Source organism: Bombus flavifrons, unplaced genomic scaffold (genome assembly GCF_040668555.2).
Source record: "Bombus flavifrons isolate JBK064 unplaced genomic scaffold, iyBomFlav1_principal scaffold0062, whole genome shotgun sequence".
Lineage (NCBI taxonomy): Eukaryota > Metazoa > Arthropoda > Insecta > Hymenoptera > Apidae > Bombus > Bombus flavifrons.
Window position 1 is genome coordinate 97,925 of NW_027184807.1, and position 72,089 is coordinate 170,013.

At 39.1% G+C, this 72,089-nt stretch overlaps 2 pseudogenes; both read right to left on the reverse strand.

Annotated features, from left to right (window-relative positions):
* Positions 1–13,937: 13,937 nt before the first annotated feature.
* LOC138189469 (uncharacterized) lies at positions 13,938–22,917 on the reverse strand (annotated as a pseudogene).
* Positions 22,918–24,630: 1,713 nt separating this feature from the next.
* Positions 24,631–26,825, reverse strand: LOC138189470 (SURP and G-patch domain-containing protein 1-like; annotated as a pseudogene).
* Between the last annotated feature and the right edge of the window lie 45,264 nt (positions 26,826–72,089).

Genomic DNA, 72,089 nt, shown 5'->3' on the forward strand with positions numbered 1-72,089 from the left:
AATTTTTCCAGTATGGTAAGCGAGGGGATCAAGAGAGACGAGATCTTTATTTGTCGTTCCAAGATAGATAAGTATCTTTGTACAGAATGAGCTTACAATGTACATAACATAGGTATCTATCTTATGATTAATTAAAGCTAATACGCTCGCATCCCACGGTGTCCTGCGATGTCCCACGATGTCCCACGTTGCCCCCGCGGGGGGGTATTAGTCCAGTTTAGATCACCAAAACTATTTTGGGTGATCAAGACCAGACTATATTCAAGTAGTTTTTAGCTTGATATCGTTTTCGAATAATAATACTAATATTCGAAATAGTACTTGGTGTATTATTATTTGGAAAACGATACCAATGACCGGGACCCACCACGAGGAGGTAACTACGCTCGGGTCCCATTTACATATGAGCTTTTACGCATTGAAAGCAGAGATGTAAAATTATTTTATAATAAAGCGACATTGTAGCGGCGGCATTGTTTTGTCCGGAGTTTATTTGTTTTTAAATTACTTGTAATCTAACGGTTTTGGTACTCCGAGGCAAAACAACAACACTATTTGAAATGTCCTATGACTCATGTGCAGCTACAGATAAGATGTCGTTGCCTTCGGTTAAATTACACTTGCTTCCTTGATTCCATGAATATGGTGTTGTTTCGTTGGTTTTTAGCAGACATGGAAAATTACATCTTAAAATTACACTCTGCGTTACCACTGCTTTTTGTTAGGGAAGTGATACATTTACACTGTACATAAGAGTGTGTGTGTAAGGGTCAGAGGGCGTCCAGGTCTGAGTTGAGACAAAACACAGCAGTCGTTAAGAAGCATCTGGAAGAGTCGGTTGACAACAAGCGTGCGTGCGAGTAGGATTACGAGGTCTTCAGAGTATAAGATATGTGTATAGCTGTTGTGTGAAATAAAGTCAGTTATTTGTATTTCCAAATCCTCTGATTTCCTTAACATGGTAGCAGAGCGTGGTTTATAGTTTTGCAAGATATTTAGTGCGTGTCTTTTCAATCTTGCGAGTTAGTTCGAGTGAGTTTCAATAAGGGAAGAAACGTTCAAAGAAAGAAGAGAAAAGATATACTTCGAGCACGTGGGAACGCTTGAGTAAGATATAAGGAATCAATTAAAATGGAGAGATCGGAAATCATGATACCTATATTCGATGGTGAGGATTATGGAATGTGGAAGCAAAGAATTACGATGTTTCTCAAGTATAAGGAATGTGATATTGTTATAACAAGAATGAAGAACGAAAGAGACAATGAAAACTGGGACAAAAAGGATTTGAAAGCAATAAATATAATTTATAGTGCAATATCGAATAGACAATTGGAGTATGTTAGGGAAGAAAAAACGGCGTATGAAATAGTAAAAAAGTTCGATGAAATGTACTTGAAAGAGTCGACGGCACTACAGATCGTGTGCAGAAGGAGATTGGAAAAGATAAGACTGGATAACTACGGTGATTCAGCATCGTTTTTCAGAGATTTCGAAAAATTAACAAATGAATTAAAAAGTGTGGGCGCACAAGTGAGTGAGAGGGAAAAACTAAATTACATGCTGAATACGTTATCCGAAAAATACAGCTACATAGCGGACATAATAGATGCATTGAAAGAAGAGGATCAAACGGTAGCGTATGTGAAAAATAAAATAGAAATAGCAGAGAAGAGAAATAAATCCAATCGAGGAGAAAGGCAAACCAACGCCTTTTCTGCAAAAAAGGAAGGATGCTTCAGATGTGGAAGATTAGGACACTTTGCGAGAGAGTGTCAAAATGGCGTACAAGCGGGAAGCAGTAACAGCTATTGGCATGGGCCAACACGAGGTCGCAGCAGAGGACAAGGAAACAAAGGAAATACGAGCAGGGAACGTGGAAACTTCCATCGTCAATCAACAACCGGCACGAGCGAGCATGGCAACTCAGGGGCAGGCACATGGATAGCAACGGCGCACGCAGCACACAACAGCGAGACGAATGAGATAAGTGAGAAGGAAATAATGTGGCTATTAGATAGCGGTTGTACCGATCATATAATAAATAATGCAAAGTATTTTGAGAAATGTATTGACCTTAAAGAACCAGTAGATATATATTTAGGCGATAATAGACCGATAAAAGCGACAAAAGTTGGGAATGTTGTAAGTTACTTTGAAGCATTTGGAAAGCGAACTAAAATAAATATGAGAAAAGTTTTTTATGTGAAAGAAATGTCCGCAAATTTGATCAGTTTAGGTAAACTAACAGATAATAAGAATATGGTTATTACAAAAGGAAATATTGCGAAAATAATAGATGTAAACAATAGACTTACGGCTGTAGCGTTCAAAGAGAATGGGACATATAGAATAAAAGGTATATTGAAAGGGAAGGAACACTTAGTAAACAGTGCCAAATGTAGTGGTATGAGTAAAAGAGAAAGAGAAAGAGATAGGAAACGTGAAAGAGATAGGGACCGTGACAGGGAAAGAGAAAGAGAAAGAGATAGGGAACGTGAGAGGGATAGGGCAGATTATGTCACACATATAAAACAACATATTAAAGTAGGTGAAAAAATGGTACCAGATGGATTACCACCAGACAATAAAACCAAACTTGATTTGGATTCTGACGAAGATGAAGAAGAAGAACAATATTCAGATGGAGATGATGATTACGAGCCACCAACATATATTGTGAAAAAGCTTCCAAAACCACTTAAGCCATCAGAGCGCGAAGAGGAACAAGAAAGATCAGAAAAGGAAAACAGCAGTGTGATTCACACAAAGTATTGTAAAGTAGATATCCCTTGTACATTTGAGGAGGCGATTTGTTGTGAAAATAGTGAAGATGGTAAGAATGAAGAAAATTATAAGAAGAGGAAAAAGAATAGAAAATTGGAGAAGGATAATGACGAAGATAGAAGCAGGGAAGGTGAAGTATCTGCGAGGAACAAGGGCGAAAAATGTAACAAAAGTAGAACGAAGCGAGGAAAAGAAAGAGATAAACAAAAAAAAATAGGACATTGTAAATAAAAGAGAAAAGAGAGCGATGTTGCAAAGAATATGATATGTAGAATGAATGAATAGAGTTTGTAAATTATCGAGAGCGATTTATGGGTTAAAAGAAAGTCCGAGGGATTGGTATGAGTGTTTTGATAGGTATGTGACGAGATTAGGTTTTAAGAAGAACAATATAGAGCTGTGCCTATATACTTATGGAGAGGGAGAAAATGTTGTTTATTTGTTAATATACGTAGACGATTTGCTGATTTGTAGTAAAAACAAAGGGAAGATACAAAGTGTAAAAAAATTATTAACTGATAAATTTGAAATGAAAGATTTAGGTGAAGTAAAAGAATATCTTGGAATAAATATAGACTATGATTATTTAAAAAAGGAAATGAGATTAAGCCAAAAGAAATACATAGAATCATTAGCAAACAAATATAAATTACATAATAGCAAATTGTACTGTACACCTATGGAGACCAACTTAAAAATTGAAAAAGCTGATATAAATAGAGAGGACATTGGATACAAGAATTTAATTGGCGCATTGCTGTATATTAGTGTAAATACCAGACCCGATATAAGTTATAGTGTGAATTATCTGAGTAGATTTCAAGATTGTTGTAACGAGACACATTTTAAATATGCCCTGCGAATATTGAAATATTTGTACCGGACTAGAGATTTAGGGCTACATTATAAAAGGAATGAAAAGTGCGAAACGATAGACTGTTATGTGGACGCCGATTGGGCAGGAGATCATATAGATAGGAAATCGACTTCTGGGTATGTAATTAGATTGTATGGAAATGTAATTGGATGGAAGTCTAAAAAACAAAGGTTTGTGACAAAAGCCTCAACGTATGCAGAGTATGTAGCTCTATCGGAAGCGGTGAGCGAAGTAATGGCAATCAGAGAATTAATGAAAATCTTCGATGTAAATCTAGACGATAAGCCTGTAAAAATTTATGAGGATAACTCTGGAGTAATGAGTATAGCAAAATACGGAACTTTTACAAAAAATTCGAAACACATTGAAGTTCATTACCACTACGTTCACGAGTACGTAAAGGAAAGTAAAAGTAAGTACAGAAGAAAACACTGCGGATATTTTTACGAAGGCACTGTGTAGAGAGAAATTTGAAAGGTTTAGGTCATGGATGAATGTAAAATAAGAGAAATGTAAATAAAGCGATAAATGTTAAATATTTTGTTAATTCGACAAGTATGTAAATAAAATTAAGTGTACAGTATAAATGTAAGGAGGCGTGTTAGGGAAGTGATACATTTACACTGTACATGAGAGTGTGTGTGTAAGGGTCAGAGGGCGTCCAGGTCTGAGTTGAGACAAAACACAGCAGTCGTTAAGAAGCATCTGGAAGAGTCGGTTGACAACAAGCGTGCGTGCGAGTAGGATTACGAGGTCTTCAGAGTATAAGATATGTGTATAGCTGTTGTGTGTGAAATAAAGTCAGTTATTTGTATTTCCAAATCCTCTGATTTCCTTAACACTTTTATACAAAGTAGTGAAATGAGAAATTAAGTACTGTATTTAAAATTAAAAAATAATGCTATATAGAAATAAAATAGCACTCCAGGGACCTGAAAGATTTCGTTAATAAAATAAAACAATATAAATCATTAATTCACTCACTACAAATTGATGGTACTGATTTAAATCAATGAATGTAGAGTTGCTTCCTATTAATGGTACAACTGTTATAAATTAAGAGCACAATTACTTTGAATTAATGGGAGAATATGGTTATAAATTATTGGTATAGTTGTTAAGAATTAATGGAGGAATTGTTTTAGATTAATGGCTTAAATATTATAAATTAATGGCTTAGATGATATAAATTAATAGTTTAAATATTGTAAATTAGTGGCTTAGGTGTTGTAAATTAATAGCTTAAGTGTTATAATTTAATGGCTTAGATGATATAAATTAATAGTTTAAATGTTATAAATTAATGGCTAAATGTATAAAATAACAGTTTAAATGTTGTAAATTAATGGCTTGAATGTTATAAATTAACAGCTTAAATGTTATAAATTAATAGCTTGAATGTTATAAATTAATAGTATAAATGTTATAAATTAATAGTTTAGACATTATAAATTAATTCCTTAAATGTTATAAATTAATGGCTTCAATGTTAGAAATTAATAGCTTAAGTGTTGTAAATTAATGGTTTAGACGTTATAAATTACTAGTTACAATGTTATTATTTGGTATTTTTTCTTTATTTACCTTATATTTAAATTCTTCTTCGATGTTCACTCTCCGTAGTTTCAGGCACAAAAGAGCTCGCGCGCGACTTCCGTGTTCCTTATATAACTTAACAAGACGTCGATTTGTTAATCAAACGGTAACGATTTTTTGACATAGCAGGAGACGGTTTTTCCATTGTAACAAAATCAAATTGAACGATTTCTTAATTTTTATCGTAAATTGGCATCTTTTACGATTTAATACGATATCCATTTTTATCATTGTAATAGTTTCTACAAACTAAGACTACATTCACACCTCCTTGATACTAGTTTTCGACTATCGATTAGTTTGAACAAAAAGGGAAAAGAGCCTGTATTTTCGGCCTATCGCGGGGAGACGCGCTTGCGAGAGTGCGCGTCAACGGGAGTCGTAAATTCCCGTTACGATTGCATGAATCGACACCGCGGATAGATCGATCCCCTTATTTCGGCTAGGATAATAGGGGTGGTTGAATAAGTATAACACTGTGATTAACAGAGCTATAACTTTATATATTTTCAACACTTTTACACTGATATGCAGTAACGTAGACGATATGCTAAGATATGACGTAGTCAAGGAACGAGTAAGAGAGGCAACCGAAGTAGCCTCGTAATCGACAGGATGAATGTTGTAGAAAAACTGTAGGTCGTTCTCGTAGGATTACAGAAGAAAGCTCGGTGTGGGTGTTCCCTTTTTATGAAGGACGTGGATTCGTTGTTCACACTTTTCGTGAGTAGGGTGAGGGCACGATCTATGATGTCCATTGGTTTAAGTCAATGTTAAAGAATGACTAGAGGGGATGAAGCCTCCTACCAATGTTGCTAGTTGATGTCTTGTTTAACGGAAAACCTGGATTTCCCGGTGATTAAACATTCGTCTTTTACTAAGTCACTACCAGCTTTCTCCGGGTTTCCTAATAGCGTGTAGTAAATCCAAGGGCCTTTCTAAACTGGCTATAAACAAAAAGCATCTCTAGGATATGGAGCTTATTCCGTAAATTGACGACATATGTCAAAACAATAGCATTAAAAGCTGTCATTTTACGGGTTCCTTGGATTTGTTGAGGGTCGAAGGACGGTGCGTAGACCGTCGGCGGTCAAGCAGCGCCGGATAGCGTGCAGAAGTCTTGCGCGACGTTACAGAGCCTAAGGGCAGTCGATGACGTTACTGTGAAATAAATTAAGCTATTAAATAATCAGACAGATAAAATTCATATTAAGCGTTATATTATATTATCGGTATTTGTTCATTTACTCGTGCTAATTAAAAAATAAAATGTTCTTTTTTCTTGAATAACACCTACATCTCTGTTTGAAATATTTAAAATTCTTGCTGGATGCTTACTTAAAAGTCTGGTTCTTTATTAATTCCTTTCAAGTTGAACGAGTAAATTTGCTCGTTATAGTAACAACATAAAATGGCTTTTTTCTTCAATATCGCCTGCATCGATGTACGTGATACAGTTATTAATTATGTAGCGAATAATATGTACTAATTGGCTGTAATCGCGGTTAGGTACTTCTTCGTTAGATCTATCAAAGGATCTATTAGACTATATGCGAGAGACTTATTGATTCCTCGTAGAAATATCAAATTCTATGAAAATTAAATGATTTTATTCAATTAGTATTCGACAATGTCTGTCATTGTATTTTCGACCAGTCGCGGGGAGACGCGTTCGCCTGATATCACGTCAACGGGTGTCGTAAATACCCGCTACGATTATAATAATCGACACCACGAGTTGATCGATCCTCTGATTTCTGTTAAGACAATAGGGGTGATTGTTTTGATATAACACTGCATTAACAGGATGTAAAAGATATGTCGGAGATGAAAGGACATCGGAGCCTTCCTTTTGGAACTTCGGGAAAATCCCTTAACACCGTAATCTAGATTCTATCATAGGCGTAATTAAACAATTGTCGTCTTTCGATCCGATTGTATTTGTTTGAGATTTGTGATAATAAGCTTGGGCTCGAGGCGACAGCAAGTCGTCGAACGTAGCCGCGGTCACGGGATGAACGCTTTGTCTAACAAAGGTATGGAGTAATTCTATAGCTCTCCTTAAAAGAAATATTTGTGGCGGCACGCGACAGTAAACATTCCAATGGTTTCTCTCCCGTGGCTCGCCACACGCAGACCCTATTCTTCGAGTAAGATGATTGCCAGATGTCGATGCGTCTCCGCAGTACATGTTCGGCTAGCCTGAGGGCCTGTCATAAATCTTAAGATTTAGTTAACTAAAGTCCTTCAGACAGACAAAGAATCTTTGTCCCAGCTACGGGAAGATAGGAAAGACTTATTATATTTTCCAACGAACGGCGTCTCCCACTAGTAACTTTCCTTCGAGGGCGGCTAGCATCTTTTTCTAACCATCGATATGGAGATTGACCAATTAGCAGCAACGCCAATTTCCCTCACCTTCTGAACGAAGGCTATTCTCCATGAATCCAATGATTTCGTGTCCTTAGACACACCCCATCATAGTTTACCTTTGCAGCATCATCGCGACGGAAAGTCATTCTCTCGTGAGGTCGTATTAGCGAGTTACTTAGCGTCTGTACGTTCGGTGGATATTCCACGTTAACAACTAAAACAACCAAAGGCTGCGAGCAACTGGGTAGAAATCTTGCCAATAGTTCTATTAGGCATACGAACAGCTATTAAAGAGGACCTGAACGTGACGGCAGCCGAAATGGTTTATGGCACCGGCATACAATTGCCGGCAGAATTCTTTTTACCGACTAAGCAACAGGCCAACTCGGAATGCGCAACTCGCCTAAAAGACCGAATAGAAAAGATCAGGCCTCACCCGATTACGCAACACGACGAAAAGAGAACCTTCGTGTTCCGTGATCTCGAAACATCGCCTTACGTATTTTTGCGCCACGACGCCATCGGAGACCCCTTACAACCACCCTACTACGGACTGTATAAGGTTATAGAGCGAGGAAAAAAGACCTTTACGATTAAAATAAACAACAAAAACGTAATAGTGTCCATAAACCGATTGAATCCCGCATTTTTACTAGACGATAACATTGAACACCATAGCACCGAAAAGCGTAATGTAACAACATCGCCTGGTGTCCGAAACGAACAAAGCGAAGGGGACTCAAGAGTTCATCACACTACACGCGCAGGCAGGAAAGTTCGCTTTCCCGATCGTTTCCAGGCAGGCCTTAGATAAGCTAACATTTAGATCTACCTGCGACATAGATATAAGGAAAAACGTTATCACTGGTAAGGGGGTACTGTGGCGGCACGGGTCACGGAACTTTCCGACGGCTCCGGATACAAAGCGCTACGCTGTCAAAGCGCGACACCGACGTGCCCAACGTGGGATCGATATCTTCACGCTCTTTTCGCCGAATTCTCGGAAGAGCATACACGTGCCAGCCGCGGCGGCACATCTAATGAACACACGCTAGTGGGGGATATCGATGGGCAACGAAGGGAAGAGTCTGTTCGATCCGGAACAAAAGGACAAGCAGTCTGTCTCGAGCCGTTAAATAATAATGTCCTCAGTGCCATTGCGTAGCAAACGCGTCGATTGAACTCTCGGTGTCAATTGTTAGTAGTTAACAGTTAATAGTTATTTGTTGACTCTTCTGTTAAATTGTTTCTTAATAAACTGTTGTTCGTTAAACATCTGAATATTCCTTATGCACCTATCACGACATACCACCTCATACTTAACGCCATCGCTACAGACTGGCGCTGATGGCAAAACTACGTAACATTATTTACAGCGCATGAAGCAAACCATGTACACATCTCTGAACTTTTGAACAGTTTCTTCCACTTTCTCCTATGAATGTCTTTATGCGATATACAGGTTGCATTGAAATCAATCAACGTTATTAAAGTCGTAGATTTGGCGAAGTTAATTAAATATTTTCAATTCTTTTTTAAACTTATATGTCGGGTTTACATTGGAAATAGGGTTAGGGGCGTGAAACGAATCTTCGTTTGGATTACACATTGTCGATAAGCAATAGAGAAGAGATTGACTAGTGCAGATACGATTATCATAGAATTGGACAAGTAACCGTGGTAATTAGATACTCGAGAAACTAGTGACAATGATCCTAGGTTCAATAACGAATCCGCGGTCGACGGGATGATGGATGAACGTGCTCGCAAAATCTAAGTCAGACTCTTTGTTAAAACGTGGAATATCCACCGAGCGTACAGACGCTAAGTAAGTCGCTAATACGATCTCACGAGAGAATGACTTTTCGTCGCGATGATGCTGCAGAGGAAAACTATAATGGGGTGTGTCTAAGGACACGAGGTCATCGGATTCGTCGAGGATAGTCTTCGTTCAGAAAGTAAGGGAAATTGACGTTGCTGCTAATTGGTCAATCTCCAAATTGGTGATTAGAAAAAGATGCTAGCCGCCCTCCAGGGAAAGTTGCTCGTGGGAGACGTCGTTCGTTGAAAAATAGGTCTCCTCTATCTTCTCGTAGTTGGGACAAAGACTGTTTGTTTGAAGGACTTTAGTTAGCTAAATCTTAAGATTTATAACGGGCCCTCAGGCTAGCTGAAAGTGTACTGCGGAGAAGCATCGACATCTGGCAGTCATCTTTTAAGGAGAGCTATAGAATTACTTTATACCTTTGTTAGGCAAAGCGTTCATCCCGTGACCGTGGCTACGTTCGGCGACTGGCTATCGCCTCGAGCCCAAGCTCATTATCACAAATCTTGAACAAATACAATCGGATCGAAAGACGACAATTGTTTAATTACGCCTATGATAGAATCTAGATTACGGTGTTAAGGGATTTTCCCGGGGTTCCAAAGGGAAGGCTCCGATGTCCTTTCATCTCCGACACGGCCATCCTGACTATCACACGTCCTCGTGTGTAACTAAAATATTGCAATTTTTTCTTTTTTTTTTTTTTTAACATTAGACTCGACGTAACTGATATTATTTACCATTCAATTAAACGTTCCAAATAAGACGAGGGTCCATTTCGACAACGAGATTTTGTTCAGAGGTTTGACAAGCAAGGAAATGAAGGAGAACTAAAATTAGTGGCGTTATAATTTGTATTCAAAGTGCTAGTTGCATTCTGTGAGTTATCAGTCAGATCGTAACGACACGACAGATCATTTTTGATTTCGTACACGGGTGAATCTCAGTTTGTTGGATGTGTTACTACGTTGGGCGTATTACGAAGGCGCAGAGTGTCCCACTTTACGTATTACGAAGGCGCAGAGTACCACACTGGGTGCACGACCACAACGTGGTATTAATGATCCTCTGAGGTCCGTGAACTTGCATCGTTATTATCACCGTCGTTGTCATCATCGTAGACGTCTAACTCAGCAGGAACGCTGCTGTCTGGCATCTTCCTCAGTCTGTCATGTCTGCCCTTATATGATCTTTTGCCGTCTAAGGTTTCTAAGGTGTACCTATCTCCTTCCAAAATCTCTGCTATCCTGAACGGACCTCTGAATTTCGGATCTAGCTTCGTTTGGTTCTTTTCCTCGTTTTTACGTAATACAAAATCACCAAGGTTAAACCTAACTACTTGAGCCTTATTTTTGTCGAACCTATCCTTATCGTATTTGGCACTTGCTTCTATACATTTTATCGCCTGTCGTTTTACATGGGAGATATCTACTTCTCTTTCTTCGATGTTGTCGGGTACGGACAAGCCGTAGGGTCTCGCTGTTTTACCGATTAACAGTTCCAATGGGCTCGACTTAGTCACGCGGTTGGGGGTACAATTTAAAGCCAGTTGTGTTTCCCCGATCGCGTCTTGCCAGGACCTTCCGGTCATTTCTATTGTTGTGAAGGTATTTTTTAGCGTACCCATGATACGCTCTACCTGTCCATTGGCCCTGCTAGCACCGGTTGCTATTAAGTGGAGTTTAATATGTTTGTTTCTGCAAAAGTCTTGAAATTCTTTGCCCGTTAAACATCTTCCCTGGTCCGCTAATATAGCGGACATGAGTGCTTTAATGGTATTAAGGGAGTCTATCTTACGGTTGTGGTGCAAGTATACGAACTTGGTGAAGGCGTCGACCAACACAATGACATATTCCTTCGCGTCGTTTTTACCGCTTAGTTTGCCCGTGATATCCATGTGAACCGTGTGCCAAGGTATGCTGGTCTTAGGTATGGGTGTAGTTCGGCTTGTATTTTGCCTGAACTAGCCTTAGAAACTCGACAAGCATGACAGTTCTCAACGAATTTGCGAACGTATTTCGCCATTCCTTCGAACCAGTAATACTCGTACAGTTTCTCGAGCGTTTTATCCCATCCTAAGTGCATGATTGACTGGTGTACATGGCTGATCACGGACCATCTAAAGCTTCTTGGGACAATGGGCAAGCAGAGAGTTCTGCCTCTTCTTTGTATTTTACGGTACAGGGTGCCGGATCGTTGTTCGTAGGTGTTCGCGATGTCGTCCGCAAGCTCGTCGTTCCGCAACTTATCAACGATTTCGGTGATTTGGGGGTCGCGACGTTGCTCCGCTAAGAGCCAGTCGTCGGAGATTTCGGCCAGATTGATTTCCTTTTCGGCGATTTTGTCGATCGTACGGTGATCCGAGTCTACGTGGTTCCACGAAAAGAAATCGGCGTGAGCCATTTGTTTGCCTTGTTGCCTGGATTTTCTGTCTTGTTGTTGCGGACAAGCTGGTGCGATATGGCCCTCCGCCTTACACTTGAAGCAAACCAGCCCCAAGAACAATCCCCGAGTCGACTTCTGTGGGATGAAGCCGCCAGTTGGTAGTTTGAGTCATCTGGGTGAGTCGTTTCCGTTTCACTTCGATTCCGGAGTCGAGTGCTCATTAATTAAAGAATCCGTAGCCTCGAAATTTTCCGGTAAGAGAACGACTGATGTAATAGTAATGCAAGGAATCGGGAATACCTGCGTTAAAAGTACGTCCCAGATTTTGTCCGTCGTACGTATTAACGATTTTACATTGGAGATAGCTTTTCACGTCCTTGACGATAGTCATTTAAAGTACGATATTATGATTGGTCGCGAGATAGTAAGATTCGATGTAATCATTACGCCCAACGGCCTCGATATCCGCAAAACGAAGACAGTCAATGCTTGCCATAAAACCGTCGAAAATGAGATTGATTTTGATAAAGTAGACACCGAAGTATGTGGTAATGATAAGAGCCGATTGATTTCTATTCTTAGAAATTCTTTCTAGGCCAGTTAGAGATTCGATTAATTGATCCCAACATCAGCGTACAAAGAAGGCCCCACCGACTCAGCGAGGAAGAACGAAGAACAGTTATTATTATTATTATTATTGTTATTATTGTTATTGTTATTGTTATTGTTATTGTTATTGTTATTGTTATTGTTATTGTTATTGTTATTGTTATTGTTATTGTTATTGTTATTGTTATTGTTATTGTTATTGTTATTGTTATTGTTATTGTTATTGTTATTGTTATTGTTATTGTTATTGTTATTGTTATTGTTATTGTTATTGTTATTGTTATTGTTATTGTTATTGTTATTGTTATTGTTATTGTTATTGTTATTGTTATTGTTATTGTTATTGTTATTGTTATTGTTATTGTTATTGTTATTGTTATTGTTATTGTTATTGTTATTGTTATTGTTATTGTTATTGTTATTGTTATTGTTATTGTTATTGTTATTGTTATTGTTATTGTTATTGTTATTGTTATTGTTATTGTTATTGTTATTGTTATTGTTATTGTTATTGTTATTGTTATTGTTATTGTTATTGTTATTGTTATTGTTATTGTTATTGTTATTGTTATTGTTATTGTTATTGTTATTGTTATTGTTATTGTTATTGTTATTGTTATTGTTATTGTTATTGTTATTGTTATTGTTATTGTTATTGTTATTGTTATTGTTATTGTTATTGTTATTGTTATTGTTATTGTTATTGTTATTGTTATTGTTATTGTTATTGTTATTGTTATTGTTATTGTTATTGTTATTGTTATTGTTATTGTTATTGTTATTGTTATTGTTATTGTTATTGTTATTGTTATTGTTATTGTTATTGTTATTGTTATTGTTATTGTTATTGTTATTGTTATTGTTATTGTTATTGTTATTGTTATTGTTATTGTTATTGTTATTGTTATTGTTATTGTTATTGTTATTGTTATTGTTATTGTTATTGTTATTGTTATTGTTATTGTTATTGTTATTGTTATTGTTATTGTTATTGTTATAATCGTCTATATCATTGCTGTTGTTGGTCCTTTTGGTTTAATCATCATCGTGGCACGTTTCAAAGTATAATCCCAACCTCTCCAACGGAACCATACGATACCTTTTATTAAATAACAGAAAGGAAGAATTGTCTTTTGTCATTAAACGGATAATACGAAACATGAATGGCTGGTTGTACGTGACGACATTATTTTGTAAGCAATCATACCTTGTCGAGCGGTTAAATCCTGAGGATCGTTCAAATAAAGACCGTTTAATCCTCGTCCGCACGATTTCCACCACCATCCGCCTTTTAGCATGGAAGCGCAGTTCAACGATGACCTATCGTTGTCCCTGTGTGAAATGAAATATCGTCTCGAACGAATAGTTGACTCTTATTACGATTAATCTATCCGATATTATCCGTCCTTCAATGCTTTTTGCTTTGTGCTTTCACATAACCGAAATTGTCATTTCATGCATTCTAACAAATGAAGAAATAACGTGTTACCTGTTGTACGTGGGAAACGGATTATTGTTCGAACCGTACCATGGATCGTTTAATGAGTCACCGGCATTTCCGTCGTAACCGTCAATCTCCAATTTATAATATTCTCCTTCTGAATAGATTTTGAAGTGGGAGTACTGTGCGTACCTAAACGAAAGTACATGGATCTATAATTTTTGTATGCGCACGGATATACGGATGTTCCGAAACGTTCTATATCTTAAATGTACAGAGAAAATCGTCTTTGAAATCCTCTCCGATCTATTCTACACAGACATTAAAACGTCCGAACTTCGCATCCAAAATCAGTTGCAATTGTAATTTTGATATTTCTTACCTTTTGTTACCTTCGAAATCTTCGAGTTCCACCCGAAGCATGTAATCTTCGTTGTTAGTTAACACGTATATGTTTTCGTTGCCAAGCCAAAACTCTCGAGCAGGATCACCAAAACCGTTTTTATAATCAGCCCAATCACGATAGAAATTTTCTCTTGGCTCGCCGAAATCGTCTCTTCTTTAAATAACCTAGGAAAAAGTGGAAATTCTTTTTCGAATTATGAGATAAAAGAAGTAGGAAGATTAAATATCTTTTACCAACGAACGCGGCTGTTTATTGTACGCACAGTTATTCTTTTTCTGTAACGACCTAAGAGTATAAGCTATCGATTCTACATTGATCCTACATTGATTCTACATTGCGAAATATACTTTTTTGGGAAAAAAAGCCCGTTCTATCACACTAGTTTTATCTCGATGCATGATGCACACGCGTATATACATATTATAGTATTTGGACGAATCTCTGTTTTACCGTCCAACCTCCTTCGGCGATATCCTGCTCGCAATAAACCTTGAGAAACCAATAGGTTGTTCCACGAATTTGAAGATAATAGACACCGCTATCTCTCATGCCAGCATTTAACAAATCAACACATGAATAGTCCTGTAACGTTAAACAATATGTACATGTATTATCGTGTTTGTAAGCATTGATAATATGGAATAACGCTTTCTTTTTCTTGCGTAGATTTTTCACTCTGTTACATATTACGTACATAGATTAGTAGTTTTCTCTCTTTCTACAATATTGTTATACATATTTAATGTTTCAATTATACAATCGTATTGTAAAAACTACTTTTCTCTTTCTTTCCTTTTATTTCTTCTAGAAATATGGTATAGATTTTCAAAATTCCCATAAAGGAAGGATTAATAAAAATTTCACCGACAGGGACTTTTTACGAGCCATATTCGAACGTTTCAAAGTTGATGGTTGTACGTGATGCACATGTGTACATTATAGTGACTTTGTGTGTTATTTACGGTTTGACGAGACGAGTAATTACGAGCAACTTTAAAATGACCGTTTAAACGAAACATTCAGAATGTTAATCGATGTATTACGTAATAAATTTTTCAAATCTGAACATTTCTTTGTGTTATAGCACATACGATATGTACGTGAACGAAGGTGGGCATATGCGTAGGCATGTCGTGTATTCTATAAGTGATTTAACTATACTGTGTATGCACGATAAAATGCATATGTTTAAGATTCCTTCTTTCTCTCTCCAATCCCTTCACCCTTCCCCCTCCCTACACAATCACTCCTTTTCCGTAGTAATTGGGCCTCCCCTTGTCTACACATTCTTCACATAGAAATACAGCAGCGTTGTTGTTACGTTTACTCTCTCATCTTCTTCCGTTTCATCGCGTTCGTTCGCTTATTCGCTTACAGGGTCTTACAAGGTAACTAAACTATAGAAAAGAGAGGAAGAAAGAAAAAAGTATGTTTGCATAAAAGTCATGCGGTATATCGATTATTCCACTTTGGTCGGTTAAAAACCAAAGAAGAAATGAGAAAAATATAAAATACTATATAAAAACTGTTTCTAATTCGTTTGAACGGTGCCGATTACCAGTGACGTTAATTGGTACGGGTTGAGAATGTTTTTGTTGTTTATTACCTTAACATCTTTGTAATTAAGGAATGCATCGGTGGTAAAGGTGGAATTTGCTGTACTTGGTTTGTTTTTGACACTTGGAAATATAACAATGGAAATATAACGATTTTTAGACGATGATCGCTGCGAACTCGGTGATAATGGGGGGCCTATTGAAGGATTGGCTGTCGAGTTGGAGAAATTAGTGGAACCAGCTATATTGCTTGAATTAATGAAATTATTGATCGATACGGCGTTCGACGAGGTCGAGGAAGACATGGACATCGACACAGACGAAACAATGGTAGTCGGATTGACCGGTGAAACGGTTGTTTCAACTGCAATGTCATCAGAGAGTTCAACGTATCTGTGAATCGAAAGAAATTCGTTCTACATGAAACATAATAATTAATTACATAGCAATGTAATAATGGTGTTTCGTTAGTTGAACGTAGTATATTGTCGCTACACTTTCTACATATTTATTTATTTATTTATTTACTAATATTCTTTTACATCGTTCTTTCACGCATCATATACCTATGTATAATAATATATTGGAATATTTACTAACAACAGATGCAATCAATTCGAAATACGATTCTTTCACATTACACGAAACGAAAGATTTCTTTTCATCGAACGGAACAAAGCAAACAGATAAAGATAGAAATACGTATGTACATTGTCTGTTATTATTAGAGAGAAAAGATTATTTCTCGAAAAATGGAATGGAACTGACAACGTCGTAAATGCCTTTGGTTTCTATATTATTTCGTAACATGGTGTATGATAATAAAAGCAAGCGAATAAAGTATCAAAGAAGGAAAACTAACCTATTGGAGTCGTATTCGACAAGGCGATCGATCGTGGGATCTAGCAGCAATTCCGCAGGTATTGGACGCTGAGCAAGGCTAGCTACATCGTCCTCCTGCTTTCGAAGTCTATTCTCCACTCCTTCTAAATTTTCGATAATCTTATTCGTTTTCGATCTTAAATCCGCATGAATTTCACTGATCGCTCTTTCTTGTCTTTGCGTTTGTGTAAGTAATTCATCGGATTTTGGCAAGAGATCGTCCACGGAACTTTTCGTGCCAACCTGTTGAAAAAAGTATAATACCTATCTATATGGAATGCCGTCAAGTGGACATGTAAAATTGTGCATGCGGTCATACAACGTGATTAACACGGCAGGTAAACAGTGAAATTAACAATTTAGCCACATCTTCTCAGCTTACCACGACGTTCCAGACTTCATCCATTTTCTCCGATACAGTCAACAATTGGATATATTTGTTCGACGAGTCGATCGATTTTACTCTGCCTTGGTGGTGGCGGCTCGGTAGTTGTCGTTGTTGTTGTTGTAACGTTGAACGCCGGTCGACCGTTCGTACTTCCTCTCACTAATATCGCATCGTGCACGTCACTCATCATGTTGTAAATAGTTCCCAAACGATCGGAAACCAAGTTTACGTGAAACTGTAACTTTCTGTCCATATTGTTTGTCGCTTGCCTTAAATTTTCTATCCCGATCGTAATGTGATTTATTACTTCATTACTCATCGCTTTAGTGATTTCGATTACGCTCATACATTGACTGGCTTTTTTTGGCTGGCTTCGGCATTTATGTCGTCATTTTGTAACAAGTTATTATCCAATTGATGTTTCAAATCGATCAATTTATTATCTATATCCGATACCTTTTGATCAAGTGACAATAATTTTTCACCAAGAGTGAAATCGGATGATGATGTATTTTCTCGCTTCTGATGGATTGCTTGTAATTTCGGACCTGTTTTGCCAAATAAATGCCAATTTATACGATAAACTTGAACAGCGAATGGCAACCGTAGAAAGAAAAGAAGAAGAAGCATCAGTAAAAAGATAAAAGTATGGAAAAGAGACAAAGAGAACGAAAAAAGGGGAGGGGGGAAATACAGGGAAAGCAGGCTTGTATACGTGTGTACATATGTAGGTATATACCTATACAATAGGTATATATAGGTAGGTACCTATAAACTACACGTAAATACAATTGTTAAGTAAACGATATAGATAAAAGAAAACCGGCTGTAAATGTAATACAATTCAAACGACAATTTGTAGTTGCGATCCATGTTTGTTCTAACCGAGTCGATCAGTCCAATATTTTTTTTTTTTTCTTTTCTTCTTCTATAGATACGTCTGTTAACGAATTTCTGTTTTTACGTATTAGCATTTTATGTACATACATACATACGTACCGCTTCTGATTTCACTGTCGTTTTTATCATCGCTCCTTTTTGTCGAGTATGCAGATTCAGTTGAAGAAAATTCAATTTGATGAGAATTGAAAAGTTTTAGATCTAATGTTCGTAGCTTTGTAATAACTGCATCGGTTTTATCGATATTATCATTCACGCGTGAATCCAAAGCTTCCACTCTTCTCATCAAGTGTTCCACCGCTTTGTCCAAATTTTCAATGCGCTTTAATTTTGATTCCAAAGTCGAAACTATAACCTCGAAAACGTTAAAGAGGTATTGCTCTCTGAAAAAAAAGTACCGAAAAGTATTACGATCAAAGAATGAAATTCGTTTTAATTTCAATTAAGAAATTTTCATTTCACTGGAGTAATGCAAAAGTAAGAATGTTCATCCATTGATTCGTTACATCTTAACTATCTCAACAATTAATAGAAATTTCAAAATATGAACAAATTATCAAATTTGATTAATATTAGTTATTATAAAAAGCTACAAAATTAATTCATCTTCTTTAAATAAATTAAACGATATTGATAATCGATACATCATTGCTATAAATGAGGAAAATGTTGCTCTATCTTATATAAAATAGTATCGGATCTAAGATAAAGCTGAATCTGAAACAACTTGCACAGATGTATCCTTTCTCTCGTTACGATGTAAACTGTAATTTTACGCAATCCATAGGTAGGTCAACAGTCGTACTCTCCATGGTTATTACGGTCCTTTCGAATCTTACAAATCTGTAAACTTTATAGTGTAATGCCTAAATTTGTAGAATTTGTATGTAATTGTATGAAATGTAAAATATAACGGCATTGTTGTCATTACTTTTACCACATGTACACGACTACTGAACGATAATCAACATACTTAAATAATTAACATACATATACATTATTAAGAATTACAACATATTTTCGTAAATTTTATCATTTATTCTCTTTTCGTAACGCACACGCGATATTCGTATTCGTATTCGTATTCGTGTGTGTATTCTCTGGTTTACTCTGGCTTTATTCGTCGAATAAAAATGTAATTTATAATAATAATTATATATAAATATAGTATGTAACATGCAATGATTATAGAATGTAGAATTATAGTAAAATATATACAGAAAGAAAATGACTCGCAAATATTTGCTCACTCGCTTTTACTAAATATACAGATACGATAAATATACCTTGTAAGGAGAGTAGGAAAATATCCTAATTATTAATTATTCGAACGAGGAGATCTACGTTTACCAGTTTCAATGATTTTCAAATATATTATTGTCAGGATCATGATTTTGAACAACTTTTTCCTACGTATGTTTGGGGCCCTGCTCGGCTGTAGCTTTCGAGATATGTACATATTCGTAAAAATACCTTTGCTACCTTTTATCTTGGTATCGGTTAGGTTGCTGGCAGCTTTGTGTACCGGGCAAGATGATATTACCTATACGTATGTATGCGAGTTTATGGCTCTCGCATAGATAAAGCCAAACTTGTACTGTTTCGCGTTGCAGGATCGCTGGATAGATGATTCCTCCACAGTGAAAGTGAACAACGAAAAACGGAGAGTATTTACACCAGTTCACTGGTGGATGAATACTCCGGATGAACGCTAACATATTCTTGGCGACTGAAATAGTGAATTGTTTAAATAATATATTAGAATCTGTTACTTTTTCGCTAATATTCTAAATCTTCTAAATATTTTCATGTAAATTACAGTTTACGTTGACGTTGTACACCTGTGCTTAAAATACGGATAAATCGAAATTTTGTTCCTTTTTTTCTTCAAATTGATGAACATCTACAATTATTATTAAAATTACACATTGCACATAAGAGCAATCGGCCGAGACCCTGTAGCCTTGTAATTGAAACGCCCGCTCGTTGCAAGTTTGATAGTCCTACGTGCTATAATGAGATTATTCCTACGTAAAAATGAATTAAAAAAATTAATGACAAGTGATTAATAAGAATTATTAGTAAGGAATACTTTTTAAATCCTATTTAATTGATTTGATATGATGAGACGAAACCTTTCATGATCATAAGAATATATAATAGAATGAATAATAGAATATATAATAGAATATATAATAGAAAAGTTTGTGAAGTTAACTTATGTTTACTTTACCCTTTCCGATAATAAAAATACTTTATGATACTTATCAGCTTCTTTCGGGCAAAGTTATTTTATTTTTACAATATAAAAAGTTGAGATATCTCTTTTAATTCTTTAGAATTACGATATTACAATCATTAATGCCAGATTCATCGAGGAGCGATAAAACAAAGTATCCTCAAAGGTCACATCCATCAAACCCAGTTGTTAGATAAACTTTATGTAAAATTTTTAATCGAGAGATCTTTACAAACACGACGATACTGCTGCTGCAGTGCGACATGCTCGACGTATCGTCGACTGATTGTTTGAAAAATGGTTCACAATTCGATCAACTGTATAGGCAGCTGAGGTTGGTATTGCTTAAATGCGATCGATGATCGACTATGTCTACTGTCGTAGTTACGATTGGCTGAATGAGAAACAAATATTTATACAAGTATGTATTTGGTGCTGACGAGATTTACTTCTGACTGATTTCTTCACATATACTTGAACGATTCTAACTGAAGAATGAAATTTAAAACGTAATTTTATTCTATTAATTTCTACTTCGTTCCAGCTATTGCCGATTCATCTACAAGTATAGTATGTACGTATGATTATACAAATTATAATAATAAACAGGTCTCGTGTTCCTAAGCCAAAAAAAATCGTTCTCTTTACTTTCCTTCTAATTATCAAATTGTCAGATTAATATCTTATACTTTATCTATATGTAAATGAAGTTGTCTATTATAAAATTCTATCATCTCAAACGTATCGCGTAATTTTAATCGCTGATATTTCTGTTGTTTCAATTATTATGCCGACATCGTTAAATAATGTTACCTTAAATAATAATAAGACCTTGTTCTTTCACGAGTGCTCCTCTTAAATAAGTCTCAATAAGAATAATTGATACCATAAGCGTAATTATTATAGATATCGGTCCTTCGATTCATAGAAAACAGAAAATGTCGTTATTCTTTCAAATACAATTGTATCATATAAGGTCCATGACGTTGCAAAAAAAAAAGAGAGAAAGAAAGGTTACAATATAAACATACATGATAGAACGCATGTTTTAATTTAATTTATTAAGCTATAACTGTATAATTGTTTTACTTGATCCACATTTTTAACCAGCTTATAACGAAAATGGGCATGAATATTATCGAAATTACTCTAGTGTAAAAGTACTCCGCAGCGAAACCAACGAACAAAAACTAACAACGACTATTGAAAGGTGGAAGCGGAATTACAACGAGCGCTTACAACGGACGACATTCCACAACTGATAACTTCCGTAAGATTGAAGAAGAAGAAGGAACAGAAGAAAAAGAAAGAGAGAACGGCAGAAATAAAGAACGGAACGAAGAAAAATACGCGATTTTAAAAATTCACGTACCCACGGCACTCCCGACGAAGATCACTTAATGTTCGGTTAGTTGTTCGCATGCAAGTTCTTCTTCTTCTTCTTTTTAAGCCGAACATCCATTCATTCTCAACGCTTATATATATGTACAAAGCAATAAGTAAATTCACCAACGATAATGTTTCTAAGTGAAGATATATACGCGAGAATGTAAATGTTCTTTTCGACTGGAACAAAACCAATTTGATCGAAGCACAAATCACGAAACACTCGGCAAAGAAAACACGACTATTACAAGTTGCAACAAACAGGAAAAGATCTTTCTTTCGCCATTACCAATTTTAAATTGTTTCATAACAATTCGTTATCATAACGAATGTTCAAGGTGATCACAGCGGAGTTTATCCCGATCCTCTTCGATATAACACTTTGATCACCGTATACGCATCAAGGATAAGATGAGATGATGAACTTAAGCGAATCCTATATTTTTCTCATTTTTCTCTTTGTAGCAAAATCATTACTTGTTCTGTTGGTTTCGCTCTACTTTTAATATTCGTTCGCCTTGATCGAAATATATACGACCGTTGTCATTACGAACATTGACATTCCCTTGATGAAGACACACACACACACACACGGTAAATGAGTAATTAGTATAGTCTCTTAGAAACGACTTAAAAAAGAAAGACAAAAGACCGTATCAATTTGTTGTATTTATATGTGCGCAACTGTTCCACAGACAAAATCAGAACCATTATTTAATTCTTTTGAATCTCGATGATTACGCGCACTTCGCAATGAATGTTGTGTATGACACCTGTTCCGTTTTCTTCCAAGTTCGATGATCTATCCGTTCTTCTCTTCTTCCTAGATATATAAGTTCGATATAAATTGAAACATAGATAAACTCTATGTCATATACGATTGTGCATCACCCTTCCTTATTCTAATGTTTTTCACTTTATTGTTCGTACGTCTCCTGAAATAACGAGCAAAATATACAACAGTAATACGCAATTATGCGCACCGTATTTTAAATTCGATACAAACAACCAGACTGCCGACACCATAAAGCACCAACAAGTTCCCGATCGCCGCTAAATAGTAAGAGTTACTTTCACGTACATACGTGTCCGCTTTGAAAGAGTGCTTGTACCTCTCCCCACTGATCTACCGACCATTCTGTGGTCTTTTTCCGTCCTTTCCCTCTGTAAGGCTATGATCCGATCTGAAACGGTTCGATCCGTTTGAATTCGTACTGTTCCGTTTCGTTGCAACTTCTTCTTCCCCTTCCTTTGCGTTGCCCTTCTCTTTCTCACCCTACCTACCACTCTACCCCTTCTTGACTGATGTCGTTGCCAGCGTCACCAGGAGAAGTTCCTATCGCAGGAACAAGATGACGTCACTTATAAAACGAAGACATACATGTATGTGACCATACGCGAATACGACTGTCAGTCCCCATCCTTGTCTTGCCCCTTCGCTTATTTGAGTGCATCTATAGTACGAGATATTCCGTCATTCTATGCTACTACTACATACACCATAAATACTATTTTAATTCTTACTGCTGCCGTTCTTCATGCTTCCAAACTTTCAACAGTTCCAACAGCCATTTTACTCCTACTTTTGACTTTCTGACAATATCGATTACAGTTGATTGAAAAATAAACAGGAATAAACCGAACATTACCTGCGTATGATATATTAATTTGTAAATACATATCTATATCGCATCGATATCTATCTAATATTTAATATATTTGCATCTAACGTATTGATAACTTTCATTTTCTTCGTAATGATTATAAATCATCTTTTTATAAATCATTATTTATCTTTTAATTAAAATGTGTCAGAGCGCAGTTGGAACGAGGATTAAAATTACATAACTTAAACGTAAAATGAAGATTAAGGAAATAACTATTATTAAGGTGAGCTAATTCAAAGGTGAAAATTGCTTTTAAATAAGATAAATGTCGTCAGTTATTTATAGCTGAGCTTCTATCTCGTATCTATACTCTTCGTGTGAAATTACAAACAAATCAAAACATTATTTTCCGAATCTAAGAGAACTTGTGTGAAATATTTCGAGAATGTCATGATCTTACATTCTAAGAGAACGTGTCAGACTTTTCACCTTGATCGAGACGTCGATACAATTGTTGATCAAGAAACGAGAACAGGCATACTCGGTATTACTGTGAAATGTGCATTCCATGATTATCAGGGCGCATCGATGTGAAATATGCATTAAAATTCCAACGACAACGACGAGAATGAAGAAATGGAAAAGATTAAATAACGAATCTAATCAAAATCGAAAAAAAGAATGCAATACAGTAATTCGGTAAATGCGATAAAGGAAAAAGTAACAAGATACGATCGGAAAGAAGATGTACAAGAAAATTAGTAAACCGACAGACTGGCAATGAGGTAGATCGTAGTATAAAAATGAAGAGAGGAAGAAAGCAGAGGGGAAAGGGAAGAGTACATTATAAATTCAAGTATACATAGGTATCGTCATATATGTATGTATGTAGATCGGTAAAATTGTTTCACTTATCGACACAAATTAACCGGAATGCTTTGTCACGGACTGAATACAGGATAGAGCTGATACCTGTCGCTGTTTTTACGTGTCCCATGTTTGGGAGACCATGTGACCTGTGAGGCGTGATATATTCCCTATGTTAGGGCAATGTATCAATCAGATCGATCAATGTAGAAGCGCTTAAGCACGCTTGTCCAATGTAATAGGAAATACTCTAATTTTTTTGAAGTTGGTATTCAGTTGGAATTTGTGAGACACGAAGTCCCATATAATTATGTTACGTCTACTCTGTACTTAATCGATGCTATTACAATCTAATACATATCGCACGGTGCATCAAATATGAAACCTACGTACAAATAATATATGTAACAAAACATTCACAGTTCATATTTCATTTAATAATTCTAATGAGCATTCATAATCGTACATACATACAATAAGAAAAACAGAGTAAACATCTATAGAAATAGAAACAAGATTGGGATTTCATTTATTATGTCACTATAACTGTAACTGTAATCTGTACGTTCAGTATAGTATGTCAAATATACAAAATAATGACAATTTATCTCCCAACTAAATGGAACATCACGATATATAATACCTCGAATACGATCTACTAATGTCACCTTCTTCTCAATAATAAGGTCTTCGAGGATTGTTCTAAAAATAAAAGGAAGAAAAATAAACATTTGATTAGTGGTTAAGTATATGAAACATAACTTTGGTATTGCGAAATTTTTTAGATATTTGACAAAATTACCAAAGGATTAGGCCTAAATCTGTAGGCAAGCATCATTCTCTTTCTGTAGGCATCGAATTCATCGTCGTCCCTGGATACACCATCCGGTCTTTCGGAACCTAAACCAGCACTGTCGAATCTATTGGTTGCTCTATAGAAAAATGAGAAATGTCGGTACAACATCGAAGATATTGGTATTAATAAATGAAGTAGGAAATGGTCACAGATAGATCAAATAAAATGCTAAGGAAATTCAATAATACGGTAAACTTCTATCATAAAAATAATTCACATGTATTATATGTTTATATGTGAAATTAACGCGAATATAATAAGTACAATCAGTCAGAAACTACTTACTTATTAATAGGTTCGATGCGACCATTGCCTTCGCTACCTAATCCTTGTCCTTCGCTCCAACCAAGTTTTTGTAGCATGTGAAATCCTAAAGAATTGCAAACTTCGTTAATTTGGTTGTCAAACATAACTTACTGACAAAAAGATACATATATATTTTAATATATGTAAATACATGGACGCGCAAAGAAAGGCAGGCTGCGTACCGATGTTATCTTCTTTTAGTTTGTACTCCTTGTAATCGCTAAGGTCAGGTTCCTTCCCTTGATTAACTGCGTTATATTGTTCCATAAATTTTTTAAGTTCATCCGGTGGCAAGATATCACCAATATGATGCTTTCCTTCTGCTTGGGCCGTCAATTCTTCAGCCCACATTTGAGTAGCCTCCATTTCGGCAGATTTGAGTTTGTGTTCCCAAGTACCACCTTCCGTCTCTTCGTCACTGTCGTATTCGTATTTGTGCTTACCCTGTGCTTCTAAACGTCTTACTTCTTCTCTTTTTCTTAATAAGTTTTGGTAGAGAAGATTTATCTGAATGAAGGTTAGAATAAACGGTGAGTGAGTTGGCAGAAATTACACATAGTTGAATTAACAAAGTACTAAGCTCGATCTTAATCTTAAATCTTAAATGAACGCTTGAAATAAAACAATTTTAAAATAAACAATCTTGTCACCTTGTAATGATCTTCGGCTTTTTTCCTTTGCTCTTCAGTGAGATCTAACGTCCCCAAAGTTTGTCGTGCATATTGTATCAAGGCTGGATCGTTCCTTGATATTTTAGTTAACATAGGGTTCTTTGTTTCCGTACGTTGCACTTTTGGTGATGGAATTATAACAGCCGGTTGTCCAATTTGTCCAGGAATCGCGATACTTGGCTGTGAAAAGCCACTACTACTTTGCTGTTCATTATGGCTGGTTAATTACGTGTTCATTTCTGCTACAGGCACCTTATTATCTGGATCACCCCATCGGCTACGTCTTTTTCGTTTACGTTCTTCCTTGTTGTCTTCCTTTGATCGATTTGTAGAATTGTTATCGCTCTCTCTCTCGTTTCTTTTCTGTTTAATGTACAAATAATTATAATCAATAATGGTAGATGATGACACGATGCAAAAATAAATATACATTATATATACCTTGTGGTGAAACATGCTTGTTAGAGGTAGGACCTTGATCGCTATCGTCATTATCGCTGAGAGCTTCTTCCGGACAATAGAGTTCCGCGCCGGTGTTTTTATTTTCCTTAACGGATTTTTCGGTGCGAAATTTTGCCAATCCCCTGTACTGCATATAGGCTGCACTTTGCTTTTGGTGCAGAATCCTTGATTAAAACAAAACTTAAAACTTCTGACGAGTAACATAGTCTCCTAAATTAAATTCCTTTAGATTAAAAGAGACACAATAAAGAGGGAAAAAATAAAAGAAAAAAAAGAATAAGAAGAAAGAATAGAAGATAACAGGTGTTTTATAAGAAAACAGCTCGTATATTCGTATGTTCGTCCAATATGTCACGCCTTTGATTCGTCAATTACATTGAAGAATTTAGGTATTGTCTTTGTTTTATAAAAGGAATATTTTATAAACTAATTAGGGGAACATACTCTAACGTATGTTGTTTTACAGAGGATAAAATAGTAATTATAAATAATTGTAAATAAGAAATGAAGATAGACATTCACGTTTTGGACGCACGATATATGTATGATTAGAAAACTTATTGGTCAAATTTTAATTACAATTTCACGTATCGTTATTATCAAATATTATCGGTAAGATTTCGCTATTTGATTAAAAAGGAAGTAGAGAACGGAGAAGTGATACAGACAAAGCAAGCATTGTAATACATTACACCTAGATGCTGTATCTAGTGCTTGAAATAGAGCAATGTTGTACAAAAAAGACGAACGAACGATACGTAAGGTGAAATAAAGAAAATGTGATATGTGCAAACGCTACACGTATAAAGACACTATAGATGGGGGACCAGAGAGGACAGTAGTTACCATAATTTAGGATCTTGGGCATTCTTCTCTCGTGCTTCTTATTTGATTTCATCCCCACAGTCAGTGACGATGCGTGCCAGCTGCTCAGCCTCTAGGGGACACACTTAGAAGCCTTTGTCAGACATGCGTAACAACGCTAAAAGCTCTGGATTTTGTTTTTGTTTCTGTAGTGTAGAACACGTATTCGTCTACACGAATGATCAGCACGAATTTGCTTTTTGCAAGTTTCGTATTCGCCCACGCGTCTTGTATTCGGCGTATCGCGCGCGCGCATACGCATACGCACGCACACTTACATATTCTGGACTGCGCGAACAAGTAATCCATTTTACAAGAAATAACTTGTTCTTCGTAAATATAAACATGCGGCGATACGCCGAAACGAAGAAATAAATGAAAATAATCGACATATCGTACCTAGCTGTTCAGAGGCTTGTAGATCAGTCAATGGCCTCACTGGTGGTGGCACTTGTACATTAGGTGGTCCCATAGGTACCTGAGCGACTTGATTAGGAAGAGGGTAACTGGTCGACATTAAAGAAAGCGGCGGTCTGGCGTTTGGAATTAAGGAAGGGGGTGGTACATTCGGAGGTGGAATATTAAAATTGGGCGCTGGAATTGAATTCATATTCGAGGCAACATTGTGAACTGGTGGTGGAGCGGACATCATCACAGATGGACGACGACGTCCGCTATTATCCAGCGAGGACTCCCGAATAAAAATATAGTATACTTAAGTGTTTTAACGATACTAAGGGAATCTATTTTACGAGTATGATGCAGATATACGAATTTAATGAAGACGTCGACCAAAACAATGACATATTCTTTCGAATCACTTTTACCGCTTAGTTTGTCCGTTATGTCCACGTGAACTGTATGCCAGGGTATGCTGGTCTTAGGTATAGGATGTAATTCAGCTTGTATTTTACCTGAACTAGCCTTCGAAACTCGACAAGCATGACAGTTCTCAACGAATTTGCGAACGTATTTCGCCATTCCCTCGAACCAATAATACTCGTGCAGTTTCTCGAGCGTTTTATCCCATCCTAAGTGCATAATTGACTGGTGCACATGGTTGATCACGGACCACCTAAAGCCTCTTGGGACAATGGGCAAGCAGAGAGTTCTGCCTCTCCTTTGTATCTTACGGTACAGGGTGCCGGATCGTAATTCGTACGTATTCGCGACGTCGTCCGCAAGCTCGTCGTTCCGCAACTTATCAACGATTTCGGTGATTTGGGGGTCGCGACGTTGCTCCGCCAAGAGCCAATCTTCGGAGATTTTGGCCAGATTTTGAACGGGAGATAGTTACGTTGCTATAGTTTAAGAATGGGTCTACAACGCGTAGACTATTTTCATTTTCTTCCCCTACGAGATCTGACGAGATAAAGAGATGAACAAGAAATTGCATATTATATTATTATTAACAGATGTAATACAATCATAGACAGAGAAAATGATTATGCACGCTTGCTCCCAGGTTATAATCGAATTTTCGCAGTATTGTTAGTTCGATGTCACCGTCCTAGAATTCTAATACATAATATTGGAATTCCAATATCGCACCGCATCAGGTTTGCCGCTTTATTCAGCTTTTATTCGTCACAATCCTTCGATTAACCTTTCTTTACTCCACTCAGCTCCAAGATAAGTGTTACTCTTTCTTTTATACTGATTCTATATCTTGAGGTTAACACGAACATGAAATAAGAGAAGGCGAGTAAATGGTATATACAAATGTGCTTGAATTACGAAGCTTTTCATTAACAATTAAAAAATTTGCCTTGAGATGTTTCAGCCACGTTATCCATATTAACAAATCCTTCCTGTATTTTGAACGTTAAGAGCGGCAATTTAATCGATTTAGCTTCCACTGACACAGCGTGGAATCACTTTCGACTAAAAGTACGACATCTGTCCTAAACACGCGAAAACCTATCTTGACGGGTGTGTCGCAGAAATTGTTCAGCAACGAAAAAAGATCAACCGCATTCCTCCAAATGGAACAACACCTTTCTGAATACAATAATTGATCTGTCTTGTAGACACTTATAAGAAATTATTAACGTATCTATGGGCTATTTAGAAAGTACAAATAGCTGACAGACGAAATACCTGAAGGCGTTCAAGAGCATGAAGAGTATAATGCGCTTCGGATTGCCGACATACCTCTAATTGCGGTGAATTGAATATTTCAGCCAAAATATGATCAACTGCATATACATTGGATTTGGACGGGACCGGAGTTGATATAGCGTAAACCGGCCGATGTACGCAGTATTTGGCAGCAAATATGCAGCATAACACACATCGAATTGTCGACATATCTGAAATAGAAGCGGAGATATGTTGATTTGAATATTTAAGACAGAATCTGTAAAGCAGTAACTACGCTAAATTTGACAGGGAATAGAGTCGATATAGCGTAAACCAGATGATGTGTGCTGTATTTAGTAGAAATTGTGGATTATAACGCGCATCGAATTATAGACATATCAGTAATAGTATCGGAAATACGTCCAAATGGATTTTGAAGCCTGCATATGCAGTACTGCAATAACATTGGATTTGACCTCGACCCGAGTTGACATAATGTAAACAGGAGCAGGACCGCTGTATTTGGCAGCAAATGTGGATTATAATCCGCATCGAATTGTCGACATACCACCAATAGCAGCGGAGATACGCTTAATTGAATACTAAAGCCTAAATGTGGAAAACTGAAAATACAAAGGATTTGGCAGTGACCGGGGTTGATATAGCAAAAACCGACTGATGCGCGCTGTATATGGCAGGAAATGTGTAGTAATACGCTCATCAAATTGTCGATATATCAGCAATTAAACCGAGATACATTCAAATGAATATTCAAGCCTGAATACGCCGAACTGTAATATCACTGTTATTTGACATCGAACAGAGTTGACATAGCGTAAACAGGAGCACGTGCGCTACATTTGGCAGTAAATGAGGAGTACAACTCTCATCGAATTGTCCACATACCACCAATAGCAGCGGAGATACGTTGAATTGAATACTTAATCCTTAATATGCAGAACTGCAATGACAGTGAGTTGGCGATAGACCAGAATTGACATAGCAAAAACCTGCTGATGCGCGCTGTATTTGGCAGCAAATGAGGAGTATAACGCGCATTGGTTCGTCGACATACCACCAAGAACAGCGGAGATACGTTTAGTTGGAATACTTAAGCCTAAATATGCAAAACTGCAATTGCAAACGATTTCGCAGGAACCTGGGTTGACATAGTAAAAACCGTGTGATACGAGCTGTATTTAGCAGCAAATATGGAGTAGAACGCGCATAGAATTGTCGACATATCTCCAATATAAACGGAGATACGTTCAAATGAATGCTTACTGCTAAATATGCTACACTGTAATCACTATGGATTTCAGAGCACACAGAGTTGACATTGCACAAACCGGTTGATGTGCGCTGTATTTGGCAGCAAATTTGGAGTAGACCGCTCACCGAATTGTCCACATATCTCCTATGGAAACGGGGAAGCGTTCAATTCAATATTTAAGGCAGAATCAGCAAAATTGCAATTGCGCTGGATTTGACAGAGCACAGATTTGACATAGCGCAAACTAGCTCAAGGGCGCTGTATTTGGCACCAAATGTGGAGTATAACGCGCATCAAATTGTCGACATATCACCAATAGCAGCTGAGAGGCGTTCAATTGGATACTTAAGCCAAAATATGCCAAACTGCAAATACAATGGTTTTTTACAGGACACAGAGCTGACATTGCGCAAACCGGTTGGTGTGCGCTGTATTTGGCAGCGAGTTAGGAGTATATCGCGCATCCAATTTTTGACATACCACAAATGGCCGCGGAGGTACGTTTAATTGAATATTGAAACCTGGATATGCAGTACTGCATTAACATTGGATTTGACCTCGACCCGAGTTGACAAAATGTATACAGGTGCAAGTGCGCTGTATTTCGCCGCAAATGTGGATTATAACGCGCATCGAATTGTGGACATATCTCCAATGGAAACGGACATACGTTTAACTGAACACTAAATACAGAATATGCTAATCAGCAATTACGCTTGATTTGACAGAGAACAGAGTTGACACAGCGCAAACCGGTTGAAAGGCGTGGTATTTTGCAGCGAATGAGGAGTATATCGCGCATGAAATTGTCGACATACCACCAATAGCAGCGGAGATGCGTTTAATTGAATATTGAATGCTGAATATGCATACTGCAATAACATTGGATTTAACCTCGACTCGAGTTGATATAATGTAAACAGCACATAATGCATATAATGTAAAACGCGCATCGAATTGCCGACATATCTCCAATGAAACGTTCAATTGAGTATTTAAGACAGAATCTGCAAAATTGCAATTACAATGAATATGGGAGGGACGTAAGTTGAAATAGCGCTAACTGGCTGATGCGCGCTGTATTTGGCAGCGAATGCGGAGTATTCAGGCCATTCACCGCGGGCAGACGGACACCAGATATCCGCTCATCCTTACTGCGTACCCTCAATAGTCTTAAGGACCCGTCATAAATCCGAGTAATTTGCTAGCTAAGGTCCTTCAGACCGAACAAATATCTTTTTTTTATTACTTTTTAACGACTATTGTCTACTACGGCTTGACAAGGGAAAGCTAGTTTTTCTCACGTACGGTGCTTCCTACTAGCAACTTTCTATCGAGGGCGGCTAAGATCTTCCTAATCCACCAATCTTCGTTTGGCCAATCAGAAGCAATGTATACTGCCCTCACTTTCCTGTCCAAAATGTCATGATCAAATCCGATGGTCTCGCGCCCTAGACACACCCATCGCTAGCTTTCCTCCTACACAGCATCGTCACCCAACTTTACTTGTCCTACACCGCAGGGAAAGTCAACGACTTGTCCTACACCGCAGGGAAAGTCAACCACTTGTCCTACACCGCTGGGAAAATCAACTACTTCTTCTACACCGTTAGAAAAGTCAACTACTGCTTCTACACCGTTAGAAGGGTCAACTTTCAACGTCGAAGTCTAACATCTAAATCTAACGCTATGTAAATTAACATACTAAATTCAACTATAACAGCCTTGTTCTATTGTACATCTATATTATCTTCGTGCGCCAATGTGTCATCTCGGAATTGTATCTACTCAACAGTGGAACTTAAGTGTTGGAAATAAAACCCCTATTCTCACCCCTATTATCTTAACGGAAATCAGGGGACCGATCTACTCGTGCTGTCGATTATTATAATCGTAACGGGAATTTACGACTCCCGTTGACGCCTCTCCTCACGATTGCGTCTCTTCGCGATTGGTCGAAATTACAATATGTATATAACATTCAATAAGCCTACCAATAACCGACTCGCGATTTGAACAAACTAATTAATAAATTACTACACAACCTAACAATTAAGCAAGAATAACCTATGATTCGACAACTCGGCGAAGAATAAACCTTGATTCGAAAACTTAACCAATAACACTTAAGATAAAATAAAATAAATAAAATCGATTAGTAAACTGATGGAAATGTCACAGTACGATTCGAAAACCTAACCAATAACAATTAGTATAAAATAAAATAAATAATATCGATTAATAAACTACACTAGACGTGAGCCGATCAAATAAATCAAGAATAAGAAGGATTATATACGACAAATTAGCAAAATAAAGGAAAAGCAACAAGAGGAAGATATACGGCAATCAACTAACGAAGATGGAATATGTAAAATACAAAATAAGAAAATAAAAAAAAGGAAGAATTAAAAATCATTGAATAAAACTAACTACTGAATTGAACGAGTCGCGAACCGAACAAATAAATCAAGAAATAAGAACAATCACATACTACGTAATAGTAAGGGAGAATAAACGGAACAATAGGAGGACACATTTTGATTAATCTACAAGTATAAAATATGTAAAATGATTGAAGAAACTAATTAATAAACAGTACAAGCCGTAAACTGCCCCGATGATTCAAAAATAAGAATGACTACAGAAAGGAAATAATTGATACAACAGGAATACATATTTTTAATTAACAAATACAAGGAATAAAATAGATAAAATATTAACGACTAAGCAAACCTGTTAACAAATCAAACGATTAAGAACAATTAACACCATAACAAACTTGAAGATTTACATACAGAAATTCTACCGTCAAGTATAAACATATATGTAAATCACATTAAACAAATAATAACCTAGTAAACATTAGAAATAAAACTGTCAATGCTATGTAACAAATCCAAAATTATCACATTACAAAATCATTTATGTATATATGAAATCAAATAATTAACATTCTAACGAATACATAACCTAAAATATACAATACTACATTATTAAAGAATTTTATATGAAAACCACACTGTCAGAAATATATATATGTCTGTGTGTGTTCTACACTATTAAATCAAAGAATTAGTAATCTAGTAAACATAAAATAAAATACATAATTAAGACTAGCCAACATTTCAGTAAATTTAAAGAACTATATATGAAAACTACATTACGAAACATACATGCATACATATTTCGAACCAAACTACTAATAATCTAAATGAACATAAAAGAAATAGAACACACAATATAACAATATTGAAACTAACTTTTTATTTTTTTTCTTTTTTTATTAACGTGGAGGAAATCCGCACGGACACCAGGTCGCTTCTGGGGAAAAGCGGTGTGGTAGTGCCAGACTCCAACCGACTAAAACCTCCACGATAACCGTCCCGGCTGCGATCGAGAGGGGGCCGGGAACCGGTGAAAGCGATACACCGTGCCCCCCTCCCGCGCTCAATACGTCCCCTAATGGAGTGATGTGCGGCCACGGCACACCGCGCCCCGTCACCGGAGCCGCCGTGCCAGGCAGTCCGGTTCCCCTACCGGGCTTCTTTGCGGCCCCAGGGCGCTGAGCTGCCAGCGCCTAAGCTTGCACCCCACCGAGGGACGCGGCGGACCTAGTGCGTCTCACCGAATCGTGTCCATGGCCTATGCCGCGCCCTCGCCGTTCAATCCTCTCAGGGTGAGAGTACCGCACCCTCACCCTCCCCGCTGCCTCTTTTCGAAGCATGACTTGCTCAAAGAAGGAGGTCACGGCCCTCCTCCTTCTCTGGCTTACGGACAATGCCTCGAGGATCGTCGGCGGCGATAGATCACAACCGATTTCCACGATGAGGTCGTGGCGCGGCCGCACCCACGCCGGGCAGTATTCCAGCGTGTGCTGCACCGAATCCACGCTCGCATCGCAATGTTGGCAGCGCGCGGTCGCTATCTCCCCTACTTGGTGCAGATAGTCACCGCAGCAACCGTGTCCGGTGAGCACCTGCGACACTCTGTAGGTCAGGGGAGGCCCGCCGCCGTCCAACCAAACGTCCCAGTTTGGAAAGACGGCCCCGAGGACGCTTAACACCCTGCGCACCCACTCTCGTGACGATGCTGGCGCGCCATCTGTCTTGCCATCTGTCGCCTAATCCTGACGTCGGCGCCCACCGAGCCCGCCCCACCTGACAGACCCCGAGTTGGGAGATAAATCTCACGACACCTCAGGGCCTGCAGTTCGAACGGGGGAAATCCGGCGGGCACCGCCGCTGCCGCCGCCGAAATGGTGCGGAAGCCTGTTACTACCCTGATGGCCGCCGTCCTGTGCAGCCTCCTGACCACTAGGAGACTGCGACGGTTGGTCATCAGGTCCTCCGCCCAGATCGGAGCTTCGTAGAGGAGCCTCGATCGCACCTTGCCGGCGTACAGCCGGCGCACTCCGACGTCGGGTCCGCCCAGCCGAGGCAGCAGACGTCCTGAGGCGTTCGCCGTCGCCTCAACAGACGGCGTCAGGCGCTCGAGTTAGCGCCGACGGTCCAGTGGCTGTCTAGGGTCAGGCCCTGATACTTCATGCTGGTTCCGACCCTGATCTCAGCCCGCTCCAACCTCAGGAGATAACCCGCTGGAGGCGTCCCGTGATCGGCCTTGCGACAAAACCACATTGCCTCGGACTTCTCAGGGGACACCCTCAGTCCCAATCCCTTGATTTCGGCGACCACGCAGGCCACCGAAAGCTCCGCCAGGCGGACAGCTCTACCCCATGCTGTGCCCCAGACCAGCATCAACGTGTTGTCGGCATAGCACGCCAGTGCCGAGTTCGGAGGCATCGGCGTCCGAAGCACCGCGTCGTACGCGATGTTCCACAGCAACGGGCCCAACACCGAACCTTGCGGGACCCCGCGGTGTACAGCCCTCCCGGTCAACCCTCCGCCCGGGACGCTGCAGACAATACTCCGGACCCGGACCCGGACCACATGACGCAGGTACGCGGGTATCCGATGAAATTCGAGAGCCCGGCATATCCTGTCCCAGAGGATGCTGTTGAAGGCGTTGACCAGGTCCAGCGACACTGCCAACGCCACGTAACCACGCTGCACGGCTCCCTCGACAAGGCAGCGGACACGGGCGACAGCGTCGGTCGTAGACCGCCCCCTCCGGAAACCGAACTGGTCATCGTGCAGTCCGGGCACGCTCCGGGACAAATGCGACTCCAGACGGGCAATCATCCTCTCTCCAGCTTCTTGCCCGCCTCATCCGCAAGGCACACCGGCCGGAAGGCGGAAGGCGAGTCCGGAGAGCGCCCTGGCTTCGGCAGCAGGACCATCCGCCCCTCCTTCCACGAAGTGGGGAATTCACCTCGAGACAATCATCCGTCGAACAGACGCATTAGTCTCGGGGCCAAGACCCCGGCGTCGTGCTTCCAGAGGCGGGCCGGGACTCCATCGGGAACCAGAGCTTTCCGCGCTCCGATTTTCACGGCGGCCCCGGCCAGTTCTTCCTCGGTGACCCTAGATACCGGGCTCCAACTTACCGCAGTGACCCGTGGTTCTTCTTTCAGCGGTCGAGGCTCCGGCTCCTCCTCTTCGGTAAAGCTGCCAAATTCCTCCCTCGCTGCTCCCGGAAACAGGGTGCCGACGACCTCCTCCAGGAACCGAGGTTCCATGCTCTCCATTAAGGGAGGCGCCCATGGACGGAGTATGTTCAATACCGTCTTGTAAGGGCGCCTCCAGGGATTAGAGTCGAGGCTGGCCAGAAGCTCGTCCAAGGTCCGCCTCTTCGCCTCCTTGATGGCTCGTTGCAGGGGCCTCCGCGCTTCGCGGTAGGCCTCGTGCGGACAAGCCACCGTGTCTTCGTCCAACGCCGTCTACGGCGGGATCTGGTGTACTGGCGCCGAGCATGGATGCACGCCTCGCGGAGACGAGCGATATCCTCGAACCACCAGTACACTGCGCCGGCGTGGCGCGGCGCTCCAGACCGTGGCATGCACAAATCACAGATCGCGTGCATGTCGCGCCTCAGCCGGGTCGCTCCCGCTTCCGCGTACTCGTCGGTCGGGGATTCTTCCAACCAAGCCACGACTATAGTGGCCGCCACCATGAAGTCCTCGTCGCGGCGTGTCACCGCCGACCGCGGGAATTTCCTTCTCCCTTCCGGTGGGCCGATGGGCCCGCGCGCACCTGACGAACGATCGCCCATCGCGCCGCCGACCGCCACCTACATCAAGATGTAGAGGTGGTCCGAGAGGGTCTCCTCCTGGGAGTCCTCCCAACCGGAAACGCGGCGGGATGCGGCTGGATGCGGCGGGGTTTGCCCATGTGAGGTCCACTATGGACTCGCCACGCACGTGCTGGGCGACCCCCGGTTCATAAGCCGGAGATCGAGTGCGGCCGCCCAGTCCTGTACGTCGCGCACCCTTCCGTTGGTCCTGCGGGAGCCCCACGCCGTTGAGTGGGCGTTGAAGTCCCCGAGGACCAATGACGGGCAGGCGCCCAAACGTCTCGTGCAAACCGCGAGTCCGTCCAGAAAGGAGGCGTATTCTGTCCGGCTGATGTTGGGCGACACGTAGACGGCCACCACGGCCAGGTCGCCCCATTTCACTGCCACGAAGCCCCATACCCGCTCAATCGTCGAGCAGGAAAGGCTTCCAGCAATCCCAGTCCAGAAATGGCAACCGAGCCGATCAGATCCCCAGCGCCTCGTGACGAATCGGAAATGCTGTACGGCACGGCCACTGCCGCCAGAGCAATCCGCCGCTCCGTCAGGCTCTGAAACATTAAGTCGTGAGCGCGGCGGTAGCGTTTAAGATTGCACTGCAGGAGCAGTTGTCCTCCTCCTCTTCTTCCGCTCACGTCGGGGAAGGCTCCATTTCCATAGCCTCCTCCGGGCCGTTCCCCTCGCAGTCGTTGTGTCCGACTTCTCCATCCTCTCTTCTCTCCTTCGTGGGGTCAGTTGACGGCGGTATTGTTTCCTTCCTCGTCACCGCATCCCCACCGTCGCCTGGGGCAGTTCTTGCTTCCTGTGCGGCCCTCCTCTTACGGGCAGGCGGTTTGCATGCCGGTGCTCCCATACGGTGCGACGCGGGCAGTCCCAGGTCCGCGCACACCGGACACGTGGGTACTCGCGCCGAGCAGTCCCTGGCGCGATGTCCTTCCGCCCCGCACCGGTAGCAGCGCTCCGACCGGTCGGCCGTCAATGTGCAGTTGACGGCGCACGTGAGACGACTCCATGCACTTGAAGCATTGGAGTCGGAGCGCAGGGAGAGCGAAAACACTCGGCGCTGACCAACCTATGTTGATCCTACCTCCTGGTCCGGCATCTCTTCCTCTGCTGAATCTCCTGGCCGCAGTCAGCGGGCAGCGTAGCCATACCGACCCGAGGTCCCGAGGAGCGGGGCATACAACTCTCACGTTGACCTCGTCGGCGTGGCAGCCTCCGGCCTCAGCAACGGCGGCTGCCACCCCCTCCGCGGTGACCGAGTCCTCCAGTCCGGTCACTCTGAGTTCGGCCGTCCTTCGCGGGACGCTTACCTTGTCGGGCAAATCCTTCAGCGTGGCCTCCATCTGCTCGGCCAGTCGCGATGCTTTGCTCCCAGCGTCCTGGCCTGGGATTTCGAACAGCGGCGCCCCCGTGATCGCCCTTCTCGGTCTTAACTCCGCGATGTCGAGTTCGGAGAGCTTGACTTCTCTCTTCACCACTGACATCGCATCCCTGTACGTGAAGCCCGAGCAGCCCCTCACTGTGAGCGATACCGCGGTACACCGTGGGTGTCGGGGAAGGCCCGGCACTTTCACGCTGTGCGCGTCCCGCCCGGTAGAGTTGCGTTTGTTTCCTGCCCCGATAGCTCCGAGTCCATTGCCGCTGCCTGCTGCTCGCATGGATACCCTTCCAGTGCGGGGGCGCACCGGCCGAGCGGCCGCCTCCGCGAAAGTCCTTGCCCTCTATCAGCCGCCTCCGGTCGCCGTCCAGAGCGCCAAGGCCCCTATTCGCAATGTCGACGAAGGAAGAGACGACGATACCCGTCCCTTGGTTCTTCCGGCCTCGGTCGGAGCATGGACCGTTGGAAGAGGTTGCACCGTAGGCTTCCTGTTCTTTCGCCTCGCTCTCCCTCTTCGTCCTCCTACCACAGTGGTGAATCCTTCCGCGGAGATACGTTGAATTGAATACTGAAGCCTAAATATGCAAAACTGCAACTACAGAAGATTTGGCAGGGACCAGGGTTGACATAGCGCAATCAGGTTGATGTGCACTGTATTTCTCAGAAAACGTGGGGTATAAAGGGCATTGACCTGTCGACATATATATAATGGAAACGGAGATACGTTGAATGGATTGTTGAATCCTGAGTATGCAGTACTGCAATGACATTGGATTTGACCTCGACCTGAGTTGACATAATGACAGGTGCAGGTGCGCTGTATTTGGCAGCAAAAGTGGACTGCACTGCGCATCGATCTGTCGTCATACCAGCAATAGCAGCGGTGATACGCTTAATTGAATACTAAAGCCTAAATGTGGAAAACTGAAGATACAAAGGATTTGGCAGTGACCGGGGTTGATATAGCAAAAACCGACTGATGCGCGCTGTATATGGCAGGAAGTGTGTAGTAATACGCTCATCAAATTGTCGATATATCAGCAATTAAACCGAGATACATTCAAATGAATATTCAAGCCTGAATACGCCGAACTGTAATATCACTGTTATTTGACATCGAACAGAGTTGACATAGCGTAAACAGGAGCACGTGCGCTACATTTGGCAGTAAATGAGGAGTACAACTCTCATCGAATTGTCCACATACCACCAATAGCAGCGGAGATACATTGAATTGAATATTGAAGCCTGAATATGCAAAACTGCAATAACGTTGGATTTATCCTCCACCAGAATTGACATTGTGTAGACAGGAATACGTGCGCTATATTAGGCAGTAAGTGTGGAGCATAACGAGCATCGAATTGTCGACATATCAACAATAGCAGCTGAGATACGTTCAATCGATTATTTAAGACAACATCTGCTATACAGTAACTACGCTGGATATGTCAGGGCCCGGAGCTGACATAGAGCAAGCCGGCTGACTTACACTGTATGAGGCACGAAATGTGGGGTGTAACGCGCATCGAATTGTCGGCATATCTCTAATGGAAACGGAGGTACGTTCAATTGAATATTCATGTCCGTATATGGAGATCTGTGATAACGTTCGACTTGACCTCGACCAGAGTTGACATAGTGTAAACAGGATTACGTACGCTGTATTAGGAAGCAAGAGTGGTGTACAACTCTCATCGAGTGGTGTACAACTCTCATCGAGTGGTCGACATATCTCCAGTGGAATCGGAGATACGTTCAATTGAATACTTAAGCCTAAATATGGAATACTGGAATTACAAAGGATTTGGAAGGGACCAGAGTTTACATAGCAAAAACCGGCTGTAGGGCGCTCTATTTGGCAACATATGTTGAGAATAACGCGCATCGAATTGTCGAGTTATCAAAAATAGCAGTGTAGACACGTTCAATTGAATATTGAAGCCCCAATATGCAGTACTGCAATAACATTGCATTGGTCCTGGTCCTGAGTTCACATAATGTAAACCGGTTGCAGGTGCGGTGTATTTGTCAGCAAATGTGGAGCATAGTGCGCATCGAACATGTCGACGAATCTCCAATGGAAACGGAGATACGTTCAATTGAATATTGAAGCCCTAATATGTAGAAATGCAATTACAGTGACATGGCGATAGACCAGAGTTGACATAGCGCAAACCGACTGGCGTGCGCTGCATTTGGTAGCAGATGTGTTGTATAACGCGAATCGAATTGTCGACATATTAGTAATAGCATCCGAGATTCATTTAAATGAATATTGAAGCCTGAATACGCAGAATTGTATCAATATTGTATTTGACACCGCACAGAGTTGACATAGCGTAAACAGGAGCGCGTGCTCCGTATTTGACAGCAAATGAGGAGTATTACACGCATTGAACTGACGACTTACCACCAATAGCACCTGAGATACGTTTAATTGAACACGGAATCCTAAATATGCAAAACTGCAATTACCAATGATTTGGCAGAGACAGTGGTTGACGAAATGTAAAGAGATTTTGGGCTTTTTGGCTGGTTGTAATCCATCTGGTCCCTTTTTTTCATCTGCTTCAATATGTTGTTTCATATGTGTGACATAATCTGCCCTATCTCTCTCACGTTCCCTATCTCATTCTCTTTCTCTTTCCCTGTCACGGTCCCTATCTTTTTCACGTTCCCTATCTCTTTCTCTTTCTCTTTCCCTGTCACGGTCCCTATCTCTTTCACGTTCCCTATCTCTTTCTCTTTCTTTTTTACTCATACCACTACATTTGGCACTGTTTACTAAGTGCTCCTTCCCTTTCAATATACTTTTCATTCAATATGTCCCATTCTCTTTGAACGCTACAACCCTAAGTCCATTGTTTACATCCATTATTTTCGCAATATTTCCTTTTGTAATAACCATATTATTATTATCCGCTAACTTACCTGAACTAATTAAGTTTGCGGACATTTCATTCACATAAAAAACTTTTCTCATATTTATTTTCGTTCGCTTACCAAATGCTTCAAAATAGCTTATAACATTTCCTACTTTAGTTGCCTTTATCGATCTATTATCGCCCAAATATATAGTTACCGGTTTTTTAAGATCAATACATTTCCCAAAATTCTTTGCATTATTAATTATATGATCGGTACAACCGCTATATAATAGCCACACTATTTCGTTCTCACTTATCTCATTCGTCTTGCTGTTGTGTGCTGCGTGCGCCGTTGCTATCCATGTGCCTGCGCCTGAGTTGCCATGCTCGCTCGTGCCGGTTATTGATTGACGATGGAAGTTTCCACGTCTCCTGCTCGTATTTCCTTTGTTTCCTTGTCCTCTGCTGCGACCACGTGTTGGCTCATGCCAATAGCTGTTACTGCTTCCCACTTGGACGCCATTTTGACACTCTCTCGCAAAGTATCCTTCTCTTCCACATCTGAAGCGTCCTTCCTTTTTTGCAGAAAAGGCATTGGTTTTGTTGAAGTGGTCACAACTTATAAGAAAACTCTACATCTGGTCTTTTCAGTTTCTCAAGCACTGAAGCCATTGAGAGCGCGTAAACAAAAGACTGCGACGAAGTCAGACCGTAAACAGTAGACAGGCGACGTTGGCTTCGGGGTTTTCAGTTATTGGGTAACACAGCTAGCGTGCGGATCTGGACCAGCTCAAATTGTATTCTTACATATAATTACACTTATATTTAAATATATTTTCTGCGTGACAATTTATCCACGAGTTTCCTCTGATTACACATCGAATAACCTCAACAGGTTAACCTCAACTGTAAATTGCAAGGCAGCAACGTGAAGTGAATAAATTGTTAAAGAGTTGTGCTTAGTAAAGCAAGGGATAGTGCTAAAATGGAATCAGCAATTGCGAAGATCGGTATGTTACGCGGCGAAGAAAACTGGCTGCAGTGGCGTTTTGTTATGAGTACACTTTTGGAGGAAGATCACGACCTGATCAACGTGTGTGGAGGGAATCTCTGTCATCCAGGTAACAGCGCGGAGGAAGAAATCGATCGTGAAAGATTTTTGAAGGCAGATCGGTTAGCGAGAAAATTAGTCGTGACTTCAGTAGGAAAGAAACCGTTGGATCTTCTTTTATGTTGCACAACAGCACATGAAATGTGGAAAAATTTGAATACAGTATATGACAGAGTAAGAGTACAGAGTAAGTTGGAATTGATAGCGGCGAAGATGAAAGCCCTTGGGAGTGAAATTGGCGAGAAAATGCTGATAACACGCATTTTATCGGCGTTGCCAAACAAATTTGACCATTTTCACAGTGCGTGGGATTCGGTGGAAGAAGGGAAGAAGACCCTAGACAGGCTTAGTACCAGGCTGATGACCGAAGAAACCAAATGGAAGAAAGACGACCAGGAAACATCGGTGGCGCTGGTAACAAAGGGTAACAATTATAAAAGGGAACAGCAGAAACAGTCAAGCAAATGTGAATACGAGAAACAAGAACCAAGCTGTTTCAATTGTGGAAAAGTTGGCCATCTAAAGAAGGATTGCTTTAGATGCTTTATATTCAAAAGGAAAGGCCACACCAGTAAAAATTGTTTTAAAAATAATAAAAGAAGCAACAGTAGAAACAACCAGGAACCTAGAAATCAAAATCGTGATCACAGCGGAATTGGTCTATTAGGAAGCACCTCAGTGATACAAGCGGCAAACCCTGATGTTTGGATAATCGACTCAGGAGCTACGGATCACATGACAGGACAACGGGAATGGATCAGCGTCTTCGGAGAATTCGATAACACTGTGCAGATAGAGATCGGCGATGGTACGTTCATGGATGCGTGCGGCAAAGGATAAATCAAAGTAGAGACTTTTGTGGACGGCAAATGGGTGACATGTACAATGAACGATGTTCTGTACGTACCAGGTACGAAAAGAAACCTATTTTCCATTAGATCTGTTGCGAGAAGAGGCATAGATTTCTGTGGTTTATAGGAAGGGACCAATTGTATGTTTTTACAAAACCAGAAAATAATAGCAAAAGTTTCTGTTATCGGAAATTTGTATAAAATAGATATGCGAGTTATCATACCGTCAGTTTGTAATTTTATCAATAGAGCAGAGTCAAACGCGGACACATTGCAGTTATGGCACGAACGGCTATGTCATCAAAACATCGGACATGTTAAAGAGTTTTTAGAAAATTCGAATATGAAAGTCGTGGAGGATAGTAGCTTTTTCTGTGAAGGTTGCGCGTACGTGAAACGTAAGATCGAGTTTTCATGAGAAAATCAATCGTGCGACTAAACCTCGCGAAATTATTTATACGGATGTATGTGGACCTATGGAAGTCGAGTCATTAGGCAAGAAACTGTATTTTCTTACATTTAAGGATGATTTTTCAAAATTCACAAAGATTTACTTCTTACGACATAAGTCAGAAGTAATCGAAAGATTAAAAACTTTTTGACTAGAAGTTGAGAATCAATTCAATGATAAGATTAAATAAATTCATAGTGATGTAGGGAAAGAATTCAAAAATAAAGAAGTTAATATATGGACAATTGATGCGCTGTATACTGCACATTTATTGCCAAATACAGGGCACGTCAGCCGGGTGGCACTTTGTCAACTCTGTGCCCTGTGAAATCATGCTTTATTGCAGTTTTTGAGATTCTGCCTGAAATATTCAATTGATCGCGTCTTTGTTTCTATTACAGATATCTCGACAATTCGATGCGCGTTCTACTCCACATTTCCAGCCAAATACCGCGCGCATCAGACGGTTTTTGCTATGTCAACTCTGTGCCGCGTCAAATTCATTATAAATGCAGTTTTGCATGTTCAGGCTTCAATATTCAATTGAACGTATCTACACTGATATTGGTGATATCTCGACAATTCGATGCGCGTTCTGCTCCACATTTGCTGCCAAATAAAGCGCATCTGTTCCTGTTTACATTATGTCAACTCGGGTCGAGGTCGAATACAATGTTGTTGCAATATTGAATATTAAAGATTCAACATTCCATTGAACGTTTCTACACTGCTATTGGTGATATCTTGACAATTTGATGCGCGTTCTGCTCCACATTTGCTGCCAAATAAAGCGCATCTGTTCCTGTTTACATTATGTCAACTCGGGTCGAGGTCGAATACAATGTTGTTGCAATACTGAATATTCAAGATTCAACATTCCATTGAACGTTTCTACACTGCTATTGGTGATATCTCGACAATTCGATGCGCGTTCTGCTCCACATTTGCTGCCAAATACAGCGCACATCAACTGGTATGCGCAATGTCTTCTGTGTGTCCTGTCAAATCCAGCGTTACTGCCGTTTTGGAGATTCTGCAGGAAATATTCAATTGACGATATCTCTGTTTTCATTGGAGACATGTCGAAAATTCGATGCACGTTATACCCCACATTTCCTGCCTCATACAGTGCACATCAGCCGGCAATTCTATGTCAGCTTCGGGCCATGACATATCCAGCGTAGTTACTGTATAGAAGATACTGTCTTAAATATTCAATTGAACGTATCTCTGTTGCTATTGGTGATATGTCGAAAATTCGATGCACGATACAGTCCACACTTGCCGCCTAGTACAGCGCACGTACTCCTGTTTACACTATGTTAACTCTGGTCGAGGCCAAGTCCAATGTTATTACAGTTCTGCATATACGGACATCAATATTCAATTGAACATATCTCCGCTGCTACTGTTGATATGTCGATCACTCGATACGCGTTATACACCACCTTGCTCCTGGATGCAGGACCCATCAGCCGGTTGGCACTGTGTCACCACAGGCCACCGCCAAGCTCATTGTAATTGCAATTTTGCAGATTCTGTCTTAAATATTCAATTGAACGTTTCTCCGTTTCCATGGCAGATATGTCGGCAGATTGATGCGCGTTATACTCCACATTTGCTTGAAATACAGTGCACCCGCTCCTGTTTACATTTTGTCAACTCGGGTCGAGGTCAAGTCCAATGTTATTGCAGTACTACATATTCAGGATTCAATACTCAGTTGAAAGTGTCTACACTGGTATATGTGATATCTCAACAATTCGATGCGCGTTAAACCCCAAATTTGCTGCCAAATACAGCGCCCATCGTTCAGTTTGCGCTATGCAAACTCTGGGTCCTGTCAAAAACTGCGTAATTGCACTTATGGAAATTCTGTCTGATATATTCAATTGAATGTATCTCAGTTTGTATTCCAGAAATCTCGACGATTCTATGCGCGTTATACTCCACATTTGCTACCAAATACAGCGCACATGAACCGGTTTGCGCAATGTCAACCCTGGTTCCGGCCAAGTAAATGGTAATTGCAGTTTAGCATATGTAGGCTAATGCAAACAGGAGCAGGTGCGCTGTATTTGGCAGCAAATGAGGAGTATAACGCTCATCGAATTGTCGATATGGCACCAATAGCAGCAGAGATACGTTCAATTGAATATTTATGGTGGAATCTCCAATACGGCAATTACACTGTATTTGACAGTTCACAGAGATGACATAGCAAAAACCGGCTGACGAGCGCTGTATTTGGCAGCAAATATGGAGTATAACGCTCATCGAATTGTCCAGGTACCTGGAATAGAAACTGAGATACGTTCAATTGAATATTTCAGGCTGAATCTCCAAAACTGCAACAACGCTGTATTTGACAAGGCCCAGAGTTAGCGTTGCGCAAACCGAACTATGTGCGCTGTATTTGGCAGCAAACGTGGAGTTTAACGCACATCGAACTGCCGAGGTATCTGGAATAGAAACTGAGATACGTTCAACTGAATACTTAAGACAGAATCTACAATCCTGCAATAACGTTTTATTTGGCAGGGCACTGAGTTGACATAGCGCAAACCGGCTGATGGGCGCTGCATTCGGCTGCAATTGTGGAGTGTAATGTGCATCCAATTGCCCACATATCAACAATACCAGCTGCGATACGTTCAATTGAATATTTAAGACAGTATCTGCTATATATATGTCGGAGAAGGATTAGAATTATGGGCGTTCGATGAACATTTACTCACATTATCATAACGGATGTAGCTAAGGTTTATTGGTACAAATGTGGACACTACAAGGGGCTATGAGTTATAGCGGCGATAGGATGGTCGAGATGATAGTAACCACGGATTCAGGTCCAATAACGAATCCACTGTCCACGGGAGGACGTGTATCAACGTAATACACGATTCGAGTAACTCAATCAGTAATTCGTACAATGACTAACTAACTCTCTACTTCTCTGGCTCTCGATCCAAATGAAACCGCTCTTATACACTCCTGTCCCCACTTCTCGGGTCAATCTTTGCTCTTAATGAGGGCCATATAATCATTCCATAACTTTGTCAGGTACACACCCTCCCGTGACCGTGGCTAAGTCTAGTGACCCGCTATGTCACTTCGAGCCCGAACCCATCGTCATAAAGGCCAGATTGAAACATTAGAACTATTTCTTACTTTTATTACTTAAGTGTAGCTATAGTAAATGTCTGGACTAGGGTATTGGGGGTTTCCCCAACATTCCAGCCGGATAATCCCGATGTTCTTTCATCTCCGACATATAATATAGTATTGTGATGTATATAATGTCGCTGGAGATGTCAGGGCCTGGATTTGACATAGAGAATACCGGCTGATGTGCGTTGTATTTGGCTGCAAATGTGGAATATAACGCGCATCGAATTGTCGACATATCACCAATAGCAGCGGAGATACGTTCAACTGAATATTGAAGCCTGAATATGCAGTACTGCAAAAACATTGGATTTGACCCCGACCCGAGTTGATATAATGTAAACGGGAGTAGGTGCGCTGTATTGGGCAGCAAATGTTGAGTATAACGGGCATCGAATTGTCGTCAGATCTACATTGGAAACGGAGATACGTTCAATTGAATATTTCAGGCAGTATCTGCAAAATTGCAATAACGCGCTATTTGATAGGGCCCAGATTTGACATAGCGTGAATGAGCTGATGCACGCTGTTTTATTGCAGCAAATTTGAGGTATAACGCGCTTCGAATTGACGACATATCTCGAATAGGTACGGAGATAGGATCAATTGAATATTTATTGTAGAATCTGCATAATTGCAATTGCGCTGGATTTCGCAGAGCACAGAGTTGACACAGCACAAACCGGCTGAAGGGCGCGATATTTTGTAGCGAATGAGCAGTATAACGCGCACCAAGTTGTCGACATACCACCAATAGCAGCTGAGATGCGTTTAATTGAATACTGAATGCTGAATATGCAGTACTGCAATAAGATTGCATTTGTCCTGGTCCCGAGTTGACATAATGTAAAGAGCAGCAGGTGCGCTGCTTTTGGCAACAAATGTGGAGCATAACGCGCATCGAATTGTCGAGATATCTGGAATGCAAACTGAGATACGTTCAATCGAATACTTCAGGCAGAATCTGAACAGGCTGAAAACAGTAATTACAATGTATTTAACATATTGTTGTATTTAACATAACCGGTTGATGAGCGCCGTATTTGGCAGCAAATGTGGCATGTAACGCGCTCCGAATTGTCGACATATCTCCAATAGCACCGGAGATACATTTTATTGAATACATAAGCATAAATATGCAAACCTGGAAATACAAAGGATTTGGCACGGAACAGGGTTGACATAGCGAAAACCGGCTGATCCGCGCTGTATTTGGGAGCAAATTTGGAGTAGAATGCGCATCGAATTGCCGTGATATCAGCAATAGCAGCAGAGATACATTCAAATGAATATTCAAGCCTGAATAGGCAGATCTGTAATATCATTGGATTTGACATTGAACATAGTTGACATAGCGTAAACAGGAACACGTGCGCTGCATTTGGCAGCAAGTGAGGAGTATAACGAGCATCGAATTGTCGACATACCACCAATAGGAGCGGAGATACGTTTAATTGAATACTGAAGCCTATATGTGCTAAACTGCAATTACCAAGGATTTGGCAGGACACAGAGTTGACATAACGTAAACCGGCCGAAGGGCTCTGTATTTGGCAGTGAATGAGGAGTACAACGCGCACCGAATTGTCGTCATACCACCAGCAGTAGCGGATATACCTTTAATTGAATGCTGCATCCTAAATATGTAAAACTGCAAGTACACTGGATTTGACAGGATACACAGTTGACACTGCGCAAACCTGTTGATGTGCACTGTATTTGGCAGGAAATGTTGGGTATAACGCGAACCGAATTATCGACATATCAACAATAGCAGCGGAGATACGTCTAATTGAATACTTAAGCATAAATATTGCAAAACGGCAACTTCGGTTTATTTCTCCCCGTCCAGGGGTGACATAACGAACACAGGAGTGCGTGCGCAGGTGCTAGGCAGGAAATGTTTAGAATAACGCGCATCGAATTGCCGACATACCACCAATAGCAACGGAGATACATTCAATTGAATACTTAAGCATAAATATGCAAAATTGCAATTACGCTGGATTTGACAGGACACAGAATTGACTTGGGGAAAACGGGCAGCAGTGCTCTGCATTTGGCAGCAAATGTGGAGCATGACGCGCATCGAATGGTCGAGATATGTGTAATAGAAACCCTGATACGTTCAATTGAATATTTAAGACTGAATCTGCAAAGTTGCAAATACGCTGGATTAAACAGGCCACAGAGTTCACTTATGTAGGACGGGCTGATGTACGCTGTATTTGGCAGCAAATGTGGAGTATAACGCACATCGAATTGTCGACATACCTCTGATAGTAGCGGAGATACGTTTAATTGAATACTGAAGCCTAAATATGCAAAACTGCAATTACAAACGATTTGGCAGGGTCCAGAGATGGCATTGCGAATACCGGCTGATACGAGCTGTATTTGGCAGCAAATGTGGAGTATAACGCGCATCGAATTGTCGAGATATCTGGAACAGAAACTGAGATACTTTCAATAGAATATTGAATCCTGAATATGCAGAACTGGAATAACATTTTACTTGCCGCGACCCGAGTTGACATAATGTAAACAGGAGCAGGTCCGCTGTATTGGGCAGCAAATGAGGAGTATAATGCGCATCGAATTGTTGACATGCCACCAATATCAGCGGAGATACGTTTAATTGAATACTGAAGCCTAAATATGCAAAACTGCAATTACAAATGTTTTGGCAGGGACCAGGGTTGACATTGCAAAAACCGGCTGATTGGCGCTGTATTTTGCTGCGAATGAGGAGTACAGCGCGCATCGAATTTACGACATACCACCAATATCAGAGGAGATACGATTAATTGCATACTGAAGCCTAAATATCGCAAACACCCAAATACATATGTATCCCAAGTACAGAGTTGACATTGCGCAACTCGGTTGATGTGCGCTGTCTTTGGCAGCAAATGTGGAGTATAACACACATGGCGTTGTCGAGATAGCACCAATGGCAGTGTAGAAACGTTCAATGGAATTTTCGATCCTGAATATGCAGTACTGCAATAACATTGGATTTGAACTCGACCCGAGTTGACATAATGTAAACTGGTGCTGGTCCGCTGTATTTGACAGCAAATGTGGAGTATAATGCGCATCGAATTGTCGTGATACCACCAGTAGCAGCGGAGATACGTTTAATAGAATATTTAATGCTTAATTTGCAAATCTGCAGTTGGGATGGAATTGACGGGGCCCAGAGTTGACATAGCAAAAACGGGCCGATTTGTGCCGTATTTGGCAGAAATTGTGGATTATAACGCGAGTCGAATTGTAGATATATCACCAATAGCATGCGTAGATACGTCCAAATGGAAATTGAAGCCGGAGTATGCAGAACTGCAATTATAATGTATTCGACAGGGCCCAGAGTTGACATAGTGCGAACCGGCTGATTTGCGCTATATCTGGCAGCAAATGGGAAGTACATCTCACGTCTAATCAGCGTCCAATCTCCAATAGCAGCGGTGATACGTTGAAATGAATATTCAATAATGCTCCTGTTACGATACATGTAATATTCCACTTTAACGGAACGAATGTGTTGAAAGTTCTGGATCTTTGGAGCCGAGATAGTGTTATAGGAACACTAAATTTACACTAACGATTCATATTAAAATAGTAATATATTTATTCCATGGACGATTCCTAATACATTCATCGATTCATACTTTCTTCCATACCCGACTCTTAACCGACTCTGAACCGACTGACTAGTTTCCAGTTATCTGCTTTTCGGGACGCAGCACACACACATACCTCCAAACATCGACACTCACATACAAGTATCTCTACTACGCATTTAACCAAGTCCAGCACAGCAATTTACACATATCTCAACAGAATGTAACGCATTGCGCGACACAGCGTCAATGTAAGATACATTGTCGACATTTCGTCAGAATATTGGCGCATCTGAAACAAATTGCCGTCTCAATGGAACCATTTTATTTCAAGATTTACGCTGCAGTTCTGAATCGTTTTCGCCAGACAAGACCGTTTCACGTTCTCGCAAGAGCAAGCAGTCAAATTAAGGTACATACTATCAATTAGAATCTAATACATTTTTGTGATCCAACATCGATGGGACGATTTAGCTTGGAAATTTTCGGAGGACCACGTATCCTTCCAACGGCGACCGCCGTACGAGCAGCGGATAAGCTTACTTCGCGTCTTAGGTTCCATCCACCACGTACTCTACTTCTTGATTCTTGGTTGGCAGCTTTCGTGGCTGCTGGTCCGAGAAACTCTTTCCTAACTCGCTTTCTCGTATGCCGCATGTGACGTCTTGCTCTCCGCCGTAGACACTTGTCCGATCTACATACGTTCAACCATTTGCGCGAGACAAGCGCGGCGCTTTGCAGGGTCTGGGGATCCAATTTTCGAAGTATCAGGTGCGAAATCTCCAGTGGTAGTTCGGAAATTGTATCTACCTTGCTTGGCACGAACAGACCAACGACGCGTAATAGAGATCTATAAATCTCCATGTTGCTTCTACTGTTCTGCGAGCACGACTAACGGCTTGACTGAGAATCGAGGCATATATATGAGCTGCTCGTCACGGTTGACTGCGAGTTCCGCTTCCGGGTGAGAGAGCTGGTCAGTTCGCCCGCGTGTGCATGTATTTTCATACATATATATCGGGTTTCCATTAGAATTAGGGTTAGGGGCGTGATACGAATCTTCGTTTGGATTACACATTGTCGATATACAATAGAGAAGACATTGACTAGTGCAAATGCGACTATTATAGAATTGGACAAGTAACCGTGGTAACTCGATACTCGAGAAACTAATGACCATGATCCTAGGTTCGATAACGAATCGGCGGTCAACGGGATTATGGATGAACATGCTCACAAAATATAAGTCGGACTCTTTGTTAAAACGTGGAATATCCACCGAACGTGCAGACGCTAAGTAATTCGCTAATACGACCTCACGAGAGAATGACTTTCCGTCGCGATGATGCTGCACAGAAAAACTATGATGGGGTGTGTCTAAGGACACGAGATCCTTGGATTCGTCGAGGATAGCCTTCGTTTAGAAGGTGCGGGAAAATGGCGTTGCTGCTAATTGGTCAAACTCCATATCGGTGGTTAGAAAAAGATGCTAGCCGCCCTCGGGGGAATGTTGCTCGTGGGAGACGCCGTTCGTTGAAAAATAGGTCTCTCCTATCTTCCCGTAGCTGGGACAAAGATTGTTTGTCTGTCAGGAGGACTTTAGCCAACTAAATCTTAAGATTCGTAACGGGCCCTCAGGATAGCTGAATATGTACTGCGGAGACTCATCGACATCTGGCAATCATCTTACTCGAAGAATAGTGTCTGCGTGTGACGAGACACGGGACAGACCGTTGGAATGTTTACTGTTGCCTGTCACCAGAAATATTTCTTTTAAGGAGAGGTATAGAATTACTTCATACCTTTGATAGACAAAGCGTTCATCTCGTGACCGCGGCTACGTTCGGCGACTGGCTGTCGCCTCGAGCCCAAGGTCATTATCACAAATCTCGTACAAATACAATCGGATCGAAAAACGACAATTGTTTAATTACGCCTATGATAGATTCTCGATTACGGTGTTAAGGGATTTTCCCGAAGATCCATAGGGAAGGCTCCGATGTCCTTTCATCTGCGATAAACATAATAATCGAAAGTCCATGTACATCGCCAAGTCGTCAACAATAAGCCAATGAAATGATAATATAATACAGGAATATTGTGCAATCTAAAATTCACCTGTCTAACGCCTGCATTCTGCTAAAGACCCGACGATGCGCGCCCAAGACGCCACAATATAGATAAATAACAAAAAATATATAATAAATAATGAGCAGTAATAAATAAATAAATCAAAGAATAAAATTGTCGCGTACTCAAAAGAATAAATAAATAAATAAGTACCCAACAAAGAATTAATAAATAAGGCATAAATATAAAAAAAAATAATAAATAATAATAATAATAACTAAATAAATAGATAAATAAACAAACAAATAAGTAATTTAAAATAATAAATGAGTAAAGAATAAATAAAATAAATAAAAATATTAAAATACTAAAGCAGTACTACATCTACCGCTACATACTCCAACCTACTAATCGCCACGTAACTGCTACAGCCTCATCATTACACGGCACACCATTACTTATTTATCCACTCCAACGTACATATTTCGGCTCGTGTAAACTAAATCGAGCCGACTGTACATGCCCACAGACGTTGCCCGCAAGGTGGCGCCGCCTTACGTCTGCGCGGTGAAACCCCTCACCTGCTCAACGTTCTTTTCAAACGTACGCCTCACATAACCGTCAACCATACAATGACATCCATTTCACCCAGTACTCGTTACGATAACAAAAATATTACGCATTTGGGGCCTTCACAAGCGTCATGCCATCGCGAGTGCAAACCTCTCAAAACTAAATAAATTCTTCAAGTTCTACAAGACGCACTAGCCATCGTCGCCTCAATATCCCCACAAAACGCAAAGTCTCATCGGAGACCGTTACGACTCATCGACAATCGAAAATCCACACCCATACCTCCCTATACAACACCTCCACTGCTCCTCGCTCTAAAAAGAGCCACTCATCCACACCATCCACCCTCAAATGTAACAACCCCAAACACGCAACGCCTGCACCAAAGAACGCCTGAACAAAGTAACCCTCCATTTGGCAGGAGCGTGCCAAAACACGTCCTCACCCTATGACGTCCCGAGGCGAACTCCGGCTGATAGGCCCCGTATTTAGCAGCAAATGTGGTGTATAACGCGCATCGAATTGTCGAGACATCAGGAATAGAAACTGAGATACGCTCAATTGAATATTTAATACAGAATGTGCAGTACTGCAATAACATTGGATTTGTCCTCGACCCGAGTTGACATAATGTAAAGAGGAGCAGGTGAGCTGTATTTGTCAGCAAATGTGGAGCATAACGCGCATGGTACTGTTGACATGTCTTCAATGGAAACGGAGATACATTCAATTGAATATTGAAGCCTGGATATGTAGTACTGCAATAATATTGGATTTGCCTCGACCCGAGTTGACATAATGTAAACAGGAGCAGGTCCGCTGTATTGGGCAGCAAATGAGGAGTATAACGCGCATCGAATTGTAGACATACCACCAATATCAGCGGAGATACGTTGAATTGAATACTGAAGCCTAAATATGCAAAACTGCAACTACAGAGGATTTGGCAGGGACCAGGGTTGACATAGCGCAATCAGGTTGATTTGCACTGTATTTCTCAGAAAACGTGGGGTATAAAGGGCATTGACCTGTCGACATATATATAATGGAAACGGAGATACGTTGAATGGATTGTTGAATCCTGAGTATGCAGTACTGCAATGACATTGGATTTGACCTCGACCTGAGTTGACATAATGACAGGTGCAGGTGCGCTGTATTTGGCAGCAAAAGTGGAGTGCACTGTGCATCGATTTGTCGTCATACCAGCAATAGCAGCGGTGATACGGTTAATTGAATATTTGAGACTAAAAATGTTAAACTGCATCTACAAAGGGTTTGACAGGACACAAAGTTGACATTGCGCAAGCCGGCCGACGTGCGCTGTATTTGGCAGCAAATGTGGAGTATATCGCGCATCGAATGGTCGAGATATCTGTAAGAGAGACTGTGATACGTTCAACTGAATATTTAAGACTGAATCTGCTAAAATGCAATAATGCTGGATTTGACAGGGCCTAAAGTTGACATAGAGTAAACCAAGAAAAGTACGCTGTTTTTAGCAATATATTTGGAGTATAACACGCACCGTATTGTAGACATATGACCAATAGCAGTGGAATTGATAATTGAAGCATGAATACGCAAACCTGCAATAACATTGGATTTGACCCTGACCAAAGTTGACATAATGTAAACAGGAGCACGTGTGCTGTATCTGGCAGCAAATGTGGAGCATGACGCGCACCGAACTCTCGACATATCTCCAAGGGAAACGGAGGTACGTCCAATTGAATATTTCCGGCAGAATCTCCAAAACGGCAATTATGGTAGATTTGACAGGGCACAGAGTTGACATAGCACAAACAGGCTGAAGTGCGCTGTATTTGGAGCATACGTGGAGTAAAACGCGCATCGAATTGCGGACAAAAATTGTGGATGACGTTACTGTGAAATAAGTTAAGCTATTAAATAATCAGACAGATAAAATTCATATTAAGCGTTAAATTATATTATCGATATTCGTCCATTTACTCGTGCCAATTAAAAAATAAAATGTTCTTTTTTCTTGAGTAACACCTACATCACTGTTTGCGATATTTAAGATTCTTATTTAATGCTTATTTAGAAGTCAGGTACCTTTTTAATTATTCTCAAGTTAAACGATTAAATTTTCTCGTTATAGTTGTAACATAAAATGGCTTTATTTCTTCAATACCGCCTGCATCGCTGTACGTGATACAATTATTAATTATGTAGCAAATAATATGATCTAATTGGTTGTAATCGCGGTTACGTATTTCTTCGTTAAATCTATCGATGTATTGGGCTATTAGCGCGAGACTTACTGATTCCTCGAGGAATGGTTTGATTCTTATAAATTAATGTTTTAAATGTGCCAATTATTGTTTCAATTGTTATAAATTAATAGTTTAATCGTTGTTAATTATTTGCTTAAATGTTATAAATTAATAGCTTAAGTGTTATAAATTAATAGTTTGAGTGTTAGGAATTAATGGTATAAATGTAAAAATTAATAGCTTAAATGTTATGAATTTGTGACTTAGATGTTGTAAATTCATGACGTAAATGTTGTAAATTAATGGCTTAAATGTTATAAATTAATAGTGCAGTCCAGTGTAGATCATCCAAAATGATCTTAGAGGCTTTTGGTGATACAAACTGGACTGTTGCGTAGTTCTTGGCTTGGTATCGTTTTCCAAAGAATAATCGACTGATTAATTTTTGGAAAACGATGCCAATTACCAGGTCTCACCACGAGGAGGTGACTACGCACGAGACCCGCCCATGGGTTATTTAACACTACACATCGATCTCGACATTCAACCTATTGGCAGAATATCCAGATTTGACACTACTTGACCATGGGCCTGCGTAAAGAAATAGTTGTTTCGTAGTCTAACTGCGAAACACATATCTCCAACGCAGCGCTAACATGAATCTTTACAAACGTAGAACAAGGCATACGTAACGCATCATCTATCTCCCACACAACGATTACATCGATCAGTACAAATATACAATAATTCGCATCCCTACTGGCAACATTCGGTATCAAAGACACATTTATCTAACTTGGAGCGAAATGAAGAAGATGAAGCTACTGACACTGTCCCGAAACGGACGAGATCGCGATCTCTCGAAAGAACTAACAAACCTACGCGACGTACCCCCGTACACGAGATAACCCCGAGGTTCAACGGAAAGCCCAAGAATTGGCCGTAACTCGATTCCTGTTTCGCCGTTCGAAACTTACACGAGTCGCGGTCGATGGCGCCGACAGATGATGCCAGTGATCCACTAGTAATTCAGCCGTGGATCCAGCACATAGGCCAGCAACTTGACACACTCCAACTGAACAAGTGGAACCCGGGGAGGGACCGCTGAACAGGATTACGAAGGCAAGAGGCCCCAACTGAACAGTGGGGTCCACTCACAGGGAGGGACCGCTGAACAGGATTACCAAGGCACGAGGCCCCAACTGAACAGTGGGGTCCACTCACGGGGAGGGACCGCTGAACAGGATTACGAAGGCAATACCTCAACTGAACAGTGGGGTCCACTCCCGCGGGGCCGAACAGGATTACGGAGGACGTGAAATTGCTGGTCCCTGACCGAGTACCGAAGTACCAATCGGACAGGACTGCAGATCCACGACTGAATCCCCAACAGATTAGCAAGCATCACCGGCACGACGACAACTCCCGTGATCCGATGCAAACGTTGAGCAGTCACCAAGACAGAGCTGTCCTTGGGCGACTTACGAATCCGAAGAGTTGTCTAGAGCACATTGACCCGCACGCACCCGAAATACACGCGAGAGAGTACGCCACGCGACAGTTTGAGAGAACTGAGTGATCGCGAACCGATATATCGTGGGAACAATTTTTCCAGTATGGTAAGCGAGGGGATCAAGAGAGACGAGATCTTTATTTGTCGTTCCAAGATAGATAAGTATCTTTGTACAGAATGAGCTTACAATGTACATAACATAGGTATCTATCTTATGATTAGTTAAAGCTAATACGCTCGCATCCCACGGTGTCCTGCGATGTCCCACGATGTCCCACGTTGCCCCCGCGGGGGGGTATTAGTCCAGTTTAGATCACCAAAACTATTTTGCTTGATCAAGACCAGACTATATTCAAGTAGTTTTTAGCTTGATATCGTTTTCGAATAATAATACTAATATTCGAAATAGTACTTGGTGTATTATTATTTGGAAAACGATACCAATTACCGGGACCCACCACGAGGAGGTAACTACGCTCGGGTCCCATTTACATATGAGTTTTTACGCATTGGAAGCAGAGATGTAAAATTATTTTATAATAAAGCGACATTGTAGCGGCGGCATTGTTTTGTCCGGAGTTTATTTGTTTTTAAATTACTTGTAATCTAACGGTTTTGGTACTCCGAGGCAAAACAACAACACTATTTGAAATGTCCTATGACTCATGTGCAGCTACAGATAAGATGTCGTTGCCTTCGGTTAAACTACACTTGCTTCCTTGATTCCATGAATATGGTGTTGTTTCCTTGGTTTTTAGCAAACATGGAAAATTACACCTTAAAATTACACTCTGCGTTACCACTGCTTTTATACAAAATAGTGAAATGAGAAATTAAGTACTGTATTTAAAATTAAAAAATAATGCTATATAGAAATAAAATAGCAATCCAGGGACCTGAAAGATTTCGTTAATAAAATAATACAATATAAATCATTAATTCACTCACATTGATGGTACTGATTTAAATCAATGAATGTAGAGTTGCTTCCGATTAATGGTACTTCTGTTATAAATTAAGAGCACAATTACTTTGAATTAATGGGAGAATATGGTTATAAATTATTGGTATAGTTGTCAAGAATTAATGGAGGAATTGTTTTAGAATAATGGCTTAAATATTATAAATTATTTTCTTAGATGATATAAATTAATAGTTTAAATATTGTAAATTAGTGGCTTAGATGTTGTAAATTAATAGCTCAAATGTTATAATTTAATGGCTTAGATGATATAAATTAATAGTTTAAATGTTATAAATTATTGGCAAAATGTATAAAATAACAGTTCAAAAGTTAGAAATTAATGGCTTAAATGTTATAAATTAATAGCTTAAATGTTATAAATTAATAGCTTAAATGTATAAAATAACACTTTAAATGTTGTAAATTAATGGCTTAGATGTTGTTAATTAATAGCTTAAATGTTATAAAATAATAGCTTAAATGTATAAAACAACAGTTTAAATGTTGTAAATTAGTGGCTCAGATGTTGTCAATTAATTGCTTAAATGTTAGAAATTAATGGCTTAAATGTTAGAAATTAATAGTTTAAATGTCATAAATTATTTGCTTAAATGTTATAAATTAATGGCTTAAATGTATAAAATAACACATTAAATGCTGTAAATTAATGGTTTAAATGTTATAAATTAACAGTTTAAATGTTATAAATTAATAGCTTGAATGTTATAATTTAATGGCTTAGATGATATAAATTAATAGTTTAAATGTTATAAATTAATGGCTAAATGTATAAAATAACAGTTCAAAAGTTAGAAATTAATGGCTTAAATGTTATAAATTAATAGCATAAATGTTATAAATTAATAGTTTAGACGTTATAAATTAATTCCTTAAATGTTATAAATTAATGGCTTGAATGTTATAAATTAATAGCTTAAGTGTTGTAAATTAATGGTTTAGACGTTATAAATTACTAGTTACAATGTTGTTGTTTGATATTTTTTCTTACTTACCTGATATTTATGTTCTTCTTCGATGTTCACTCTCCGGAATTTCAGGCACAAAAGAGCTCGCGCGCGACTTCCGTGTTCCTTATATAACTTAACAAGGCGTCGGTTTGTTAATCAAACGGTAACGATTTTTTGACATAGCAGGAGACGGTTTTTCCATTGTAACAAAATCAAATTGAACGATTTCTTAATTTTTATCGTAAATTGGCATCTTTTACGATTTAATACGATATCCATTTTTATCATTTTAATAGTTTCTACAAACTAAGACTAAATTCACACCTACATGATACTAGTTTTCGACTATCGATTAGTTTGGACAAAAAGGGAAAAGAGCCTAAGGGCAGTCGATGACGTTACTGTGAAATAAGTTAAGCTATTAAATAATCAGACAGATAAAATTCATATTAAGCGTTATATTATATTATCGATATTCGTTCATTAACTCGTGCTAATTAAAAAATAAAGCGTTCTTTTTTCTTGAGTAACACCTACATCACTGTTTGCGATATTTAAGATTCTTATTTAATGCTTATTTAGAAGTCAGGTACCTTTTTAATTCTTCACAAGTTAAACGATTAAATGTACTCGTTATAGTTGTAACATAAAATGGCTTTATTTCTTCAATACCGCCTGCATCGCTGTACGTGATACAGTTATTAATTATGTAGCAAATAATATGATCTAATTGGTTGTAATCGCGGTTACGTATTTCTTCGTTAAATCTATCGATGTATTGGGCTATTAGCGCGAGACTTACTGATTCCTCGAGGAATGGTTTGATTCTTATAAATTAATGTTTTAAATGTGCCAATTATTGTTTCAATTGTTATAAATTAATAGTTTAATCGTTGTTAATTATTTGCTTAAATGTTATAAATTAATAGCTTAAGTGTTATAAATTAATAGTTTGAGTGTTAGGAATAAATGGTATAAATGTAAAAATTAATAGCTTAAATGTTATGAATTTGTGACTTATTGTTGTAAATTCATGACGTAAATATTGTAAATTAATGGCTTAAATGTTATAAATTAATAGTGCAGTCCAGTGTAGATCATCCAAAATGATCTTAGGGGCTTTTGTTGATCCAAACTGGACTGTTGCGTAGTTCTTGGCTTGGTATCGTTTTCCAAAGATTACTCGACTGATTAATTTTTGGAAAACGATGCCAATTACCAGGTCTCACCACGAGGAGGTGACTACGCACGAGACCCGCCCATGGGTTATTTAACACTACACATCGATCTCGACATTCAACCTATTGGCAGAATGTCCAGTTTTGACACTACTTGACCATGGGCCTGCGTAAAGAAATAGTTGTTTCGTAGTCTAACTGCGAAACACATATCTCCAACGCAGCGCTAACATGAATCTTTACAAACGTAGAACAAGGCATACGTAACGCATCATCTATCTCCCACACAACGATTACATCGATCAGTACAAATAAACAATAATTCGCATCCCTACTGGCAACATTCGGTATCAAAGACACATTTATCTAACTTGGAGCGAAAAGAAGAAGATGAAGCTACTGACACTGTCCCGAAACGGACGAGATCGCGATCTCTCGAAAGAACTAACAAACCTACGCGACGTACCCCCGTACACGAGATAACCCCGAGGTTCAACGGAAAGCCCAAGAATTGGCCGTAACTCGATTCCTGTTTCGCCGTTCGAAACTTACACGAGTCGCGGTCGATGGCGCCGACAGATGATGCCAGTGATCCACTAGTAATTCAGCCGTGGATCCAGCACATAGGCCAGCAACTTGACACACTCCAACTGAACAAGTGGAACCCGGGGAGGGACCGCTGAACAGGATTACGAAGGCAAGAGGCCCCAACTGAACAGTGGGGTCCACTCACAGGGAGGGACCGCTGAACAGGATTACCAAGGCACGAGGCCCCAACTGAACAGTGGGGTCCACTCACGGGGAGGGACCGCTGAACAGGATTACGAAGGCAATACCTCAACTGAACAGTGGGGTCCACTCCCGCGGGGCCGAACAGGATTACGGAGGACGTGAAATTGCTGGTCCCTGACCGAGTACCGAAGTACCAATCGGACAGGACTGCAGATCCACGACTGAATCCCCAACAGATTAGCAAGCATCACCGGCACGACGACAACTCCCGTGATCCGATGCAAACGTTGAGCAGTCACCAAGACAGAGCTGTCCTTGGGCGACTTACGAATCCGAAGAGTTGTCTAGAGCACATTGACCCGCACGCACCCGAAATACACGCGAGCGAGTACGCCACGCGACAGTTTGAAAGAACTGAGTGATCGCGAACCGATATATCGTGGGAACAATTTTTCCAGTATGGTAAGCGGGGGGATCTAGAGAGACGAGATCTTTATTTGTGGTTCCAAGATAGATAAGTATCTTTGTACAGAATGAGCTTACAATGTACATAACAGAGGTATCTATCTTATGATTAATTAAAGCTAATACGCTCGCATCCCACGGTGTCCTGCGATGTCCCATGATGTCCCACGTTGCCCCCGCGGGGGGGTATTAGTCCAGTTTAGATCACCAAAACTATTTTGGGTGATCAAGACCAGACTATATCCAAGTAGTTTTTAGCTTGATATCGTTTTCGAATAATAATACTAATATTCGAAATAGTACTTGGTGTATTATTATTTGGAAAACGATACCAATTACCGGGACCCACCACGAGGAGGTAACTACGCTCGGGTCCCATTTACATATGAGTTTCTACGCATTGGAAGCAGAGATGTAAAATTATTTTATAATAAAGCGACATTGTAGCGGCGGCATTGTTTTGTCCGGAGTTTATTTGTTTTTAAATTACTTGTAATCTAACGGTTTTGGTACTCCGAGGCAAAACAACAACACTATTTGAAATGTCCTATGACTCATGTGCAGCTACAGATAAGATGTCGTTGCCTTCGGTTAAACTACACTTGCTTCCTTGATTCCATGAATATGGTGTTGTTTCCTTGGTTTTTAGCAGACATGGAAAATTACATCTTAAAATTACACTCTGCATTACCACTGCTTTTATACAAAATAGTGAAATGAGAAATTAAGTACTGTATTTAAAATTCAAAAATAATGCTATATAGAAATAAAATAGCAATCCAGGGACCTGAAAGATTTCGTTAATAAAATAATACAATATAAATCATTAATTCACTCACATTGATGGTACTGATTTAAATCAATGAATGTAGAGTTGCTTCCGATTAATGGTACAACTGTTATAAATTAAGAGCACAATTACTTTGAATTAATGGGAGAATATGGTTATAAATTATTGGTATAGTTGTTAAGAATTAATGGAGGAATTGTTTTAGATTAATGGCTTAAATATTATAAATTAATGGCTTAGATGATATAAATTAATAGTTTAAATATTGTAAATTAGTGGCTTAGATGTTGTAAATTAATAGCTTAAATGTTATAATTTAATGGCTTAGATGATATAAATTAATAGTTTAAATGTTATAAATTATTGGCAAAATGTATAAAATAACAGTTCAAAAGTTAGAAATTAATGGCTTAAATGTTATAAATAAATAGCTTAAATGTTATAAATTAATGGCTTAAATGTATAAAATAACACATTAAATGCTGTAAATTAATGGTTTAAATGTTATAAATTAACAGTTTAAATGTTATAAATTAATAGCTTGAATGTTATAATTTAATGGCTTAGATGATATAAATTAATAGTTTAAATGTTATAAATTAATGGCTAAATGTATAAAATAACAGTTCAAAAGTTAGAATTTAATGGCTTAAATGTTATAAATTAATAGCATAAATGTTATAAATTAATAGTTTATACGTTATAAATTAATTCCTTAAATGTTTTAAATTAATGGCTTGAATGTTATAAATTAATAGCTTAAGTGTTGTAAATTAATGGTTTAGACGTTATAAATTACTAGTTACAATGTTGTTGTTTGATATTTTTTCTTACTTACCTGATATTTATGTTCTTCTTCGATGTTCACTCTCCGGAATTTCAGGCACAAAAGAGCTCGCGCGCGACCTCCGTGTTCCTTATATAACATAACAAGGCGTCGGTTTGTTAATCAAACGGTAACGATTTTTTGACATAGCAGGAGACGGCTTTTCCATTGTAACAAAATCAAATTGAACGATTTCTTAATTTTTATCGTAAATTGGCATCTTTTACGATTTAATACGATATCCATTTTTATCATTTTAATAGTTTCTACAAACTAAGACTATATTCACACCTACATGATACTAGTTTTCGACTATCGATTAGTTTGGACAAAAAGGGAAAAGAGCCTAAGTGCAGTCGATGACGTTACTGTGAAATAAGTTAAGCTATTAAATAATCAGACAGATAAAATTCATATTAAGCGTTATATTATATTATCGATATTCGTTCATTTACTCGTGCTAATTAAAAAATAAAACGTTCTTTTTTCTTGAGTAACACCTACATCGCTGTTTGCGATATTTAAGATTCTTATTTAATGCTTATTTAGAAGTCAGGTACCTTTTTAATTCTTCACAAGTTAAACGATTAAATTTACTCGTTATAGTTGTAACATAAAATGGCTTTATTTCTTCAATACCGCCTGCATCGCTGTACGTGATACAATTATTAATTATGTAGCAAATAATATGATCTAATTGGTTGTAATCGCGGTTACGTATTTCTTCGTTAAATCTATCGATGTATTGGGGTATTAGCGCGAGACTTACTGATTCCTCGAGGAATGGTTTGATTCTTATAAATTAATGTTTTAAATGTGCCACTTATTGTTTCAATTGTTATAAATTAATAGTTTAATCGTTGTTAATTATTTGCTTAAATGTTATAAATTAATAGCTTAAGTGTTATAAATTAATAGTTTGAATGTTAGGAATTAATGGTATAAATGTAAAAATTAATAGCTTAAATGTTATGAATTTGTGACTTATTGTTGTAAATTCATGACGTAAATGTTGTAAATTAATGGCTTAAATGTTATAAATTAATAGTGCAGTCCAGTGTAGATCATCCAAAATGATCTTAGGGGTTTTTGGTGATCCAAACTGGACTGTTGCGTAGTTCTTGGCTTGGTATCGTTTTCCAAAGATTAATCGACTGATTAATTTTTGGAAAACGATGCCAATTACCAGGTCTCACCACGAGGAGGTGACTACGCACGAGACCCGCCCATGGGTTATTTAACACTACACATCGATCTCGACATTCAACCTATTGGCAGAATGTCCAGTTTTGACACTACTTGACCATGGGCCTGCGTAAAGAAATAGTTGTTTCGTAGTCTAACTGCGAAACACATATCTCCAACGCAGCGCTAACATGAATCTTTACAAACGTAGAACAAGGCATACGTAACGCATCATCAATCTCCCACACAACGATTACATCGATCAGTACAAATATACAATAATTCGCATCCCTACTGGCAACAATCGGTATCAAAGACACATTTATCTAACTTGGAGCGAAAAGAAGAAGATGAAGCTACTGACACTGTCCAGAAACGGACGTGATCGCGATCTCTCGAAAGAACTAACAAACCTACGCGACGTACCCCCGTACACGAGATAACCCCAAGGTTCAACGGAAAGCCCAAGAATTGGCCGTAACTCGATTCCTGTTTCGCCGTTCGAAACTTACACGAGTCGCGGTCGATGGCGCCGACAGATGATGCCAGTGATCCACTAGTAATTCAGCCGTGGATCCAGCACATAGGCCAGCAACTTGACACACTCCAACTGAACAAGTGGAACCCGGGGAGGGACCGCTGAACAGGATTACGAAGGCAAGAGGCCCCAACTGAACAGTGGGGTCCACTCACAGGGAGGGACCGCTGAACAGGATTACCAAGGCACGAGGCCCCAACTGAACAGTGGGGTCCTCTCACGGGGAGGGACCGCTGAAGAGGATTACGAAGGCAATACCTCAACTGAACAGTGGGGTCCACTCCCGCGGGGCCGAACAGGATTACGGAGGACGTGAAATTGCTGGTCCCTGACCGAGTACCGAAGTACCAATCGGACAGGACTGCAGATCCACGACTGAATCCCCAACAGATTAGCAAGCATCACCGGCACGATGACAACTCCCGTGATCCGATGCAAACGTTGAGCAGTCACCAAGACAGAGCTGTCCTTGGGCTACTTACGAATCCGAAGAGTTGTCTAGAGCACATTGACCCGCACGCACCCGAAATACACGCGAGCGAGTACGCCACGCGACAGTTTGAAAGAACTGAGTGATCGCGAACCGATATATCGTGGGAACAATCTTTCCAGTATGGTGAGCGAGCGGATCAAGAGAGACGAGATCTTTATTTGTCGTTCCAAGATAGATAAGTATCTTTGTACAGAATGAGCTTACAATGTACATAACATAGGTATCTATCTAATGATTAATTAAAGCTAATACGCTCGCATCCCACGCTGTCCTGCGATGTCCCACGATGTCCCACGTTGCCCCCGCGGGGGGGGGGGGGGTATTAGTCCAGTTTAGATCACCAAAACTATTTTGGGTGATCAAGACCAGACTATATTCAAGTAGTTTTTAGCTTGATATCGTTTTCGAATAATAATACTAATATTCGAAATAGTACTTGGTGTATTATTATTTGGAAAACGATACCAATTACCGGGACCCACCACGAGGAGGTAACTACGCTCGGGTCTCATTTACATATGAGTTTTTACGCATTGGAAGCAGAGATGTAAAATTATTTTATAATAAAGCGACATTGTAGCGGCGGCATTGTTTTGTCCGGAGTTTATTTGTTTTTAAATTACTTGTAATCTAACGGTTTTGGTACTCCGAGGCAAAACAACAACACTATTTGAAATGTCCTATGACTCATGTGCAGCTACAGATTTGATGTCGTTGCCTTCGGTTAAACTACACTTGCTTCCTTGATTCCATGAATATGGTGTTGTTTCCTTGGTTTTTAGCAGACATGGAAAATTACATCTTAAAATTACACTCTGCGTTACCACTGCTTTTATACAAAATAGTGAAATGAGAAATTAAGTACTGTATTTAAAATTAAAAAATAATGCTATATAGAAATAAAATAGCAATCCAGGGACCTGAAAGATTTCGTTAATAAAATAATACAATATAAATCATTAATTCACTCACATTGATGGTACTGATTTAAATCAATGAATGTAGAGTTGCTTCCGATTAATGGTACAACTGTTATAAATTAAGAGCACAATTACTTTGAATTAATGGGAGAATATGGTTATAAATTATTGGTATAGTTGTTAAGAATTAATGGAGGAATTGTTTTAGATTACTGGCTTAAGTATTATAAATTAATGGCTTAGATGATATAAATTAATAGTTTAAATATTGTAAATTAGTGGCTTAGATGTTGTAAATTAATAGCTTAAATGTTATAATTTAATGGCTTAGATGATATAAATTGATAGTTTAAATGTTATAAATTAATGGCTAAATGTATAAAATAACAGTTCAAAAGTTAGAAATTAATGGCTTAAATGTTATAAATTAATAGCTTAAATGTTATAAATTAATAGCTTAAATGAATAAAATAACACTTTAAATGTTGTAAATTAATGGCTTAGATGTTGTTAATTAATAGCTTAAATGTTATAAAATAATAGCTTAAATGTATAAAACAACAGTTTAAACGTTGTAAATTAGTGGCTCAGATGTTGTCAATTAATTGCTTAATTGTTAGAAATTAATGGCTTAAATGTTAGAAATTAATAGTTTAAATGTTATAAATTAATTGCTTAAATGTTATAAATTAATAGCTTAAATGTATAAAATAACACTTTAAATGCTGTAAATTAATGGTTTAAATGTTATAAATTAACAGTTTAAATGTTATAAATTAATAGCTTGAATGTTATAATTTAATGGCTTAGATGATATAAATTAATAGTTTAAATGTTATAAATTATTGGCAAAATGTATAAAATAACAGTTCAAAAGTTAGAAATTAATGGCTTAAATGTTATAAATTAATAGCTTAAATGTTATAAATTAATGGCTTAAATGTATAAAGTAACACATTAAATGCTGTAAATTAATGGTTTAAATGTTATAAATTAACAGTTTAAATGTTATAAATTAATAGCTTGAATGTTATAATTTAATGGCTTAGATGATATAAATTAATAGTTTAAATGTTATAAATTAATGGCTAAATGTATAAAATAACAGTTCAAAAGTTAGAAATTAATGGCTTAAATGTTATAAATTAATAGCATAAATGTTATAAATTAATAGTTTAGACGTTATAAATTAATTCCTTAAATGTTATAAATTAATGGCTTGAATGTTATAAATTAATAGCTTAAGTGTTGTAAATTAATGGTTTATACGTTATAAATTACTAGTTACAATGTTGTTGTTTGATATTTTTTCTTACTTACCTGATATTTATGTTCTTCTTCGATGTTCACTCTCCGGAATTTCAGGCACAAAAGAGCTCGCGCGCGACTTCCGTGTTCCTTATATAACTTAACAAGGCGTCGGTTTGTTAATCAAACGGTAACGATTTTTTGACATAGCAGGAGACGGTTTTTCCATTGTAACAAAATCAAATTGAACGATTTCTTAATTTTTATCGTAAATTGGCATCTTTTACGATTTAATACGATATCCATTTTTATCATTTTAATAGTTTCTACAAACTAAGACTATATTCACACCTACATGATACTAGTTTTCGACTATCGATTAGTTTGGACAAAAAGGGAAAAGAGCCTAAGTGCAGTCGATGACGTTACTGTGAAATAAGTTAAGCTATTAAATAATCAGACAGATAAAAGTCATATTAAGCGTTATATTATATTATCGATATTCGTTCATTTACTCGTGCTAATTAAAAAATAAAACGTTCTTTTTTCTTGAGTAACACCTACATCACTGTTTGCGATATTTAAGATTCTTATTTAATGCTTATTTAGAAGTCAGGTACCTTTTTAATTCTTCACAAGTTAAACGATTAAATTTACTCGTTATAGTTGTAACATAAAATGGCTTTATTTCTTCAATACCGCCTGCATCGCTGTACGTGATACAGTTATTAATTATGTAGCAAATAATATGATCTAATTGGTTGTAATCGCGGTTACGTATTTCTTCGTTAAATCTATCGATGTATTTGGCTATTAGCGCGAGACTTACTGATTCCTCGAGGAATGGTTTGATTCTTATAAATTAATGTTTTAAATGTGCCAATTATTGTTTCAATTGTTATAAATTAATAGTTTAATCGTTGTTAATTATTTGCTTAAATGTTATAAATTAATAGCTTAAGTGTTATAAATTAATAGTTTGAGTGTTAGGAATTAATGGTATAAATGTAAAAATTAATAGCTTAAATGTTATGAATTTGTGACTTATTGTTGTAAATTCATGACGTAAATATTGTAAATTAATGGCTTAAATGTTATAAATTAATAGTGCAGTCCAGTGTAGATCATCCAAAATGATCTTAGGGGCTTTTGTTGATCCAAACTGGACTGTTACGTAGTTCTTGGCTTGGTATCGTTTTCCAAAGATTAATCGACCGATTAATTTTTGGAAAACGATGCCAATTACCAGGTCTCACCACGAGGAGGTGACTACGCACGAGACCCGCCCATGGGTTATTTAACACTACACATCGATCTCGACATTCAACCTATTGGCAGAATGTCCAGTTTTGACACTACTTGACCATGGGCCTGCGTAAAGAAATAGTTGTTTCGTAGTCTAACTGCGAAACACATATCTCCAACGCAGCGCTAACATGAATCTTTACAAACGTAGAACAAGGCATACGTAACGCATCATCTATCTCCCACACAACGATTACATCGATCAGTACAAATAAACAATAATTCGCATCCCTACTGGCAACATTCGGTATCAAAGACACATTTATCTAACTTGGAGCGAAAAGAAGAAGATGAAGCTACTGACACTGTTCCGAAACGGACGAGATCGCGATCTCTCGAAAGAACTAACAAACCTACGCGACGTACCCCCGTACACGAGATAACCCCGAGGTTCAACGGAAAGCCCAAGAATTGGCCGTAACTCGATTCCTGTTTCGCCGTTCGAAACTTACACGAGTCGCGGTCGATGGCGCCGACAGATGATGCCAGTGATCCACTAGTAATTCAGCCGTGGATCCAGCACATAGGCCAGCAACTTGACACACTCCAACTGAACAAGTGGAACCCGGGGAGGGACCGCTGAACAGGATTACGAAGGCAAGAGGCCCCAACTGAACAGTGGGGTCCACTCACAGGGAGGGACCGCTGAACAGGATTACCAAGGCACGAGGCCCCAACTGAACAGTGGGGTCCACTCACGGGGAGGGACCGCTGAACAGGATTACGAAGGCAATACCTCAACTGAACAGTGGGGTCCACTCCCGCGGGGCCGAACAGGATTACGGAGGACGTGAAATTGCTGGTCCCTGACCGAGTACCGAAGTACCAATCGGACAGGACTGCAGATCCACGACTGAATCCCCAACAGATTAGCAAGCATCACCGGCACGACGACAACTCCCGTGATCCGATGCAAACGTTGAGCAGTCACCAAGACAGAGCTGTCCTTGGGCGACTTACGAATCCGAAGAGTTGTCTAGAGCACATTGACCCGCACGCACCCGAAATACACGCGAGAGAGTACGCCACGCGACAGTTTGAAAGAACTGAGTGATCGCGAACCGATATATCGTGGGAACAATTTTTCCAGTATGGTAAGCGAGGGGATCAAGAGAGACGAGATCTTTATTTGTCGTTCCAAGATAGATAAGTATCTTTGTACAGAATGAGCTTACAATGTACATAACATAGGTATCTATCTTATGATTAATTAAAGCTAATACGCTCGCATCCCACGGTGTCCTGCGATGTCCCACGATGTCCCACGTTGCCCCCGCGGGGGGGGGGGGTATTAGTCCAGTTTAGATCACCAAAACTATTTTGGGTGATCAAGACCAGACTATATTCAAGTAGTTTTTAGCTTGATATCGTTTTCGAATAATAATACTAATATTCGAAATAGTACTTGGTGTATTATTATTTGGAAAACGATACCAATTACCGGGACCCACCACGAGGAGGTAACTACGCTCGGGTCCCATTTACATATGAGTTTTTACGCATTGGAAGCAGAGATGTAAAATTATTTTATAATAAAGCGACATTGTAGCGGCGGCATTGTTTTGTCCGGAGTTTATTTGTTTTTAAATTACTTGTAATCTAACGGTTTTGGTACTCAGAGGCAAAACAACAACACTATTTGAAATGTCCTATGACTCATGTGCAGCTACAGATAAGATGTCGTTGCCTTCGGTTAAACTACACTTGCTTCCTTGATTCCATGAATATGGTGTTGTTTCCTTGGTTTTTAGCAGACATGGAAAATTACATCTTAAAATTACACTCTGCGTTACCACTGCTTTTATACAAAATAGTGAAATGAGAAATTAAGTACTGTATTTAAAATTAAAAAATAATGCTATATAGAAATAAAATAGCAATTCAGGGACCTGAAAGATTTCGTTAATAAAATAATACAATATAAATCATTAATTCACTCACATTGATGGTACTGATTTAAATCAATGAATGTAGAGTTGCTTCCGATTAATGGTACAACTGTTATAAATTAAGAGCACAATTACTTTGAATTAATGGGAGAATATGGTTATAAATTATTGGTATAGTTGTTAAGAATTAATGGAGGAATTGTTTTAGATTAATGGCTTAAATATTATAAATTAATGGCTTAGATGATATAAATTAATAGTTTAAATATTGTAAATTAGTGGCTTAGATGTTGTAAATTAATAGCTTAAATGTTATAATTTAATGGCTTAGATGATATAAATTAATAGTTTAAATGTTATAAATTATTGGCAAAATGTATAAAATAACAGTTCAAAAGTTAGAAATTAATGGCTTAAATGTTATAAATTAATAGCTTAAATGTTATAAATTAATGGCTTAAATGTATAAAATAACACTTTAAATGCTGTAAATTAATGGTTTAAATGTTATAAATTAACAGTTTAAATGTTATAAATTAATAGCTTGAATGTTATAATTTAATGGCTTAGATGATATAAATTAATAGTTTAAATGTTATAAATTAATGGCTAAATGTATAAAATAACAGTTCAAAAGTTAGAAATTAATGGCTTAAATGTTATAAATTAATAGCATAAATGTTATAAATTAATAGTTTAGACGTTATAAATTAATTCCTTAAATGTGTTAAATTAATGGCTTGAATGTTATAAATTAATAGCTTAAGTGTTGTAAATTAATGGTTTAGACGTTATAAATTACTAGTTACAATGTTGTTGTTTGATATTTTTTCTTACTTACCTGATATTTATGTTCTTCTTCGATGTTCACTCTCCGGAATTTCAGGCACAAAAGAGCTCGCGCGCGACTTCCGTGTTCCTTATATAACTTAACAAGGCGTCGGTTTGTTAATCAAACGGTAACGATTTTTTGACATAGCAGGAGACGGTTTTTCCATTGTAACAAAATCATATTGAACGATTTCTTAATTTTTATCGTAAATTGGCATCATTTACGATTTAATACGATATCCATTTTTATCATTTTAATAGTTTCTACAAACTAAGACTATATTCACACCTACATGATACTAGTTTTCGACTATCGATTAGTTTGGACAAAAAGGGAAAAGAGCCTAAGTGCAGTCGATGACGTTACTGTGAAATAAGTTAAGCTATTAAATAATCAGACAGATAAAATTCATATTAAGCGTTATATTATATTATCGATATTCGTTCATTTACTCGTGCTAATTAAAAAATAAAACGTTCTTTTTTCTTGAGTAACACCTACATCACTGTTTGCGATATTTAAGATTCTTATTTAATGCTTATTTAGAAGTCAGGTACCTTTTTAATTCTTCACAAGTTAAACGATTAAATTTACTCGTTATAGTTGTAACATAAAATGGCTTTATTTCGTCAATACCGCCTGCATCGCTGTACGTGATACAGTTATTAATTATGTAGCAAATAATATGATCTAATTGGTTGTAATCGCGGTTACGAATTTCTTCGTTAAATCTATCGATGTATTGGGCTATTAGCGCGAGACTTACTGATTCCTCGAGGAATGGTTTGATTCTTATAAATTAATGTTTTAAATGTGCCAATTATTGTTTCAATTGTTATAAATTAATAGTTTAGTAGTTGTTAATTATTTGCTTAAATGTTATAAATTAATAGCTTAAGTGTTATAAATTAATAGTTTGAGTGTTAGGAATTAATGGTATAAATGTAAAAATTAATAGCTTAAATGTTATGAATTTGTGACTTATTGTTGTAAATTCATGACGTAAATATTGTAAATTAATGGCTTAAATGTTATAAATTAATAGTGCAGTCCAGTGTAGATCATCCAAAATGAT